General features: G+C 33.3%; 2 protein-coding genes and 1 pseudogene across 2 annotated transcripts; 2 read left to right on the top strand and 1 right to left on the bottom strand.

The window, feature by feature from the left end:
- Positions 1–30,322: 30,322 nt before the first annotated feature.
- Positions 30,323–42,868, bottom strand: LOC107851041 (annotated as a pseudogene).
- On the top strand, positions 33,138–34,498 carry LOC124889644. Its single transcript, XM_047401617.1, has 4 exons — positions 33,138–33,425; positions 33,527–33,547; positions 33,633–33,715; positions 33,853–34,498. Exons 1-4 carry the CDS (start codon positions 33,138–33,140, stop codon positions 34,496–34,498), a joined length of 1,038 nt encoding a protein of 345 aa, XP_047257573.1.
- Positions 39,716–41,087, top strand: LOC124889643. The gene is made up of 3 exons (XM_047401616.1): positions 39,716–39,851; positions 39,957–40,293; positions 41,039–41,087. The coding sequence occupies exons 1-3, from the start codon at positions 39,716–39,718 to the stop codon at positions 41,085–41,087; spliced, it is 522 nt and encodes a 173-aa protein (XP_047257572.1).
- Positions 42,869–72,089: the final 29,221 nt, after the last annotated feature.

Here is a 72,089-nt window from a genome sequence, read left to right as displayed (position 1 = left end):
TGGTGGAGTGGGATGAAGAAAGATGTTGCAGAGTTTCTGGCTAAGTGCTCTACATGTCAGCAGGTTAAGATAGAGCATCAGAAATCTAGTGGTTCTATGTAGAAGTTCACCATTCCTACTTAGAAATAGGAAGAAGTGAATATGGACTTTGTGACGGGTTTGCCTAGAACTCATCATTAGCATGATTCAGTTTGGGTCATTGTAGACAGAATGACCAAGTTAGCTCACTTCCTTCCAGTTCGTACCTCTTATTATGCCAAACTCTATATTAAGGAGTTGGTCATATTACATAGTGTTCCATTATCTATCATCTCAGACAGAGGTACACAGTTTACCTCTCACTTTTGGAAAGCATTCCAAAAGGGTCTTGGTACCCAAGTTCATATCAGTAATGCTTTTCATCCTCAGACGGATGGTCAAGTAGAGAGGACCATTTAGACTCTTGAAGATATGCTAAGGGCGTGTGTAGTTGATTTCAAGGGAAGTTGGGATGACCACTTGTCTCTGATTGAGTTTGCATACAATAATAGCTTTCATTCCAGTATTCAGATAGCTCCATTCGAAGCTCTTTATGGTAGGAGGTGTAGATCTCCAGTTGGTTGGTTCAAAGTTAGTAAGGCCTCAATCATCGATCTTGACTTGGTATTCGACACCTTAGAGAAAGTTCAGTTGATCAGAGAGAGACTTTGGGCTGCTCAGGGCCGGTAGAAGTCTTTTGCAGATGTTCATAGAAAGGATCTCAAGTTTTAGGTCAATCACTATGTCTATCTCAAGATCTCTCCCATGAAGGTAGTGAAGAGGTTCGGCAAGAAAGGAAAACTCAGTCCCCTCTATATCGGTCCCTTCAGGATTCTCAGTCACTTCGACAAGGTAGCTTATGAGGTCGAATTGCCTTCAGATCTAGACTCAGTTCATCTGGTCTTCCATGTCTCCTTGCTCAAGAAGTACATAGGTGACCCCACAGTTGTAGTCCTTATTCAGAGCATTGATGTTCAGGACAACCTCTCTTATGAAGAGATTCCAGTCAAAATTTTAGACTATCATATTCGTCAGCTGAGGAATAAAGAAGTCCCTCAAGTCAAAGTTCTTTGGCAAAATCAGTCCATTGAGGGAGATACTTGGGAAGCAGAAGCAGACATACGTACTAAGTACCCTCACCTTTTCTCCGCCAACCCAGATCAAGCTTAAGGTAACAATCCTCCTTAAGCTTATTCAGTTTTACGTTTAGCATTCAATACAACTAGATATTTCATTCCGTGTTCATGTTCCATCAGAAATTTGGTATCAATTACCATTGTATATTCTGTCATGCACACATGTATCAATCTAGTAAATAATTATGCATCAGATATGCATTACCATTGTGAGAACCTCAGTCATGCATTCATGAATCAGTTACACGTGCATCAGATATGTATGTTTAGTATAACACATTCAGTTTGTCAGTCATAAGATCATGTTCCTGCTACTCATGTTCAGATTATTATTTCCCCTCTTAGTCAGTTCCATTCAAGGATGAATGTTCTCAAGGGGAAGATATTGTAATACCCGTTCCTTTTTCCTAGCTAGAAATTATCTCAAGGATGCTAGGACTTACTTTGAAATGTAAATCTATCTTTTTACACATGGTACTTTTGAGATTTTCACTTTATATCATGTGGGAAATTGAGTTAGCTTTCCAATGGTACCAATTTTGTCCAAATCCAACATCAGACAAGAAAGATATGGATGTTTTACTTGGAACTGTCAAAAATGCCAAGGTATGTGACCAAGTTGACAGACCACCACATAAGTGACGAACGACCACTTTGACTGTCACAACCAAGGAAGTTGAGCCACATACTGGATAAGGACTGACGGATGAGTTGATAGATCGTCAAAGTTATGACAGACCATCATCCAGTCCGTCAACTCTTATCCAGTGAACCCCATTGCTGGTCCATGTCTGATGAGCTAAGTGACGGATCATCAAGTGTCTGATGGACCTTTAGTCAGAACGTCACACGCCACGTTTAGTTTATTTCTAGGTCATTTTAACAGGGGTATTTTGGTCACTTACCACTCACTTATATACCCAGATGAGTCCAAATTCATCCATTTTGCTCATATTTATTCTACAAACAAAAACTAGGGTTTCTCTCTAAATTTAATCCCCAAGAAAAATACCCAATCCTCTTCAAGAATCAAAGGATTTCAAACCCTTCAAGTTCAAAAATGTCAAGAACCTTGAGTCAAGTATGCGTAGTGTTCATCTATGGATCCAATCCGTTCATATAGCTCAAGAACTATGTTTTAAATACTATTTTGTGAACTTGTTGTGGTGATATGAGCATGTACATGTTGATGGTGGCTGTTTAAGTTTCAAGATGATATCTAGAGGCATTTTCATGGAATTTATAAGTTTTTTAGTTGAAAACTATGAACTTTAGGTGGTGCAAAATGGTGCAAGTTATGAAACACACCTATGCCTTAAATAATGCATGCAAGGTGTTCGATAAAATGCTTAGAATGCTATAAATTCATGTTTATATGGTTCCATGATGTCTAAATGACAAGTCCATGTTAGCTATATACTTTAATATGAATTCCATGCTTGTTATGTGTTGCTATTATTGTGGTATGAAGCATGTGTGATAATGGAGTTATACAATATGCACATGAAATATAACTATGCACTCCCTAGAAAGCTTAATATGTTGAGGAACTACATGATGTATAATATCCCCTATTTATGATAATGTGAATTGTGGAATCCAATCTTATGATCAAGTCAGTCATGTTGTGTCAGTTTTCTTCCATCGAGTCCTGGGGGTATTTGTACCCAAAAACTATAGCTGTGTGCCTAGAGCTATGTCATGTTTCATGATATACAAAATCAACCCATGATTCAGTAGAATTCAGTTAGTCAAGTGACTCAGGAAACCTCATGGTCTCAGTCGTTATCAAATATCAGTAGTATTTCATCAGTCAATGGAATTCAGTAAGTTCCACTCACGTACAGTCAATTAAATAACGTTCAATCTCTTTATATGGCAATAGGAGTTAGCACTGAGTGAACCCAAGGATGGGAACTCACCTGTAAATGAGGGTGTGATTCTTAGCAGTCATCCTTGCATTCCACAACTATATAGCCAACATAGGTTAAGACACCGCAGCTTGTTATATGAGGGTAGATAAAGTGGCTTAACTTGTTATATGAGGGTTCCCACCATTCTCACTAGAGTTACCTGTTATATGAGGGTTTCTCACATGTTGTCCTTATCAGTGGCGCGGTATGTACACCCTTCCAATCAGGGTAGAGATTCGACCCCAGCTTAGCCATAATGGCACATATGGGGCATGTCAATTAAACAACTACCTCCCACAATTTCAGACTCAGTCTCAGTAAAAGAACTCAAATAGTTCTCTAGATATCAGTATACCAGGTCTGTCAGATACAGTCAAATTCAGTTATAGTGCGGAACTCAGATAGTTCGATCAGATTTAAGACTGTCAGATATAGTATCCCATGTTATCAGAACTATAGTTTCAGCCATGTTAGCTATCAGTAAACCATGTATTAGCGTACAGATCTAGCTATCACTTACTCACGATCTCAGTTATTATGTATGTATGTTTACACTCTCACGTTTATATCAGTCAGTCAGTTAGTGTTGTTCGTGCATATAAACCCTTTTACATTAGCCTACCTCACTCGTATACTCAGTACTCTAGTTGTACTGACGCATTTGAGCTATGGTGTTTTTTTTATGTTACACCATAGGTTCAGAAACACGAGCTCCAGATCAGCAGTAGCATCCAGCTGCAGAGTTGCAGTGAGTGCTCATCCATTCGAGGATGATATTACTTTATTTCATTTATTATTTCAGCTCAGTTTTGTTAGACGAAGTTAGTTGGAGATACGTTTCTTCAACTCCTTATTCAGAAAGTACTTAGAGGCTTTCAGATTCAGTATTCATATTTAGTTCAAGTTTGATTCTGTTTTCAGTTGTTTTGGGTATCTTTCACCCATATGGATATTATGTTTTGAAAGATTTTTATTCAGTTGAAACTTATGGCCTACATGTTCATGTTTTCTGTTCTATTATGTTGTATATTGCAGTATACAAGGACAGATATCAGTCAAGGGTTAGCTTGTAGTCCCTCGGGGTCATAAGCACTGTATAGAATTCTGATTCAGATAATTGGGTCATTACAACAAGTGAGGTAGGAAAAATGCATGGGGTTCATATGCATGAACAATAATAACCGTTTGACTAACATGAATGTGAGAATACATAAATGGCTACGTAACTATAATTGAGATCATGATAGGACTGAATACTGAGTTCTAACTACTGAGTATACTGATAACATAGATTTACTAATATCTGAGTCACTGATAAGTGAGAAAATAATACTGGAATACTAAATAACTAAGATTGTTGATATTTATATCTGGGTCACTAATAGGTGAGGAACTGATATTATATTATTGAATATTGAGGGACTAATGCTATATTATTGATACATGAATAACTATGTCTGAAAGTTCTGATTATGAAGAACTGGTCTGGTTGACTGTATCTGACAGTCCTGAAGCTGAAGAATGATTACATGAGTTCTGATAATTGATATATCTGATAACATGAGTTCTGAGAACTAATATAATCGATAACATGAGTGACTGTATCTGACAATCCTGGATCTAATAGAACTAGCTGAGTTTCGTACTGTATCTGAGTTGAGTATATCTGACAGTCTTAAAATCTGAAGATCTATCTGAGTTCTTTTACTGAGATTGAGACTGAAACAAAGACTGTGGAAAGTATTTATCTAAATGACATACCCCATATATGCTATTATAGCTGAGTTGTGATCCAAACTCTGCCCTGACTAGAAGAGTGTCAATACTGCACCACTTGTAAAGATAAGCTGTGAGTACCCTAATCTGGCAGGTACTCTAATGAGAATGGTGGGAACCTAATCTGACAGGTTAGGCCACCTCATCTACCCTCAACTGACAGGTGTTAATGTCTCAACCTACGCTGGCTACGTAGTTTTGGAATGCGAGGATTGCTCCTAAAATCACACCCTAATCTGACAGGTGAGTTCCCATCCTTGGGTTCACTCGGTAATGAATCCTACATCCATATGAATAGACATTGAACATGACTTAACTGAACGAAACATGGACTAAGTTTACTAAATTTCATTGACTGATGAAATACTTTTGAATCTGTTAACGAACTGAGTTCATGAGATTTTTAAGAGTACTGAATTACTGAGATTACTGAAGTTACTGAGTACTGAGTAGGACTGAGCTGATACTGAATTTACATAAGTTTTCTTGAGTCATTAAACTGACTGAAGTCTACCGAACATGGCTTGACTGAGAGTATCTTTACATCTATATTTTTTGGGTACAAGTACCCCCCAGGACTCGATGGAAGGAAACTGACAAACAAGACTTTCTTGAATACATGATCAACATCAACAATCCATAATATAATAACTTGGGGGGATTTCATGGAGTACATGGTTATCATACATCTTGTACATAAGTAGGATTTGCAAGTAAGCATAGCATAATCTAATAAGACTAGTTCATTATCAATCCAACAATATTTACAAGACATATTACCAACATGGAAGTTATTGGAACATAGGGGCATATCATGAATTCTTAACTTAGTCTCAATTTAGCTATATTGCATGATTTCTAGTTTCTTAGGCATTTTAACAAATACCTTACATGCACCATTTTGGGCATATGTATAATCATCAATTCAACACTCTTAAACCACCAAATTTATGGATTTCAACTTATATGCTAAGATGTCCTCATAAAATCACATAAAGATTCCAACTTGGGGATCATACAACAACAACCACATGGTTACAATTAACCCACAAAAAAATATTCACAATATATGATTTAAAACTTGATTCTTGAGATTCATGGATAAAAGAAATCCATGGATGAACACTATGCATACCTTAGATGGAAGATTCTTGAAGATTAATGGTGGAACATTCTTGAAATTGAATCCCCAATCAACTAGTTTTCTTCGAGCTTCAGATAAATCATGGAGTAATAAAACCCAAATCTTGGAGCTTGACCTTGAAAGTGATATAACTTTTTTCTTGATTTCTTGACTAAGGTTCTTGTCCCTTTAAGAGAAAATAAGTTTTTCTTGAGTTTGAAGAACTTGAATATCTTAGATTCTTGAAGAAGGGTTTGAATCTTGTTCTTGGGTTTTGATCTTAAAATAAACCCTAATTTTGATGTTATGGATGAATAAGGAGTTATGTGCTTTGATTTGATGTGATTGGGTGTTAAATAGGGTGGAAAAAGACACAAAAATCTCTTTAAAACGATGTTTCAGCGCTGTTTTCGGCAAAACTGACGGTCTGAGTGATGGACCATCAATCTGGTCACAAACCATCACTCCAACCGTCATTTTTGGGCCATAAAATGGCCTCACTAGTTCAGTTGCGATGGCCAAAGTGACGGCCCATCGCAGACTTGACGGTCCATCATTTTGCCCGTCGCTCTTGGATAGCTCGGGCAGCTCTCAGTAAAATGGTCATAACTTTTTACTCTGATGATGGATTTTAGAAAAATTAATATCATTGGAAATATAATTCAATTATCTATCTATTAATGTTTCATGAGCTCAAATTTTCTTTGTAGAATGGGAGATATACTTGTTTGAAGTTGACTATGGTAATGCCCTTCTCAAGAATTCAATCGGTAAGGAATGTTTTGATTCATCCAATAGCTAGGACGTATTTGAGGTATTAATATACATCAAAATTGATCATAAAAATACCAAATCACTATAATTTATTTCTTAGGATCTTGAAGAATGGTTCTACCATCGGTTGGGATTCTCAGGGTATTATAATATCTCCCTCTTGTGAACATTCATCCTCGAATAAGACTGGTAGAGAAAGGAAAAGAACATAAAATGATGTACATACTAAACATATCATACTGAACATGCATGTCAGATACATGACTGATAAGCTGAATTCGTGCATATATGATTCAGGGATAATTGACTCATGAATGCATGACTGAATATCCTGATGAACTAATTTCTCACAATCAAAATGCATGTCTGATGCATGATTACATAATTGAGCTGACACATAAATGCATGATTGAATGTGCAATGGCAACTAACACTAAGCTTGTAGTGGGTATCTGATATCAAGTTTGTAATGGTAGTTTGAGCATGGAACTGAGTAAGTTCGAGGAAAACCTATTACTTAACTGAGAATATGGATGAACCCATGATTAGGCTTGGAGTATGCATGAACGGGAATATGAGAACATAATGAGATTGAAACGTGATGCATGAACTGAATTCCGTAAACTTAACTGAGTCTTGAATACATGGTGTATAACTGAGGTTAGATCTTGAGGGTCAACTTATGAGTACTCCTCACTCCAAACTGGATTCATTACAAGAAAAGGAAGTAGGATGTTTAAGTCATGAAAGTTCAGGGGATTATAGCGTATCTCCCCCTTGGGACACTAGGCCCCTCCAGGAATACTAACTTGGCTGAGCTACTGAGGGAGACTGAGGCCATATGTAAGGCACCTAGGAATTTATTCGTGACTGATTATCTATGATCTGAAACTAAGGCATGATACATGAACTGAGCTGAGCTTACATCTATCTAATTGGTTCATCTAAGGATGATTATATTCTTTTGTGAGATTTTGGCTAGCACAAATAGATGAGAACATTAGAAACCAAACTTTATGAACTTGTCTGTATAAGATAGCTGGGTAAGAAGATTATAACCTGATTGAGATTCGGGAAGATAAGTTGAGGCATATAACATCATCTAAGCTGAAGTAACTAAGCCTTATGCACAACAAATGAGACTATTGAAAGATTCACATGGTGCTGAGCACAAATGTATAAATATACTAACTTATCTGATTAACTGAATAACTGATAGCTGAATACTGGGTATGTAAGATTGGTCTGTACTTAGTTTGAATAACTGGACTGAGGCTGTAGAATATTATGCATAGGAGAAAGGGACTGACTGAGTAACATGAGGTAACTGAGCATGAATTTGTAAAGACTGTATTACCTGAGAATGCAAGACCATGCATATAAAATGATTTGGAAACATTCCATAGACTGAGGTGCTGAAATAATGATAGTTAGATAACTGATAACTGTATGCTATGGTCAAGCAAGTCTGAAATAGAACTGAGTTTTCTGATCTAATTACTGGACTGCATCTGACACCATACTACGACTATAATTGGGACTCATACTGGAGATAGATGCTAGATTCGGATAACTAAATACTGATAACTGCGGTTAGAATGATACCGAAGTAGTTAATGTTGAAACTAAACACTGATTTCTGAGTACTGAATACTGAAACTGTAACTTAGATGGTAATTGAATATGGATAGATTCATGACGAGGACTGATATAGATCAAGGATCTAAACGTATACTCACACTCAATACTTTCCCCAACTTCTAAATACAACCTCTTGCTAGACATTTACTTGCACACTAATATTACATTCAAGCCTATCTTAATCACTACACCATCGCGTAATATAAGTATGCAACAATCTTTTCATAATATGTAATATTTACTCATTCTCATATAAGCAACTTCTCACCACTACACTATTTCAATAAAAAGAGCTTACTGAAAGATTAAATCAGGAGGACCTGAAACATGAATGGATATTGACTAAACTTGACACTTGAACTGAAGCCTGAGGAATAGAATATCAATAACATGAATTTACCAAAAAGGTTTGAACTAAGGATATGCATGACATAGTCTGAATTTAACTAATCAATAGGAGCGTTGTCTGAGTCATGAAAGTGGAGTACACTGTAAAGTGTGACATGTGTACATGAGTCATGCTGCATGAATTGAGTTTGGAGTTTTTCAATTCGTGGGAAATAATTCATAATACTGAGGGAGTTGATACTCCTTATAATAGAAATTGGAATCGCACATGATTCTATGGGAAGTGTGCGAATATAAGCCGTGTTCATGGAACTGAGATGTGAAGCATGCATAGGTATCAGGCTAACTGAAGTACAAAACCTTGCACTGAGATAAGTATGAGTCAGGAATTGTCTTTCCTTACTATTTTTCTATACATATTAGCACTACTACTGGAATCTGAGAGCCTGACTTGGTTGCTTGATCTATAATCTCACCCTTAGCTTTAAGCCATCATCTTAAATCTGTGAGCACTTACTAAACTCTGAACTGAACTATAATCTTAATCACATACTTACACTCTATCAAATGCATGATTTCCTTACTAAGCCCATTAGCTACTTTTGTTGCTTCATATACTACTAATATTACATCCACACCATTATACTTAATTCAAATTAATAAACTTAAATTCTAGCTTACATTGTTCAAGCCTACTGATTTACTCTGGTACAACTATCCCCATGAATACATAATCTGATCAAACTAGATAATATTATCCCAACTCTACCACTGTTAACTCCTGAGTTCATTCTTAAAAAAAATTCTAGGTCTATGTTGTCATAGAATTCTGAGAAGGGATCTGAGGGCATATTTTGAGTTTGAGACAAATCCCATAACTGACTGCAGGGACTATCTGAGAAATCCCTATGTCTAGGACTTGAGCTTCACTATTTTTCTTACATTGAAAGTAAGGTGGAGTTAACATGCGTGGAGTATGATGAGAATCTATATGAGTTTTCTTAGAAAACTTTTCTATAGAATGATCTGAGACATGAAAGAAGGGAAACTATTTCTAAAATATCTCATAGCCTCATATATATAAGTGTGGTATACAACACACGCATGTACAAGATTGTACTAGATACGGATTTTCAGACTTCCTAGGACACTGTTGAACCTTAGGCTCTGATACAAAGTTTGTAACACCTCGATTTTTCTAAACCAGAATGTTACACGGTGGTCATGACCTCGAAGGACCACATGCTAATCCATAACAAATATCTCTACCTGTATACTGTATAAAAGACTGAAAAATATGGAAACATGAACTGAAAGGCCATAAAGTTCAATACTAATACATAACTGAAAATATGGTATAACAATACCAAAATAAATCTGAAATAATTGTCTGAACATACTATAGTCTGAAAGTCTCTAAAAATAATAGTCGATGGGAAACGTCCCCAACTAACTCCATCTACTGAAATAAATCAAAAACTGAAATAATAATGAAATCATCATACCCTCGAAAGATGAGGACTTACTTCTAACTTTGACTGCAGAGACTGGAATCTACTACTGATGCTCTGGAGCTCGTGCTTCTAAACCAATGGTATAAGACACCATAGCATGAATGTGTCAGTACTTTAAATGTACTGGTATGCACGTAAGGTAGGCAAAATGCATGGGGTTCATATGCATGAACAATAATAACTGTCTGACTAACATGAACATAAGAATACATACATGGCTACGTAACTATAACTGAGATTGTGATAGGACTGAATACTGATTTCTAACTACTGAGTATACTGATAACATGGATTTACTGATATCTGAGTCACTGATAAGTGAGAAAATAATACTGGGATACTATATAACTGAGACCGCTGATATTTATATCTGGGTCACTAATAAGTGAGGAACTAGTACTGTATTACTGACCATTGAGGGACTAATGCTATATTACTGATACATGAATAACTGTGTTTAAAAGTTCTGATTATGAAAAACTGGTCTGGTCGACTGTCTCTGACAGTCCTGAAGCTGAAGATTGATTACATGAGTTCTGATAACTGATATATCTGATAAAATAAGTTTTGAGAACTAATATAACTGATAACATGAGTGATTGTATCTGACAGTCCTGGATCTGATGGAACTAGCTGAGTTCCGTACTATATCTGAGTTGAGTATAGCTGACAGTCCTGAAATTTGAAGAACTATTTGAGTTCTTTTACTAAGATTAAGACTGAAACTGAGACTGTGAGAAGTAGTTATCTAATTGACATGCCCCATATGTGCTATTATAACTGAGCTGGGGTCCAATCTCTTCCCTAACTTGAAGGTTATCAATACCGCGCCCACTAGTAAGGACAAACTGTGAGTACCCTAATCTGGGAGGTACTCTAATAAGAACGTTAGGACTCTAATCTGACAGGTTAAGCCACCTCATTTACCCTTAACTGAAAGGTACTGATGTCTCAACCTACGCTGGCTACGTAGTTCGAGAACACAAGGATTTCTCCTAAGAATCACACCCTAATCTGATGGGTGATTTCCCATCCTTGAGTTTACTCGGTGCTGAATCCTAATCCCATCTGAATAGACATTAAACATGACTTAACTGAACTGAACATGGATTGAGTTTACTAAATTTTATTGACTGAAGGAATACTGTTGAATCTGTTAATGGATTGAGTTTATGAGATTCTTGAGAGTACTGAATTACTGAGATTACTGAAGGTACTGAGTACTGAGTAGGACTGAGCTGATACTGAATTTACATAAGTTTTCCTGAGTTATGAGATTGACTGAAGTCTACTGAACATAGCTTGACTGAGAGTATCGTGAAAACATGACATGGCTCTACGCACACAGTTATATTTTTTGGGTACAAGTACCCCCAGGACTCGATAGAAGGAAACTAACAAACATGACTTTCTTGAATACATGATCAATATCAATAATCCATAATATCATAACTTGGGAGATTTCATGGAGTACATGGTTATCATACATCTCGCACATAAGTAGGATTTGTAAGTAATCATAGCATAATCTCATAAGATTAGTTCATGAGAAATCCAACAATATTTACAAGACACATTACCAACATGGAAGTCATTGGAACATAGGGGCATATCATGAATCCTTAACTTAGTCACAATTTAGCTATATTGCATGATTTCTAGTTTCTTAGGCATTTTATCAAATACCTTACATGCACCATTTTGGGCATAGGTATAATCATCAATTCAACACTCTTAAACCATCAAATTTATGGATTTCAACTTATATGCTAATATGTCCTTATAAAATCATAAAAAGAATCCAACTTGGGAATCATACAATAACAACTACATGGTTACAATTAACCCACAACAAGATATTCACAATATATGATTTAAAAATTAATTCTTGAGCTCCATGGATGAAAGAAATCCATGGATGAACACTATGCATACCTTATATGAAAGATTCTTGAAGATTAATGGTGGAACTTTCTTGAAATTGAATCCCCAATCAACTAGTTTTCTTGGAGCTTCAGATAAATCATGGAGTAATAAAACCCAAATCTTGGAGCTTGATCTTGAAAAAAACCCTAATTTTGATGTTATGGATGAATGAGGAGTTATGTTCTTTGATTTGATGTGATTGAGTGTTAAATAGGGTGGGAAAAGACCAAAAAATCTCTTTAAAATGATGTTTCAGCGCTGTTTTGGGCAAAACTGGCGGTCTGAGTGATAGACCGCCAATCTGGTGACAAACCATCACTCCAACCATCATTTTTGGGTCAGAAAACAGCCTCACATGTTTAGTTGCAACGGCCAAAGTGACGGTCCATCGCTGACTTGACGGTCCGTCATTTTGCCCGTCGCTCCTGGACAGCTCGGGCAGCTCTTAGTAAAACGACTATAAATTTTTACTCCGATGCTGGATTTTGGAAAAATTGGTATCATCGGAAAGATAATTCAATTATATATCTATTTATAGGTTATGAGCTCAAACATTCTCTGTAGAATGGGATATATACTCATTTGAAGTTGACTATGGCAATGCCCTTCTCTAGAATTCAATCGGTAAGGAATGTTTTGATTTGTCCAATATCTAGGAAATATTTGAGGTATTAATATACATCAAAATTGATCATAAAAATACCAAATAACTATAATTTATTTATCATGATCTTGAAGCATGGTTCTACCATCGGTTGGAATTCTCAAGGTATTACATCTACTCCATGAATAAGAAGCCACGCAATAGATGTGTCATTTATCGCAGCAGATGTGTATTTTGGTGCAACTTGCAATGGTTTTATTGCAACATATTACCCATATCTTGTATAAGTTACATTAGATGGGTAATTTGTGAACAGATTTAGAGAACCTTCTGTAACAGATGGACCATTTGTTGCATCTTTCCACTATGTTTTACTTCTTTACAATTAATAACCTATTTAAAAATTGACTTCTTATATCACAGTATGTTGAAGAAATTCCTTGCCTTATGAGGGGCAGGCAATTAGCGTACCCAGAATCTTATGATGCTGCCAATAGGATAATGGACCTCGACTTCTACAAGAATTTCAATTATAGGCATGATGATCTTAGTAAGCTAGCATCAACTCCCCGTGAAGCAGGATTTGATTTTTTAATTTGTAGGTTCTAATGGGATGAAGAAATGGTAAAATATATTAGAGGGGAGAAGCCAAATCCACATGTCAAGAGTTGGACTGAGGCAAAGAGGATTCTTGAAGTCATGAACGTGGACGACATACATTATTGGGTTGTTGAGATACTACTCGAGGAGGCAAAGATCAAGGGGTATGACTACAACTTACCTGCCTTGGATGAGGCCAAGTTTTTTACCCACATGCAGCCATTATTGGAGTTGTTCCCCATCCTTTTGAGGAAGAGTAAACTGATGGATCAATTTCCAACAAAAGTGTTGATGAAGCAACCATAGGATTTTAAAGGTCAAAACAAGGAGATGGACCTTCCAAAAAATAATACTATTGCCGTGTCCGAGTCATACATTCTTGCACACATCGAATATTTGCTGACCGATACAAAAATGGCCGAGCTAACGACCTTTCTGTATGACAACACTGTGGCAAACATGCAAGAGGTCTGGGCTTATGGGGTACTAACTGGACGCTTGGAGCCTGTGTGTAAAAAAAATCTTGTGAAATAATAATTTTTTTTATTTCAATCCACTTCACTTTACATACTTTACATTCACGTAGCGCCAATTTTTTTATCTGATGAAAGTTGAATTTTTTATAATGCAACAAATTGTCCATCTGTTGTAAAATATATTCTATCTATTCTGACAGATAGTTTATCTGTTGTAATAGGTTGGTCATCTATTGTATTATGCAGATGTTTCTATCTAAGTCTTATCTGTTGCAACAGTGGGAAGACCTGTTTGATAATTTCCAATAGATGACCTACATGTTACAACAGATGTCTAAATCTGTTTGATATTTTCCAACAATTACGCTTGAATATCCATGTGCTCAACAACACCAAACCAGTAGCAAATGCAAATACATAACCACAAAAATTTTAGCAATTAGGCTTGAATATATAAGTGCCTAACAACACCAAACCAGTAGCAATAACGAAATAATGTAGTATCTTCTTGCTCGATTTTGTTTCTCTTCAAAAGTCTTGACTTTCTTGAACAAACCCCAGATTACACGATTTTCTTGTGAAGGGTGTCATTCTTCATACCAATCAAAGTAATCAAATCCACCCAACTTCTATAAAAGCAAGACCACAGTTACAAAATAATTACAAGTCAATAATTAATCAACTAATTAAATAAAAATATATTACCTTTGAAATTTTACAAGTAAAAAACCTACGACCTGAATTTTGTTGAGTCCAAGAAATCTTCAATAGAGATTAATGACCACACATACAATATCAAAAATCTTATCATAAAAATAGTGGAAGATAAGCTCCACATTGTCAAGCTCAGTCGGAAAAAAATGAAAAAAATATGCAGAAAAACCACCAAATACAAATAATTTAAAGAATTTGGATAGAGAAAAAAAGATGATGAAGAAGAAGATTTGGAAATTTAGGATTAAATTTTAGGAAGAAGATGAATATATAATACAATGGGGAAAAATAATTGTTGGGGGCCAAATCAGACGCCAAGTCAGCAAAAATGGGGGTTCAACAAGCCTTGGCTGCATGAATTACACGCAAGCTGCCAACGGGGCAAAAAGTGTCAAACTGACACATTTGATGCCTATTTTATTTTAGGTGTTTAAAATGAACACTATCTAATTGAGGTGCCAAAGTGAAAGATCACTGCAACTTTAGGTACCTGTCAATGGGTTCTGACTTTTTTATTTCATGTGACTTCACTTTACATGTAGTGGCAATTTTTTATGTCTAATGAAAGTTGAATTTTTTATAATGCAATAAATTGTCCATTTATTGTAACAGATATTCTACCTGTTCTGACAGATAGTTTATCTATTGCAATAGGTTGGTCATTTATTGAATTATGTCGATGTTTCTATCTAAGTCTATCTGTTGCAATAGTGGGAAGACCTATTTGATAATTTCCAACAGATTACCTACATGTTGCAACATATGCCTAAATCTATTTGATATTTTCTAACAGATATGACGTCTGTTGTAACATATACCTTATCTGTTGCAATATTTGAATCTAGTATTATATTTCAGTTAATAAGTTCAAATCTAAGGATAATATAAAATTCATAGACAAAATAAAATAAATTAAAGCCTTCAGAAATTACATGAAATAAATCAAGAAATAAATAAAATGTAAAAAAATTATTATGGGTACAGATCTCAGCAAATACATCAATAATTTAAGTTTTGATACCAAGAATTCCTAAGGAGGTGATACAAGATCTAACCTAGAACTTGAACAAAAATGTGAAAACACACTAAGAAACCAAAAATCAGCAACTAAAGAAGAGAAGATGAAGAAGAGAAACACGAATTCAAATAAAATAAAAGGAAAAATTGCATTAAGTAAAGGATAGATAGTGAGACATACACCTACACCAATGAATATCACCAAGGTGTGTATCAAAAACCAAGACACACAATACAATTGGAGGATAACACCACACTCTTAGGTGGACACAAAGGGATCAACTCCTCAAGCACCCACCTTTCTTGCCAAAAGGTCAACAACAGTGATTTCACACTATACTAACCCTAGTTTCAATGTCTTTTCCAAGATCTACACTACAATAGATTTTCCAAGCCCTACACTAAGGAAAGAAAATACAATTTGAGTATCACTCAATCAATTCATCAAAACTAATAAAAAATAGAAGACTAATTGTCTATTTATACTTATTATAAACAAAGACTAAAATACCCTTAATGAAGAGTGATCCTTTAGAGTGTCAAAGAGAGCAATCAAAAGATAATATTGCCCGTAATGAGTCCAAGTGTAGGCGGCCTTGGAGTGTAAGGACCCTCTCTCCCCTCTTCAACTTGAACAAGGCTATGAAATGGTTCCAAGAGGTCTTCAACCGCCTTGCACATCCAAGCTTTGTCTTTTGAGAAGGCCTTGTATTCCGTGTGCTCTTCATGATTGTATCATCCTTTCTATCTTGAAAGGAATTTTCCCTCAAATTCACACTTTGCAAAACCAAAAAGAGAAAAAACAAGCACATAATCCTCATGGTATGAGGGTTAGCATTAGTATCACAAATTATATAATCACGCCAAGGGGGTACACTTTTGGAATACAACCAATAATCCTTTGTTATGATCATGAAAAACTTACCACAAGCAACACAAAGGACATGTCTAAGGTAAACATCAAGGAGGGATAAATACAATTCGAGACAACCATATAAAGCACTTGTTTTTAAGGGAAGACAAACATCCAAAAATGGAGACCTACAGCCTAGAAGGTTTCCCTCAACAACACACATTCCATCATTCACAAGATTTCCATAAACATGATGACTATGAACACTAATAGTAGTACAAATTTCATCACATAAATTCAAAGAAACACTCCAAGGGGTACACATTTGAAATATAACCAGCAATCCTTTATTTTGACCATGAAAAACTTAGTATAAATATTAAAAAGGATAGGGATAAGGCACATATTAAGGAAAAATAATCACAAGCCGAGACACTCCCTTCCCCACCCCACTAGTGCACCGGGATCAAATAGATGAAGTATCCAAGGGCATAAGTCGAGGCTACTCATTCCTTTTACTAGAGGATCACACTTACAATCATCCAAGACATTGGTCTTTAAGGGAAGGAAAATATTCAAGACTAAAGGAGTGTGGTCTAGAAATCCTCTCCTAAGAATAAGCATGCCATTATCCGCAACTTTCCCAAATACATGATCACTATGACCGAAACTAATAGCAAGGTTTTTATCATCTAAGATCAAAGGGTCATGTCCATTATCATGATCAACATTATAAGCATCAACACTAGCTTGAAATTTTTTGGTCACACCATTCACATTATCAAGTAGTGAACTATATTTAAGAGTAAATTGATCATCACTCACAACACTAGTACTACCAAGGAATGATGTATGTGCTTCTACACTAAACAAACCCAAAACTATATTACATTGGCTACTACTAGCCACATCACCACATTTTAAGCTTAAAGAAGTGTAAGGTGTAGCATTATTACTTCGGTTTGTACCATGGCAGTCCATATGCTTCTTTGGGAAGCTCTCATTATAAGGGAATATGTCAAGAATCCCCTTTTGGATCATTGCTTCTCCACCCTTCCCAAAGTTGGAATTTTCGGCTAAGGGTTCCATTAACTCATCAACCATGTGTGTGTGTGGAACTCTTTTTGGATTCTTATTTAAGAATGTATGATCTTGAACCTGCACATAAGAAGAATCAATGCTAGGAAAAATGCTATCACTTGGGTTAGTGAGTAGCAAGGTTTCTTAATGGACAAGATCCACAATCAAGTATTTCTTTCCCTTTCCAACTTCACTACCCACGACTTCCATTTTCCTTTCTCTCTTTTCTTCACATTTTTTTCGTACCTCACCATCAAATTTCTCTCCATCTTGAGGCTTGGTTATATTTTCTTCAGATTGTAACTTATAGAGAGGAGACATTGGATTTTGTGGAGTGTAGGTTTTTTGGACTTGAGGTGTTTGGACTTATGAAGGGTAAGGCCTTTGGTCAAGTGGGTTTGGAACTTGGTATTTTGGATTTTGAGGTAGTATTTGAGTACCAAGTCCTTCTTGTTGGACTTGGTTCAATTGAAGAGGTAAAGGTCTATATGGCTCACAGTTTAGTGGACTTTAGGCTTGATAGTTTGGATTTTGTGGAGGATTTGGTGGACATAGTCTATCAACACCCGCTTTCATTCTAATCATTCCACCCTTGAGTGAAGCCATATCCTCCTTCACTTTCCCCACAATCGAGTTCAACTTAGTCATGTCATGAGACAAGACTCCACTAATATCATTTCCCAAGGTTTGGGATGTAGTACCCTAGGATTCCATGTCAAGTACCTAAAAATAGCAAAGAACAACCTACAAAATGAGAAAACAAGTTAGTTCAAAAGCCTCACCAACTCTCTATCACTCTTCGGATTCTTACCTCACACTTGGTTACACAAGTGTTGAAACTTTGGCTCATACTTAGTGAGTGATTGAGGGATGAATCAACTTTAGCCCGAAAAAGATTTTCATTTGATATGACTCAAAAAAAATTGCTTACGGACTTGAACCAACAAAATACAACTAATTACAAATGAGAAAAGCACAAAAAGAAATGTTGACAAGAAACAAAGGACTTTAAACTAATTATCAACCTAGTAGGTAGTTACTAGTTTGCTAATTAGTGATAGAATCAACACAAAAGAATCTAGAAAAAAAATAGAAAATAGGAAATCTAATTTTAGAGCTCAATTCGGTTGTTAAAAAAAGTGATGATGTGGCAGCTTGTGATTAGATGTCACTTTTCAAAATTTTTAGTTTCTTAATCTTCTTGTCTCAGCAACACTTGAATTAAGAAGGTGTATGAAAAAAATTAGGGGGGAAATGGAGGATTTGGATCCCTTTTTCAAGTTCAAATTGATTTGAAAACAATTGGTCCCCCCCTGTACTTTTAATTGTACTTTAATATTCCTTTTGTCCCCTTTTCTTTTAGGAGATTGTGAATATGCTAGGGAATATTCTTAGTACAAACAACTTTCACCTTCTCTTTCTTTGTTTTTGTGGATCAAACTAGTACTTTGAATAGTCTTCTTCAACAAGATATGAAGATTAAGAAGAACAACTTGAGTATTCAAGAGTTGACCAAGGTTTGACCACAAGGCAAATGAACCCCAACTTCAAATTTTCTTTTAGATATAGGTTCCTTTGCCAATCCAAGCACAACCAACAACAAATCAACAATAAAAATGTCCCAAACACTGAATCCACACGAGATCCCACCTTCAAAATCTTCAAACACGTTTTCAACAATGGTGGAATGCACAAACACAACCGGATCTTGCTCCGAACATATATCTAGACTATTGTAGTTCTAGTGAGAAAGGATCTAGCACTAGAAACTTTAAAAACAAAGTAAAACTTAGCATATCTAGCCTTTAAAATTTGGATCTACCACTAACAACACAAGATACAACTTTTTTTGTGATTTTTCTTGACTCTAGACTCTTTTTTTATGGAGATTTTCCTATGATAACAATAAACCAAGACTTAGAGTTATAGGAACAATCCTAAAATGTGGTTCTTGATACCAAATGATACAAGATCTAACCTAGAACTTGAACAAAAATGTGAAAACATACTAAGAAACCAAAATCAGCAACTAAAGAAGAGAAGATGAAGAAGAGAAACACGGATTCAAATAAAACAAAAGGGAAAATTGCATTAAGTAAAGAATAGTTAGTGAGACATACACCTACACCAATGAATAGCACCAAGGTGTGTATCAAATACTAAGACATAGAACACCATTGGAGGATAACACCACACTCTTAGGTGGACACAAAGGGATCAACTCCTCAAGCACCCACCTTTCTTGCCAAAATGTCAACAAAAGTGATTCCACACTCTATGCTAACCCTAGTTTCAATGTCTTTTCTAAATCTACACTACAATAGATTTTCCAAGACCTACACTAAGGAAAGAAAATACAATTTGAGTATCACTCAATCAATTCATCAAAACTAATGAAAAATAGAAGCCTAATTGTCTATTTATACTTATTACAAACAAAGACTAAAATATCCTTAATGAAGGGTGCTCCTTTGGAGTGTAAAAGAGAGTCATCAAAAGATAATATTACCCTTAATGAATCCAAGTATAGGTGGCCTTAGAGTGTACAGACCCCATTTTTCCTCTCTTTAACTTGAACAAGCTATGAAATAGTTCCAAGAGGTTTTCAACTGCCTTGCATATCCAAGCTTGGTCTTTTGAGAAGGCCTTGTAATCTATGTTCTCTCCATGCTTGTATTAGGAGGGGTGAGGCTATTACTTTGATAGACTCAAGCTATAAAGATATACTCAATATGGACAAGTTATTCTTTATCCGATACTATGAAATTTGACTTTAGTCATCGTGGATCTTTAATGTCGCTTGCGTACGGTTTCTGTGCTTTCTGTTCTCCATATTTTCATAAAAAGAGTAGCATATTATCAATGTTGTTCAGCAGTAGCTTCTATAATGGCATCTACCTGGAAATCTAAAATTATTCAATGTTAATCACAGAGATACAAAAAAATAAAAAAGGATAACTCATGTATTTTAACAAATCAAATAGGTCTTCCTCTTCTTTTAAATTATCCCAAATAGATTATATTTCGGTTACAATAGATGGATCAACTTTTGGGACAAATTATAACATGAGAAAGACCTGAATAATAATTTCCAATGGATGAACCATTTGTTGCAATGTATGACCCATATGTTTTGAAAAACTAAAATGGTAGAAAGTCTTGACTAAAACGGACACTCGTGCGATGAGTTACGACTATTCCAATCAAACTACGACCATTCTGATCGACCTGTGAAGAGTAAGATATGCAGGAAAAAAATACAACAGCCAGGCAATTTTTTGGTCAAATTTAAACGATCATAACTCCTTGTACATAATGAACTGTGTGAGCTGCTATATATCAACAGAAATCCCTGAGAGTCTTCTTTCCAATAAAATTGGTTTTATCCAATTTGGAAATCGAAGTAAAAAGTTGTGGCCAATTTACTTTAGCCTATTGGATAGATCACTGAAGGATAGATTCAGGTTTTATTTGTTTCTTAGGGGTATTTTGGTCTTTCACCTCTCTTTTAAACCTCTATAAATACCCCATTTAGCTGAGAACTTGTATTATTTTCCTCTCATTTCTCTTATATGTATATATATATATACACATATATATATATCAAGTTAGGGTTAGGGTTTTGAATTGGGGGAAATTAATTGGAGGCTTTGATTAAAGAATTCCTTCCGTCAATCTTTTTCGGCCACGAAATCTAAGGTATGCAAGTGTTTATCTATGGACTCCTTTCGTCCATAGAGTCCACGAATTCCTTTTTGAAAGTTCAAGTTATGTGTGTGTGTGTGTATATATATATATTCTAGACTTTGATGATGTATATATATATATATATATATATATGTTGATTGATATTTGATGGTTGAGATATATATGAGGATTATGTATGTTACTTGATATATATATATGATGATTATGCATGTTGGTTGATATATATATATATGTGTGTGTGTGGTGATGGTGTATGTTGGGTTGATACATGCATGTGATTATTATGTGTGTTGGATGAGATATATGGGGTGGCGAAAAACATGAGAATTTGATGAATTCACCAATGCCTAAAAGTGCATGTAAGGTGATTGTGGAATTGTCTAAGAGGCTATAAATTTACGTTCTTAGTACATAATAAGTTCTAAATGACTAGACTACTTTCAATGTATATATTCAACATGAACTCCATGTTATTATCTAAAATTGGGGATGTTGTGTGGACGGCTTATGATATGGTTGCAAGTACGAACGAGGGATTTAGTTGGTGGAATTAAGATGAATGATGGTGTTGTAGCACATGTAATTGTTCATACTGACCTATGCCTAAATGGTGCATGCAAGGTAATTATAGAAATGCATAGTTGAAGAAGAGTGGATCGTATGACCCATTGTGATCGAAGTGATGAGTTCATACCATACTTGCGTGCTACGTGTTTACTATGATGCTTGAGGGAAATAGAAAGGCCATTAGGCCACGCTAAGTGTGAAATATCTAATTATGGGTCAAATTGCATATATTAAGATCTTAAGGGAAAGAACCTTGAGAAGTGAACCATGATGTGATGAATGTATGTTATTTGTGTGTATCCCGATTGGATGAACTATATTATATTGTATTCTTTCTTAACAATATGCATCCTTGTTGAATGATCTATGATGTAATGGGATGAGATCCTAATACTTACATATGAATATGATCTTCAAATGATTGGTGTGAGGTATTAATAAATGCATGGTGCATGATGGCCTGTGGGAATGCGAGTATGCGTTGTTGTATACTACGTATTACTTATGTTATTGATTGATGAGGGTACGTATGCCCGAAATAGTCTGCTGGTCTAGAGCTGAGTCAGTTCCGTGATAATCTTAGTCGTGCTATGATCGATGAATTTCCGATGATTTGAGAACTTAACATGAATTTTGTGAGAACTTAGTATGTGGGGTTTTGAACGAGAATATCTTTTCATTCTTGTGCCCAAAGAATTGATTTTTATCATTGGAATTTCATGATTTTGTAAAGTGGGTAAATACCCAAGATGTTTTAATGACGAATTATGAGGTTATGAAAAATATAAATTGTTTAAGCTTTGATATACATGATTACTTTATTATTCCCAAGTTATGATTTGATATGGTGAATTTCATATTTCTACCACGAGTTGATATTTCAAGTGTTTTCAAGATATGATTTATGAAACTTTGAATCGTCCAATATTGGTATACATAATAACCTTATTATCTTGTTTTCTTAAATTGAGATTTTATGCCATAAATTACATACCACTACAATGAAATTATTTTTTTTGAGGATTCTTGGTATAAGAGCCATGATTTGAGTTACATTACTACATACAAAATCTTACTATGATTTGAAGATCTTAAATACTTTTCAAAAGCTATTGTCATGATTTGAATATTGGAATGAAAGAATGATCATTTAAGAATATTGATTTGCATCCGCAGAGTCGGGATAATTTATATTGATTTTAAGCTCGTAGAGACGAAATGCTTTCTTATTGATACCATGTTAATGTTGAGGAAAATTAAAATGTTTTGAGCTAAAATGTGTTGAGTTTGGAATCCACAAATTGATATGATTTGATAAATGAGAAAGAGATTTGATTTGGTCTTTATGATAGACCCTTGTGATGTTGTGGTGGATTTCTAAAAAGATTTGATTTGGTCTTTATGATAGACCTTTGTGCCAAATCTATGTGCCAAATTTGGTATTTCCCCAAATCTATGTGCCACCGTAGGGTTGTTGATGATGACATTATTGGCCAGAGAGTCGAATTGTGATTATGAAATCTTTAAGGTTATACTCCCTGGCAAGAGTACAACACTCCCGCCAATGGGAGTGCTCTCCCTAGGAGAGCAAACTTTGGTATTCCACGTGGCTCACGTGGGGTTGTCGGTTATAGGAAACTCCCCTGTCCATAAGAGTATGTTTCTTGAATTATCGAGTCGCTTCGAGTCTTGAGTTGATGAGTTTGGTTGTCTATGATGAGTCATTAGAATTTATGATGAATATTGATGGTTTTATGATGATTTATGGGATTTCACTTATGTTTTCCTCTCTATAATATTATGAGAAGTATGGATAATGAAATTCAAGCCATGTGAGTCTTTATTTTCCGTACGTATGTTTTACGAAATCAAAGTTATTATTCAAATTATTGCGTGCACCCCCACATATTCAGTTGCTTATTAGGAGTCATGGTGAGTTATGTAACTACTTCCCATGGTTTCTGTGTAAGTACAAATCTTCAGGAGTTAGGGGTGTGAGTGTATTCGATTGATCAGTGTTGGTATCCTGTGATTCAGTAATGCAGTACCCCAGAACAGTAGTGAGTTCCGAGGACAGTAAAGTGGTATTCGAGCTGTGGTATCTGGAGTCGTTATAATTGTTATAGTGGTTGTGAACTGTGCATTCATATATGTGTACTCGTTCATTATTCTCATGATTATTCTGTTGATTAATTGTTCATGCATAAGCCCTTGTATTTAGCCTTCCCTGCTTGCATACTCAGTACATCTTAGTACTGACGCATTCGCGCTATGGTGTTCTTTTATTTTGGAGCACCATAGGTTCAGAGGAGTGAAACTTGGAGCATCTTAGTAGTCACGTGTATAGCAGCAGTGGGTGCAGCAGTGAGTCCTCATCATCCGAGGATGTTGTTATTACAGTATTTGATTTTAGTAGACGAAGTTAGTTGGGAGAATGGTCCCTTCAACTCCACAGTTCAGGCAGTGTAGAGGTTTTTTAGACAGATGTATTAGTGTGTGGTTTAAGGTATTGTATATTTCTAGATGTTTGAACCTTATGGCAAGTACTAGCCAGTTTTCGCATGTATTTTATTATATTATGCAGTGAACAGGTACAGATATCAAAAAAAGGGTTAGCTTTTGGTCCTTCGGGATCATAAGCACCGTGTGGCGTTCTGGTTCTCGGGAATCGGGACGTTACAGTTATATACTAATTTATAAAACATATAAGCATGTATACATTAAATATACACATCTATAGAAGATATATACACAAATATATGCACCATTCAATAAATATGTACTACTTTAAGTAAAAAATAAACTACAATATATGTATATACTACAATATATATATAGTTATATACTAATTTATAAAACATATACACATGTATACATTAAATATACATGTCCATAGAAGATATATACACAAATATACGCACCATTCAATATATATGTACTACTTTAAGTAAAATATATACTACGATATATATATATATATGTATATATATATATGTACTACAATATATATATATAGTTATATACTAATTTATAAAACATATACCCATGTATATGTTAAATATATACGTCTATAGAAGATATATACACACACATATATATGCACCATTCAATATATATGTATGACTTTAAATAAAATATACTACAGTATATATATACTACAATATATATATATATATATAGTTATATACTAATTTATAAAATATATACACATGTATACGTTAAATATATACGTCTATAGATGATATATACACATATATACATACCATTCAATATATATGTACTACATTAAATAAAATATACTACAATATATTTACACTACAATATACACACACACTAATATATAGTTATATACTAATTTATAAAATATATACACACATATACGTTAAATGTATACTACTTTAGAAGATATATACACACATATACTACCATTCAATATATGTACTACTTTAAATAAAATATACTACAATATATATATACACTACAATATATACACACACTACATATATAGTTATATACTAATTTATAAAACATATACACATGTATACATTAAATATATACGTCTATAGAATATTTATATACACATATATACGTACCATTCATTATATATGTACTACTTTAAATAAAATATACTATAATATATATATATATATATATATACTACAATATATACTTATATATATAGTTATATATTAATTTATAAAACATATACAAATGTATACGTTAAATATATACGTCTATAGAAGATATATATACACATATAAAAATTAATAATACTTGATAGTAAATTAATAATATATTAAAACTAAGTTATAATTAAATCTATTTTTTAAAAAAAAATTAATCGGGTCGGTTTGGGCCGATTAACCGGCGGGCCTTAACCTGGCTTGGTCCGAGTCGGGTTAACCGGGCCCAAATCAATAAAAAACCCAGCCTGGTACCCAGTACCCTAAATCCCTAGGGCTTACCGGGCCGGGTCAAACCGGACCAATTTTGTAAGTCGGCGGGTTGGGTCAGCCCGGCCCGTTTGACAGGCTTAACCAATACTAAAAGAGAAGTTGGCTCAAGTTTCTCATTTTCTACAAAACTAAAAATGCCATATTTTTTTACCGGTGAAAGAAGAAAAGGAACGATGAAGAATTCGAAGTTGTTATAGCCGGAGAGTAAGGATGTCACGTCGATTGACGGTTGAAAGTCAAAAAGGAACTCGAAGCCCAACTATTTATCGTCGGAGGTTGAAGTCGTCGGGGATTGAAATAAAAAATTTGCAGAACTGTTGGTTGGGAGAAACTGTCGAGAGAGAGGAAGAGAAGAGACGGTTGATTTGGATAGGAGAGGGGTGTGAGTTGACTTGTATTTTTAAAAAGATTAGAAAGTTGTGAAAATATTAATCAAGTCCAAAATTAACTTAATTAAGTTTCCTAATTATGTTTGACCCTTTAAGTTGGTCGATATCACCAATCCTTCATTCAAAACTTAAATAACACATTTCCTTCAGTTTTCTCAAGTAACATTCATATCATTCGCAGATTTAGGAATTAGGCATTCTAAATTCTAAAATATACAACTCTATTCGCAGAGGCAGAGCTAGCCTATTAAAGGGGGTTCGGACGAACCCCCTTCGACGAAAAATTATATTATTAATACATGGTTAAAATGATTTTTATTTATATATTCTAGATGTTGAACCCCCTTCAATGAGTTTTTCTTCAGATTTTGAACCCCCTAAGCAAAAAACATGACTCTGCCTCTGTCTATTTGTATATATTTTTTGCACGTATACACCCACACACACATACTCACACATAGCATTTACTTCAAAGTCTTGGGTTATAATGAACTCGTGAGCCCATTATTGAATATTTCACCATTGATTTATAAAATGGTGTTAAGGGACATTGTTCTATCTTGTTTGGATACCATGCTTTCTTTTATCTATAATCTATCTTTATTTATAATCTATAATCTCTATTATATTAAAAGTGTGAAGGCCCTTATAATTGGCGTTTGCCATTTTTACCCTTCACTAAATGTCTCCCCTTTAAACAAAATTATCTTTTTACAAAGTCCTATATTAATTTTTATATTTATTTGCAAAGTCGTATATTAATTATTTTTTTTAAATAACGTCCACTTTTTTGTTTTCAAAAGTCCTATATATGGCAAAATCATGCCAAAATCCTTCTCTAATTAAATTAGGACAATCTGACCCAAAAATAGCAAATTCACGTACTTTTTTTTTTCAAAATTCCTATACGTGGAAAAATCATGCCAAAATCCTTCTGTAATCAAATTAGGACAATCATTAAAATAACATCCCATGTTGGACCCAAAAATAGCAAATTCACATACTTTTTTTTATACAATCCAGATTGAATTAGGACAAGCCCTTCTATAAATACAATTATAGTTTGCTATTTTCTTCGTCGTCTCCTTTCTCGCTCCTGGTCTTGTGTTGTTTTCTTCAGCATGATCAAACAGTTTCCTGCATCACCATCAATATCTTCACCATCAATTTTTTTTCAGGTTTTTTTTTGCTATAATTTCTTTCAACAATTCACCTTTTCACTTACCTTAAACAAAATATTAATTGCTATGCCAGCTTAAAAGTTATTTTGTTTCATTTGTTTGTTTGAGGTTTATTGTTCCCTTGCCATTGCTTACATTCTTAGTTCATCTACTTTTTCTGTTCCTGTTTGAGTCTATTTAATAACTCTTATTTCTTACTACTATTCTACTAATCTACCAACAAGATTCATATATTCAGGTAAAATTATCTCATCTCATATAATACATTTAATTATATAATCATTTGTCATTGTTATCATAACTTTGATTTTTAAGGGTATTAGTGCAATGGACTCAAATATCGAATCAGCGGACTCAATGACTATCATTATCGAATTAACTGATTCAATTATCGAAGTGGTGCCTCTTAACACTATGAAGCTCAATGATCGCACCTCCATAATAAAGATTTTGGTTATAGGATGCCAAGCAACAAAATAATTTACTCTATCAACAAGTGGTACTCGAAAAACTTTAACATTCGTCGATGAAAAGGTACTTAATTCATCAACCACTACACTTATTTATGGTTATGTTCTTCTACTGTTCTACTTATCAAGTTAATTTTCTATTTGTAAGTCATATTACTGATTCATCTTATTTTTTATTTCTTTTCAGGGAACCAAAGTTAATGCCACCCTTTTCAATGGACATATTAAAACATGGAAAAAGCTTTTACATCAAGGCAATTTTTGCTACATTATGAACAGCCGCATTTGTCTTCCCAATCCTAATTTTCTTTCGGTCAATAAGGACATTGAGGTTGGATTCCTTGATGCCACTATAGTTCAAGAATGCAAAAGTCCATTCTCTATATTATGTTTTTCGAACAATTTTGTTTTGTTCGAAGATGAAAAGCTTCATACCGCAGGAACAATTTTGGGTAATTTTTTTTATTTTGTTATCTAATCTACTATTTAACATAAGTTCAATATTTATTCCCATTTATCGAATAAATCATACTTAATATTTTTTAGATATTGTTGAAATCTTTGTGTCTTCTAAGCTTTTCACAAAAGGCAAAAAGCATAGAGAGCTGGTACTTATGAATGAGAAGTACGTTTGCATTCTTTTAAAAAATATTTTTTCTTTTTATTGTTCGCTTACTTCTGTACAAATTTCAAAATTTAACATTATTTTAATTCATCAAAAATTCAGGCATGATCGAAAAACTCTAACATTGTGGGGGAAATTCTCAGAAATAGATGATGAAATCCTGAAAAATTTTGATGAAGAAAAATCTGTTATCGCATTCTGTGATGTTAAGACTAATCTATTCCTAGGTACTATCTTACAATTTGTGTTTATGTCAAACTTTTTTATCTTTTTTAAAGTTTTAATTAAAATAAATCTTTGCAGGTAATTTTGAAATAGGTACTACATCTATCAGTAGTATGTGGATAAATCCAACTTTTGAAAAAACAAACTCTCTGCAAAACTGGTACTATACATGCTCATATTCAAAATAATGAATAGTACAATATAGTTATTTTACTTCACTGACTAAATAACATGCAGGGCTTCTTTGAAGAAGAAGAAACACGCAGCTATTACTATGTTGCCTTCTTTACAAATTAAATTAGCTCAAGAACTAAAAATTGGAGCTATAGCACGCAGTTCATTCGATTATAATGAGGTACTATTTTTCACCTATCTAATGAAATTTCATACGTGCTCCAAAAGTCTTAATCCTTGCCTTTTTTATTTTTTATATGTAGGTTAATTATTGTAAATTTACTGCAAAGATCGCAAGCTTCTTAAATGCGAATGAACCATACTATGCATCTTGCAACAATTGCTACAAAAAAGTAAACTTTATTGGTACTATTCCAACATGTTCTGGTTGTCATGGGGGAAAATACTTTATGAGGACAGATAATACGCATGCAAGGTTTCATATTACTTCTTTTAGAATTAATAAATAAGTTAATTGTTTACTTTTTGTTTATTCTGTAGGTTTCGCCTAATACTTGACGTGCTTGCTTATAATGAGCATTGTACTGTTACATTCTTTGAAGCCACAAAATACTTGACTGGTTGCAATATTACAACGTATAAACAATCAATATCAGAAAAGGTCATATTATACTCTCTTTTTACATTAATGATATATTTTATTAAAGTGCCTTCCCTCCGATAACTTATCTTTTTTTTTTTAATTAATACATTATTTTCTTTGATACAGAAAGTAGAATCCTCCTTTTATTGTAACTTGATCCTAAGTATTAACAAGGAATACACATTTCTCATCACATCAAAATTGAAGCAAGAGACGAAGGAGATCGAATAGGAAGACGCTTTATTGCAGATAAAGTACAACCAGTTGAAAAGTCTATTCCAATTGACATAGTAGATGAAGAAATCACCTCGGAGACAAGGACAGAAAATGATGTTGGTGACACAACACCACAGAAAAAATCAAGCTTGATAAGGATTAGTGATGCTATTTTCTCAAATATTTTGAGCGTAGATAGTCATTAATTAGTTATGTTAACATCAAATAGATTTAGAATCTAGATAATTATTGGTTAGTTAAGGTTTTATTTTTAAACAATAAATAACTTTTGCTGGCATATCAAATAATATTGGTCGTTTACTTCTAATTTGATCTACTCATACAATATTTGCTTTTGTTTATTTATAATACATTATTAATTACTTATTATTCTATGTCGCAGCATATATATTCATTAAACACATGGCACGAGGTACCTATAAAATTAATTTAAAATATTATATTTTAACTTTTTTTTGTGTGCACCACTTTAATCACAAAAAATTTTATTTTATCTTATATAGATCAAGACAAAGTTGCTTAAGCAATTCAAAAGGTTAACACTTATATTGCTTCAACTAGAACAAACTTAAATGTTGAAATCGACCATACTCATGAACTAGGAACTTCAGGTACTTGCTTACTATTGAAATCTATTTTTTCACCTTAATATTTAAAAACAATCACCACACTATTTTCCAAAATAACTTATTCATTTATTTATATCTATTGTTAGTTTATAGCAGATCGTAGCTTTCAAGAAAAACTACAAAGTATAAGAACATAATTGAATCAGAATAACTAACCTTTAAATCTGTATAAAATCTAAAAGACAATATATGCAGCATATTAGTTTATAGCAGCTACTCTTTATGTTTTCAGCCCAATTAGCAAAACAGCTTCTAGCATTGGTTCATGATCGTCTTTAATCATATGAATCCCAAATATCTAGATAAATGAGACACATTATTCATTGTTAGTTTATTGCATGAAAAAGAATATAGTGGTAGATAGCTAAGTAACAACAATATAAATATTGCTCAAACTAGAATTATATCAATAGGAACATCACAATCGATCGATGTTAGAGGATCCATCCTGAAGATAGAAAATCACACAGTATTCATCATTAGAATTTCATTAATGAATTAACTCTGAAACCATAATGACAAATGTCAAATTTACTTTCCATTCTATCTTCATGAACTTGCCTGCACATGTGTCTCACCAGCAAGTCCTATGAGTTTGGCCAGATCTGCGTGGAAAGACGTATCCATGTATAAATATATCAACATATGAATAAATGAAAAAACAAAGCAAGGTAGAATAAACGTTTAGTACACAAAAATGACTATTTAATCTCTTTGAAGAGACAACTTCTCATAACCTTTAGACTAGCCCCAAGATAGATAGCAATCAAGCCTTCCAAAATAAAACTCCAAGAGTAATTTTTCCAGACATGTTCAAATAAGACTTATCTCCAATGTACCATTCATAGCAAGTGGGATAAGGCATTCAATGTATAGCCATTTTTTACGGAGTGATAGTGGAAGTCCTCACATGACCAGTTTATTGCTTAAGAAAAGATAAACTAATAATTAGCTGTCTAGCATAGTATTCCACGTCAAATAAAGAATACAAAGTAACACCCATAGGTTCTGAATAATTAATACATGACATATTTCACGAGCCAGAAACCAATTGATTTGACTCAGCACTCTCTCAATACATGATGCCTTTCACAGGCCATACCAAGAAATATACCAGTAAAGGTACAAAAGCAAACCTGGAAACAAGCATAAGCCATTTCTGTTGCACGACCATCTTTGTCGTCCATTTAGTCCTGTTCATTTAGAAAGATACTTACATATTCAGTCATATTCTTCATTGGACCTTTTCTATTACTAAGTTGTACGTATTATATGGTTTCAGATAAAAAAATCAACCTTAAATTGTATGACATAATATTTAAGTTATTTTAGCTAATAGCCCAGGTCCGTTGTTGCTGTAACATTCCAGTTTCAAGAGTTCTAAATGGGAGAAGTTTATAGACTGATCACTTCTGGTGATGATAAAGAATTCCTTTGACATGCAGTTAGCTATCTTTTATTGGATTTTGTTAGTTCTAAGAAAACACATAATACCATGTAGGTTGTAGCATTGAATATGAAAAACATAGCAAATTATAACTTTTGCAACCACTTTTTGTGTGCATTTAGGTGCATGTTTTTCTCAGGCACTCTACTTATGTTTCATAGACTACAGAGATTGTGTACTAAAAGCAATTTGCAAACTGTATTTTTGCAAGCTACAAAGTTCTTTCCTCCTTTGTTCCATACATTGAGGGAGAACCAAAGGGTAATGCTCAAAAGGAGTAACTTCATCCCTTTAAAAAGTCCCATTAGATATAGTAAATCGACAAGATCCTCTTTTAGAGATTCCTTAGATTAGAAACTTCTAAAAACATCAGTTAATCGGCTTATTTGCTTCTAGACTTTTTTCAATAAAAACCCTCCTAAGCTCGGTTTCAATCTCCGAGTTTGCAGCCTGTGCTGCTTCAACTCCTCAGTGACAGAAGTTACCTTTCTGCTACTTTTATCGGCTTTCTCGTTCAAATTTCCCAAATTTATCAGGTTTTCTCAAATAAATTGAGAATTGAAACTAATTGCCAAATTATTTCAAAAACGTTATTGAGTAAATTATAACGCTTACTAAATTAATAAGTATTCAAATTCTAATTATCAAACTTAAGTATATCTTGATCTTTTCACATTTTTATGTGTAAAAACTGAAACAAGTATTGTTTATTTTTATTTGCAGCTGGAAAAAGGATTCAATCCATAGAAGATGTTGATGTCGAAAAAAGAAGACCAATCAAAAAAAAGAGAATAACCTGGTTCCTGAAAGCTCTATCCAAAAAGTGTGATATTGAAGGTAATGCAATATCAATTTATTTATTATAGTTACTTCTACTCTATTTGTTCAATATTTATCATTTATTAAGTTTTATAACATATAACTACATAAATTTAGGTCAAGTTGATTACATACCATCAATATCGCCTCTTCATGGGTTGGAAAAGGTTCCCAAATGCATACATTGTCATGCTATGAGATTTGAACATGAAACTCCAACATTTTGTTGTGATGGTGGATCAATCAAATTTGCAACTACTAATGTTCCAGCTCAACTGCATACGTTATTTCTCTCAGATTCTGAAGTAGCAAAAGAATTTTGCAAACACATTAGAGGATGTAACAGCATATTTGGATTTACATCTTTTGGTGTAAAACTCGACAATGAACTAGCATCTTCAAGATAAGAAATTTATACCTTTAAAGCACAGGGTCAAATATATCATGATCTACCCTCATTAATTCCAGATAAGGATAATCCATGTTATTTTCAAATGTAGTTTTTTGACACAGAAAATGAGGTGTGCAATAGGATTTCAAAACTGAAAAAAGCCAATTTATCTGAAGAAGTAGTGGCAATAATTAAACAGATAATGAATGTCAATCCTTTTGCGCAATTCTTTCGCCAGCTAAAAGATTATTCAAGTTTTCAGAATTTAGAAATTTGGATTGCTTCCAATGCTAAACTAGATCAACGTGTCTACAACAAACTATCCGTAGATCAAATTGTTGGTATTTGGATAGATAGAAACAACCCCAATGTGCCATTTGATCGAGAGATTATTGTTCATGAGCATTCAGGCAATATGCATAGAGTTAAACATTATTATGGTTGTTATGACCCACTTCAATGTCCTTTACTTTTTCCAAATGGTGAACCAGTATGGCACAAAGGAATACAAAAACAACATAAAATAAAAAAAGGTTCACAAAGAACCGAAGTTAATAGCGTCAACCCCAACATTTGCGTCTGCTAATGAAGTGTTTGACAATGAGCAACAAGGTATGATTTTTAAATAAAATTACACAAACCCTTATATTTGGTTATTTAAAATTTTCATATCAATGTGTTTTAAATTTTTTTGTAGGTGTACGACAAGGAGGTAAACATTGTGTCTCTTGTAGAGAATACTATTGCTATAAACTACAAATATGCAAACAAGACAGCACAGTAATTTTATTATGCGGAAGATTATTTCAACAATTTGTAGTTGACATGTACATCAAGTTGGAAACAACACAACTTGAATATTTTAGGTTAGAGCAATCAAATCTTAGAAGGGAAATAGTGTAGGGTATATTTGACAGTATCCTAGCTGGAGAAATCAGAGGAGCTAAAGTTGGTCAAAGAGTAGTACTTCCTACATCATTCATCAGAGGTCCTAGGGACATATGTCGCAGATATATAGATGCAATGGCTTTGGTTCAACATTTTGGAAAACCAAATCTATTTATCACAATGACATATAATCTCAATTGGGTGGACATCAAAGAAAATTTAATTAAAGGACAACTTCCTCAAGACAGACCTGATTTAGTGACTAGAGTCTTTAGAGCAAAGTTACAGGATTTAAAAGATCAAATCTTTAAGAAAAAGATATTTGGTTCCGTTGCAGCAAATGTTTTTGTGGTTGAATTTCAGAAAAGAGGACTACCACACATACACCTTCTGTTAATACTTGAACAAGGATACAAGATAACATCACTAGATGATTATGACAAGTTTATTTCTACTGAACTTCCTGACAAAGAAAAATTTCCAATCTTACATGGTTTGGTTGTCAAGCATATGATGCATGGTCCGTGCAAAAAAAATCATCCAGGAAATTCATGCATGAAGGATGGACAATGCAAGAGTCATTATCCTCGGTCATTTAATAATAAATCAAAACAAGGAAAAGATGGATATCCTATTTATAAGAGACGAAATGATGGAAAGAAGGAAAAAGTATGAGGCATGACAATGAACAATCAGTGGGTCGTTCCATATAATCCTTATTTACTAACTAGATATAACTGTCACATCAATGTTGAGTCTTGTGAAAGGACAAAACCAATAGAGTGTCTCTACAAATACATACATAAAGGACATGATAGATGCATTGTTTATATCGAATCAGATGATGGAGAAAAAGTCATTGATGAAATTTAAAGCTTTCAAGATGCACGTTGGGTGACTGCACCAGAAGCACTATGGAAACTTTAGGAATTCAATCTCAATGAAATGTATCCTCCGATCATTAGCCTTCAGCTGCATCTCCCAAATAGACAATCAGGTAAACTACTTATATCCATCATTTAGCTAATTTAAGTTTATAATGAAACAACATAAAATATATATTCATATCATCGATGGATCATTTCTAACATGCAACAGTTACAAATTTGTTACATATTTATAAATAGCAAAGAATTTTGTGCAAAGACGTATACTGAAATATGTAATAGTATTTTCAACAAGCAAATGTGCTAAATCTATTACTCTTAAAGTGACGATAAGCTTCTGCTTCATATCAAGAGTAGTGACAATGAAAGTACAGCAGGCATACCTGGCATAGTTTATCTGCTAAAAACATTAGCAATGTATAATTTTACTCTTCTATAGCCAAGATGAAGTCCTCTGCTACCTATGTCACAGTTGAAAAAAATAAGATTATCCTAACAATATATTTATATGGAGAGAGAGAAGAAAGAAAAAGATGTAATGTAGATAGAGATTAAATATAAGTCGTGCTTATACTGACTGAATGATATCCTCTTTTTTCTACCATATATACAAAATTTTGATACCAGGAGAATGTTCATATTTTATTCCAACTTTTGGATAATCTGGTAAAAAGGAATAAGAGATGTTTTGTAAATCAGAAAAGTAACGTCTTCTGTAAAAAATAGATGTGGTAGACAATATTTCTCAATACTTGGAGTTCATGAAGTCTCAGAGAATATAGCAATTATTGTTATATTACTAACCACTAAACATGTCGTACGTTATTGTACAACATTAGAGTATATGAAATCAATCTTAAACATATGACAAACCTTGCATGGTTTCAGAAGGATCTTTTGTATGTCCACCAATTGAAATGAGCTTATTTCCTTGCCAAGGTATCTATAAAACACAAAGAGAAAACCCAAATAAAAAGGGAAAATTAGAAAGAGAGATATGAGTGCAACTTGATTAGGTAAGACTCTAAGAGACATTTCAAACTTAAATGAGCTGAATGCACTAATAATAAATGGGTGTGACTAATAGTCTATTAAACCAATATCTGAACTAACCACGGAGTGACCAGCGAAGGGATCTACTGTCACATGAGAAGCCTCACCAGATGTTTTAACCTATACTTTCAACCATGACCAACTTCTCAAGTCCAAACTGTAATGACCCTCAAACATTATTAGAGAATTTGAGTACACAGAAACCAAAGAAGAAAAGCTAATCACGAAAGAACAAATTATAGAATAGAATGAGATATAAAAATGCAAACATCTACAGTTTTAAAACTTAACAACAAGCTTACTATCACAACCACCAAAAGATATAGCCAAAGTGTAAAAAATACGCTCATTCATGATAAAAACTTGAAAACTGATAATCAAGGTATCATTGATGATCTCCAGAGATACCAAAGACCACCTTATGCAGACAGCTTACCCACCTGATCATTCACCACAGATAGAATTGATGTAGAACACTAGCTTTACATTTCACAATCACTAATCTGATTTCACAAGAACCAAATAACTTTTATTTATTATTTTGATATATTGCAACTCATCACTGGTACTGTGATATTACGACTGATGGAGCAATATAGGTTTAGTTTACGATCATCAAACACAACTCAAAGAGAGGGAATATCTTCTATTTCATAGTACACTTGATCAGTAGTGAAGACTGGAGTGTTGTAACTCAGTATGACCAAACACAAGGTAATGTGCAGTACTGACATGACAAAATAAACCATGGGAAAATAGAAAGATGGAGCATATGCTGATTACAAAAGAACAATATAAGTAATTAAAAATCTTTGCACCAGACAAATGGTTGCACCGGCAGAGAATCTGATTCTAACATATCAGAAGCAGTTGGAAAATTTCAAGAAAGGCAAACTGCACATTGGAAAAGAATGAGATTGCAATCGCAACTCCAACGCCAACTAAAACTCAAGCAATTGGTATAAAGTGCTCGAATAAAATCATTACATATGAGTAAACGAAAACAAGTCACGATTACTTTATTAGGAAAATGCACTTATATTTCAGGAGTTGATTTAGAAAGTCTTCTTTTTTCCTCTTGGTGACTCGAATCCACGACCTTAATTCTAGCTCGACAAAAGGGGATGCTAGGGTAGTAAATGGAAACACATAAAAGTAAAACCAAGATCACTAAAGAAAATATTTTCTTTGGCAAATAAATTTTTTAGTGGAAATTTCTGCTCAGCTAAACATAAATCACATGAAAATCTACTTATTAATCTAAGCTCACAATCTTTTACAGAAATCCCAATTCAATAGTTAAAGATAACTTTTATCAGTTACAATAATTCCTATACCAATTATTTGCATATTTATTGATATGGACTTTACCTGCTTTTCACTAACGATCCACTAGCATTAGTTTTACATTGTTTACTTAACAGTCATCAAATTAACACAATTTGTTAATATAACTATTTATATGTACTGCAATAAGGTAGAGATTAACTTGTGTAGGTAGATTTTTCATCTAACACCTTTCCGGCTTTCATATCAAGGGTAGTGACAGTAAAACATGTATGGAAAAAGTGTGTGGCAGGTGATCAGTGAAATCTTAAGTTATACTCCCTCGGCTTCAATTTATGTCGTACTTTTTCTTTAGTCTATTTCATAAAAAATGTCACTATCTACACATATACTAACTCTATAATTCCCACATCCCACATGGTGTGACTAATAATTTCATATATCATAACTGCCACCAATTAAATTGAAAAAATATGGAACATACTTAGAAGAAATGAACATGTAATCACATAGTAAAGTTGTGAACTTAAGCTTATTTAATGACGTGATGACTTCTCTTGAACCAGAGAAAGAAAAAGATAAAACTTGCAGAGGTCCTAATGAAACGCTATAGTTAAAGATAACTTTTGTCAGTTACAATAATTCCTATACCAGTCATTTGCATATTTCCTGATATGGACTTTACCTGCTTTCCATTAACGACCCACTAACATTAGTTTTACATTGTTTTCTTAACAGTCATCAAATTAATCCAATCCCTTAATACAATTATTTTATGTACTGCAATAAGGTAGAGATTAACTTGCGTAGGTAGATTTTTCATCTAACACCTTTCCGGCTTCACATTAGACATTAGACTTTCAACAAGAAAATGTGGTAAATCTACTACTCTTAAAGTAACGATAAGCTTCGATTTCATATCAAGAGAAGTAGTAACAGCAAAAGTGTAGCAAACATATCTGGCATAGTTTATCAATTAAAAACGTTAGCAATAAATAACTTTACTCTTCTATAGCTGAGATGAAGTTCTCTGCTACCTATTTCACAGTGGAAAAGATAAGATTATCCTAATAAATTTATATGGAGAGATAGAAGAAAGGAAAAGCAATACAAATAGATAGAGAGTATAGAGAAATCGTGTTTGTATAGAGCATTTGACATAAAACTGGAAATGCATAGAAAATATCAAACCAAATTTGGTTACCAGTTGGAAGCCTACAACCACCCACATATTGTCAACCAGACTCTCCTCTATACATCCAGCTTCTTCTGATCTTCTCCCTACAATAAGAAATCCAACCAAGAATTGATAACTCAACTAACATTACAGATAGTTTGAACAAAAATCCAGTCAGATGTGGACCTGCAGGTTCATAGGTTCAAATTAACAGTAAAATTTTTGAAACTACCACTAACTAAATAATTCTATAATATCTCCTTATCCATATAATTAAGTATATTTCTTCATCATTATTACTCTTCCTAATGTTGTTGTTAACATTTTAGTGTGCTATTGGAAAAATCAAATTTGAGAAATGTTGTTACATGAGAATACGCCTCACATACCATGCTCACCGAATTTTTTTGAAATGTTCGACGGACAGTGAAGCACAAAAATACCTATATAAGGAATTTTTAGAGTATTATGTGTGGAACCCTCAAGGTAAGATTTGGACCTCAAGAAAAACAAGAGCAGTTATTGGTCGAATTGTTGTTGGTAAGACATTCACTACAACCACTTTTACTATTTGCATATATTTAATTTGATTTATGTTAACTTTTATTTTGTCACAGCTAATCTAGCAGAAGGTGAGAGATATTATTTGCGATTATTATTGAATCATGTACGAGGACCAACTTCATTTGAATCCTTATTGTCTATTAATGGAAGGCCGTGTCAAACATTCAAAGAAGCTGCAAAAGAAAGAGGTTTACCGGAATCAGATAATAGCATTTTTGAATGCCTACGAGAAGCAGTCATCTTCAAAATGCCACCAGCTTTGAGAAATTTATTTGCAACAATTCTGGTTCATTGTAATCCTACGGATGTTAGAAAGCTCTGGGATACATGTTATGATGACATGTCAGAAGATTTTAAAAGAATACATGATAATTCTCCTACTGCTCAACTTCAATGCACGCTGAAAAGCATAAATCATTTCTTACAAAGCATGGGGAAAAAATTGTAAATTATGACATACCTGAACTTGAACAGAGATTGGATGATGGAATTTTATCAAAATGCAGAGAAATAAGGGAAGAGGAATCTATAATAGTGCCTTCAGAAGATTTGGATGCACAAACAAAACTAAATCCTGAACAAGAGGAAGCATTTAAGATTATATTGGAAAGGGTGGATTCTGAAAAATCAGGATTATTCTTTATAGATGGACCTGTCGGGACTGGGAAAACATTCCTATATCGCTCAATACTTACAAATACCAAATCGAGAGGCATGATAGCTTTAGCAACAGCAACAAGTGGTGTAGCTGAAGCTCTTTTACCAGGAGGTCGTACAACACATTCTAGATTTGAGATATCGCTTCAGACAACTGATACGACAATTACACGTATATCAAAGCAAAGTGGTGTAGCTAAATTTATTTAAAAAGCTAAGCTCATTATTTGGGACGAAGCGCCTATTGGAAGCCATCAGACAATTGAAATGGTTGATAGGAGCTTCAGGGATATACTAGACATTGCTGAACCCTTTGGTGGAAAAGTAATTGTTTTTGGAGGTGATTTTCTCCAGGTACTGCCAGTAATTCCAAAATTAACAAGGGTTAAAACAGTAAATGCAAGTTTGGTCAAATCGCACTTGTGGCATCGCATGGAAAGGATTAAATTAGCAAGAAATATGAGGGCATGAACAGATCCATTGTTTAGTGAATTTTTATTGCGTATAGGTAATGGGGAAGATCCTACAACAAGAGATGATTTGGTACTTCTTCCAAAACAACTGGTTATTGAAAATAAGAGCAGTAGTACTGCTGAAGATGCCTTAGTAGACCAAATATTCCCATCCCTTGATAAAAATACAAGTTGTGTGAAATACATGAAAGAACGGGCTATTCTAGCTAGCAGAAATGAGTACGTTGATCAGCTAAATAAAATGTTAATTTCCAGATTTCCTGGTGAAAGTAGAACATTTCTTAGTTTTGACTCTGCAGAGGATGACACCAACAATTACTATCAAGAAGAGTACTTAAATACACTAACACCAAGTGGTCTACCTCCACGAAGGTATGCTCTTGACTATTAAGTAATATAGAAATTGTATTTTAGGATCAAATTTCTTATTTCATATGACCATAAAAGTATGTATGGTTACTGTAAACATATATTTGTAGCTCTATTACTTACATAATTTTTATTTTAGAATATTTGCTTAGAAACTTATTATTCAAATTCTTTACAGTATGATTCTAACAACATTTTATGGATTTGTAGATTGGTATTAAAAAAATGCACCAATCATGCTACTAAGAAATTTGGATGCTTCAAATGGTCTATGTAATGGCACAAGAATGATATGTAGAGGTTTTTATAAGAACGTCATACATGCAGAAATAATGATCGGGAAAAATGCTTTTAAGCATGTGTTTATCCCATGAATCTAGCTATTACCTCCCGAAAATGAAGGTTACCTATTCAAATTTATTAGAAAATAATTTCCAGTGCGACTATGCTTTTCAATGACAATAAATAAAGCACAAGGACAGACAATACCAACAGTTGGATTATACTTGCCACAATACATTTTTTCACATAGATAGTTATACGTTGCATTGTCAAGAGGAATATCAATGTCAACGACAAAGGTTTTAGTCACGACGGAGCAACCAAAGTGAAAAAAAGGAACATACACCAAAAACATTGTCTATAAAGAGATATTGGATAAGACACAACACATCAAATTACCTAATACAAATATTTTTTTACAGATAATATATTATTACTGACTCACCTCAAATATTTATGTTTGCAGGCTCAGAAGATACACAGCTACATTAGATTCAGCTATTTTGACAAAGTAGTGACATTTATTCTTTTTTTAAACCAACATTAGTATGGCGAGACTCATAAAGAGATATTTAGTTGCATCATTCAACAATTATGTTTTTTTTCTATTATGTTCTTAAGTTTTACAAATTAAGCACAATTCTTATAAAACAATCAACACCAGAGCACTTTACGAAAATGGAGAACACAGACAACCATAAACTTGGTAGTTAAGCAAAAATACGAAAAGCAATTGACCTTGAGACACAAACTTGACCTGGAATATACTTATCATACTTTCAGCCTTTAAAGAAAAGCAGATTACATCTCACTGGTTGCTGGGTTCTGCTTTAGATAGTTAATATACTAGCAAGTGCAAGTCCCTGAGCCCAGTCCCTCTTGATTGGGGTACCTATAACACTGCATATTTTGTAGATCTCATCTGTTTCACTGCACCCAGAAAAATAAAAGCATACAGCCAACTGTCCTCAGCAAATATAGGGGTTACAAATGACACTCCACAATCCAGCAACCCTCCCTTCTCTTCTAGATAAATTTCTATGCATGTTTTAAAGAAATACATATTATAACTGCATATGTATACCTTGTTTGCTTTAGTCTATGATCAACCCATCAATCAATGTCGAAATCATGCAAAGCAGCTGCAAGCGTACCAAAACATCTCAGCAGTATTTTCTTAGTATCAATATATTCATTTTGATCCATTAGGGCTTTGAGATAAATTCCTTTACATAGAAAGAATAAGAAATCAAGAAAACATACCCAAGAAACCAGGTTTTGCTCAGCGGCATATTTTGTATAGTCAATCGCTCTCCTACCAGTGATTATCTCCAGAAGAACGACCCCAAAGCTATAAATATCTGACTTGAATGTTAGTTGGCCAGTCATAGCATAATCTGGTGCACAGCATCCATATGTTCCCATCACTCTGGTGGAAACATGAGTCTTGTCCCCACTAGGACCAACTTTAGCCAAACCAAAATTAGATAATTTCGGGTAGTACTCCTCACCAACCAAAATATTGGAGCATTTTAGATCTCGATAAATTATAGAAGGTGTCATCTTGTCATGTAAATATTCCAGGCCTCTTTCAGCACCTGCAGCTATCTTCATTCTAATGTTCCAATCAAGAGGTTTCTGACTTGGCCAGGCGTCTGCACACGTTGAAAGAAGCAAAGCAAATGGACCCATTACAAACTCAAAAGAGATAGGCATGTTTATCAGATGGATGACGATTAAGACTAGAAGAACATAACATAAAGTAAATAATTATAACATACCAAATAGATGATCTTCCAGTGAACCAACAGCCATGTACTCATACACCAATAGCCTCTAATCTCCCTCGGCACAACAGCCAATTAGTTTAACAAGATTACGATGGTCAGCCTTACTTAGTATCTGTACTTCAACAACAAGTTCCCTAACTCCTTGACATCCATTTATATCGAGTTGTTTGATGGCTATAATCTGCATTAGAAAACGAAAATAGACTCAGGCCACCAATTATTCCTGATGTTAAACCACTCACTGTAAATGACCCCGCAAAGATTGGAGGGCGTATAAATTCGTAAAAGAAGGATAGTATTCAAATATAAATACAAATTTTACAAGTCTATCTACTCCACTAGACCAACAGCAAACATTCTTTATGGGTTCCCAACTTATAACTCCTATATAATTAGATTTCTCTATATAAATATTAGTTCCGTACAAAAGTTACTCGATTCCCGAAACCCCCAGCCGGCACTCTAAATCCGTCTCTGGTGCTGACCACACAATTACTGAGGAACATCATAACAAACTCTTGACTGATCTAATGATTTTGTACCCTTTGAAATTTTTTTCAAAATCTACAAAATTAAACTTTTTTCTTTCTTTCTCCTCTTTGTTTAATTTTTTCTTGATTTAAAGTTCAAAATTAAGCTCCTCATTATAGAAGTTGAACAAAGAGATGGACTGATCATGGCATTGAACAATAATGGATTCAAATTATTTTCCTCCACTGTATCAACTATTCCCCTGTCTGGTTACTCCCTTTCTTACTATCACTCTTTTACTAAAGTTTTATCATTTTCTATTATTTACTTAATTCCAATAAAGACAATAATTGGAAATTAGGAGGAGAGTGTAGGAGTAAGGATAAAGTTGTCTCTGTGTGCTATAGGTTAAGGGTTCAAAGTCGTGCACTCAATCACTAATGCTTACATTAGGATAGACTGTCTACATCACACCTACAGGGATGCGGCTCTTCTCGAAACTCTATGTAAATGTGAGATGCTTTTTGTACCGGTCTAACCTTTATTATAGAAGGACATTAGCCATACCTATTGGATACTCATGCAACTTTAACCCCTGAGTCTAAAGTATTATGCATGGACTTATAAAATGTATTTTTACAAACAGGTTAGTTATAATAATTATATCCAATAATTATTTTCTTCAGGATAATCGCATGATCAGTCAATATATTACTTCCCACACTGAAAAGAAACTGATTAATTCTCTTCAACATGACAAAAATAGATGATCAGTCAGGAATAACACTTTGAGGACAGAAAAAGAAATTAATTAGTACTCCCAGTGTCTTAATTTTAGTGTCTTAGTTTGATTGGCAAGTAGCTTATGAAATAAAGAGACTTCTAAAGCTGTGGTCTTAAATTAAAATATTATGTTTAGTACATTAAATTTTGTAGTTTTAATCTTTTCATAGAGGGTGTTGGAATTGAAAAACTAACTAGATACAAAAGAAGAAAATGTAAAAAAATTAAATCGGGATAGAGGGAGAAATACTATTTTGCAACATGATTGCCGAACTAAGCTTCTTGACATAAAGTATCCTTTTGCTCAAATAAACCAATAAATGTTGTCTGCATTTGCTTCCAATTACTTAAAAGCTAATTAGTTTCATTTGAAATGTACGTATACAATAAAAGTCCAAAAAAACAAGAAACGATGTTCTCAAATTGCAGCTAAACCACCACACTAGACAACAGCTTAATCAGATTATTAAAAAAATTCCTTTTTACCCCTCCCTAACTCCTCCGTTTTATGCTCTCTTGGTGACTCGAACTCACAACATAAGAGGTGAAGGCAAAGGGTGCTTACCACCTGAGAAACCCCTCTTATCAAATTTGAACATTCAACCTTCTTATCAGGACAAAAAATTAAAACTTTTGATTCCTTCCATAAACATCTCCAAAACATCAATCATTTCTTAAGAATTCGCCCTTTCAGTAGGGACACGGCCAGTTAAAGAAATAAAGGACATGAATCGGATCTCAATTCATGGTTCTTATCCAATAAAAACACTTTCTCCCTTCTTTATACAAAAAAAAAAAAAAAAAATTCTCTCATTCCCTCCGATAAACACACCGTTAAGACATTCAAGGGTCGTTTGGTGCAATTTTGAATCTGAGTTGACATGCAATCATCATGACATTAACAACTGATAAGATTACGCATACCTGACACGTATTTATGTAAAAATCAAGAAAATCACACATGAAACAAGAAATTAAAGCAAAATGAGTTTTCAAAAATTAAATTTTCAAATATGCAAAGCAAAAGGGGTAACAAAAAATCAAAATTTAGGACATATAAAGCAAAAGTGGTTTTAAGAAAATCAAAACATAAGAAATCTAAAACAAAAAGGGTTTAAAAATCAACTCTTCAAACGTCTTAAAGCATGGAAAACGAAGCAAAAAGGGAAAGAAAAATTACAGGTGAAACTTGATGATCATCTCCCAGGACGTTTCTTCTTGGTGCTCCAAGCACCCATCTTCACTTCTCCGTCGTCGAGGTTCATCTTCCAAAAAGAAACAAAAAAAATGAGAGTGTGAGAAGAAAACAAGCTTCTCGAGTTTACTTGACTTTCCCAATTCCTTTTTTTCTTTCTTTTTTAATTGTTGGCCTTTTGCTGGTTTGGGAGTTACTTTATCATTTCTTTTTTTTTTTTGGTTAAAACTTTATCATTTCATTCTTAAATATGTATTTTTAAAATTTTATACTAAAAGTATTTTAAATGTATATAAAATTTTCAAATTAAATATATATGGAAAGTGAAGTTCTGAATATATATATATATATATATAATAGTATAGATATGTAAATTGTTTCAAATATAATTATATTTTACATAAAGTATAAATATATAGAATTTCTACAAATAAAAATAACTTTTCACAAAAATAACTTTTTTAAAAAAATGAAAAATAAGTATAATGATTAAATTCTCCTTTAATCAACTACACTTTTTATATTAAAATTTTACATTATTTTATTATTTTTTTCCACTTATTAAAATAACATAGTACAACTAACATATTTTTTATTACATTCATTCTTAAAAAAAATGGATACACGTGCAACACATGTTAATTAAACTAGTATATTAAAAATGTGAAGGACCTTAGAAATATCGTCTGAACTTTTTATGTCTCATTAAAAGTCTTTGCTTTAAACAAAATTATCTTTTCACTATTTTTTCCTAATGTTAAAAAGTTAAAAATTAATTAAATATATTTATGGTAAAACATTTCCTTCTAGCTTACTAGAAGTCATCAGAATCAATGATAACTAATACTTTTTCCATAAATTTGATTTTTAAGAAGATTTAATATTGTCTTTTCTATATTCCTCAAATAAAATTCTAATTATACATAAACACTAATATATATTACAAAACTAATAATCATCATATCATATCATACTATATTAAAAGTACGAAATGCCTTAAAAATATCGTTTAAACTTTTTGCCCTTCATTAAAAGTCTCAATAGACAATATCGCCTTTTCACTTTTTCACTCAATTTATTATTTAATTATTTTTATAATATTGAATTCTAAAATATATAGGATACATAGTAGGATCTTTTTATTGAATTAAGACTTCTGGAAAAAATTTCAAACTAAATAAGCTACCAGTCATATCGTGACTAATTTTCCATTGCAAAATCTGCCAGTAGGTACAAAGATATAGGATAGATAGTAAGATTTTTTTATTGAATTAGGACTTCTGATAAAAATTTCAAACTAAATAAGCTACCAGTCATATCGTGACTAATTTTCCATTGCAAAATGTGCCAGTAGGGTAAAAAATAGAAAATACAGTCACAAATATTATGAAATCTTGAACATTATTCACATGCATGGCAAAGCTCATCAATAACGCCACCAGCAACAATGCCACCTAATTATTTGTGTCTTTTTGAGGTTCCATGTAGGGGGAGGGAGGAGGGGAGAAGGAGGTTTATGGCTCACCAGTTAAGGAGTTTTTTGGGTTTTTAATTCTTTGTATTATGGTTTTCGATAATGGTGATTAATGTCAGAGTTTTGAATTGGGTTGACTTTGTTTTATTATGCAGCATAATTTTTTTTTTTTAATGATAGTATTGTTTAGAAAATTTTATGCTATTCGAAGTAGGATCAAGAGAAGATAAAGTGTAGACAGATCTTACCTCTAACTGACGAGACAAAAGAGGTTATTAAAAATATTTTGTATTATCAGTCTATACAACTTTAATCTTTGAAATTCCTTCACATTTTGAAGCTTCGTTCCGAAAAATTTGAGGAGTTTTTCGGGAAGCATGAACGAACAAATGACAATGCCTTAACCAACTCTGAATTAGATGAACTGCTCAAGGCAAACAAGCAACCCAAGGACTTTCCTGGACAATAATATTCACTCTTCTCTTTTTCCTTTTTAATCTCAAGAATTATGAGGTTTAATTGTTAAATTATGGGCTTAATTTTATAAATGATCTTTCAATTTTTTACTTTATTTTATTAAAACACTAAATTGTTTGTTATTAAAGTATAGCGTAATTCACTAGACTGACTTTTGTAATCTTAAGTATTACAGAAAGCTATAAGGAGGAAAGTATAGGTAAAGTTGAATGGCTTATTTTTGTTGAAAGTGTTCAACGATTTTTCGTGTGCTTAGCTAAAGTGATAAGATTTTGTTATGAAAAATTAATTTAGCGATATCATTTCGTGGTACTTGGGTAAAGTCGGGTGATTTTTTTGTTATCATGTTTGGTTCTAATTATTTTTGTTATAATATTTAGTTCAGATTTAACTATTTTGGTGCAGTAAAAACAAATATTGAGTGATCAATAGAAAAATAATTCTTTTTTCCTTTATTTTTGTCTTAAAAAAAGTAGTAGAAATAATTGGATGTATTATGCAGTATTGCTGCTAAATCAAATTAGGGGAAGATACTTGAGAAAATTGAAGGAAAGGTGTCTTTTAAGTCTTGAATGAATGATTGGTGACATTGACCAACAGATAGGCTCAAACATCATTAGGAAACTTGATTAAGTTAATTGTGGATTTGATTAATATTTTCAAAACTTTCTAATCTTTTCAAAAATACAAATCAACCCAACTCACACCCCTCTTCAATCCTAATCAACCACTCTCTCTCTCCAGCTTCTCCCAACCAACAGTTCTGCAAAATTTCTCCCTTCAACCTCCGGCGACAAATAGTCGGGCGAGTTCCTTTTCGACTTTCAACCGTCAATCGACGTGAATACTTCTCTGGCAACAACAACTTTGAGTTCTTCATCCTCCCATTTCCTTTTTCACAGGTAAAAAATTATGAAGAAACAGAGGAACTTGAGCCAACTACTCTTCTGGTATTGAAATGTGGACTGAATAAAATCCTAATTTATGGTATTTCTGCATTTCTTCTTCTCGTTCTCGTACTGTTGATTTGAATTTATTGGTGATTTTTTGTTACAGTTGATGTTCTTAGTGTGTGTGTGTATGATATATTGGTGTTGCTGGGTTGATTTGTTGTTTGTCTTGGTAGAAATAGTATTGCAATAGTTAAAATATCTGATGTAATAGATGAAACATATGATGCAACAGATGAAAATCTGATGCAACAGATTAAAAATCTGATGCAACTATGAAAATCTGATGCAACAGGTGAACAATCTAACAGATCATTCATCTGTTTGGACAGACGACTCTTCTGTTTGAAAGAAATCTAAACAATATTAATCCAACAGATAACTGATTAGTGATCTGTTTTTATTCTTTCCAACGGTTTACTCTTCATTTTACAACAGATTAGGATTGTTTTTATTCTTTTCAATGATTTACTCATACAGGTCGGTTATCTGTTGCAACAGATAAAATACTTGGTGCAACAGATTAGTGATCTATTTTTATTCTTTTCAACGGTTTACTCATCCGTTGCAATAAGTTGGTTATATGTTGCAACAGATAATGCACCTGGTGCAACAGATTAGTAATCTATTTTTATTGTTTCAAATGGATTACTCATCCATTAAAACGGGTCAATTATGTGTTGCATCAGATAAAATACCAGGTGCAACATATAGTATTGTTTTATGATTCTCACGTATTACTCATCCATTACAACAGGTCAGTTATATGTTGCAATAGATAACATACCTGGTGCAACAGATTAGTTGTCTGTTGGAACTGTTATATTACTGTTATGCATTAATCAATTATAATCTATGTTATGTTCCTGTTAATTTAAGATAACATAGCTCTCAAAATAAAAGAAATCGAATTAAGTTCAACTAAAGGAACAAGTGCAGCAACTCAGCTATATCCACTACTCTATGAGCTTGCTTTACAAGCGTTATCTCAATCAGGAGCAGAAGATAATGAACAAGGAAAATAGGAATCTTTCAAAAGAGATGATCCAAATGCTAATAGCCCTTCCGTCGAAGAGTTGGTCAAAACCTTCAGCATTGATCGTTATCCTGTGAGAATGCAGTGCGATGGTGCCACAGATTTAACGGGTGATCTCATGGTTAAGTCAATCATGGAAAAATCTTTCGACACCTTCAGAAAAATACTTTGAGAACAAAAATTGAATTCTTATTTCAGGGAAAGCTGCTTTGAGAAATATCTTGATTTGTCGGAGGACAAGAATGCTCGTTTCCAGATGAAAATGGTATATGATCTTCTCAAGCATAAGTTTATGTATGAAAATAAAGATAAGATGGATGAGGTGTGGATAAATTACTGTGGCATGCCTGTTTGTTTTGGTTGGAAAGAGTTTGCCATAGTTACCGGACTAAAATGTTATCCTCCTTCTCCTTCTCAAGTTATACCTACTCTGACCCAAGAAAAAGTACCCCGCACACTCAAAAAAGGAAAAGAAAAGTCGAGTGATCGTGATGACCTAGTGTCCATAGTTAGTCCAAGCTTCAAAAACAAAAAATCTGATTGAAGCGTTGAAAGGTAAAGGACTTTCAAAGACAAGCAATCATTGTGTTTGATTTGGTTTGTACATAATATTCTTTGGGCAAGAGACGTTAACAACAACATAAGCCTCAGTTTAATAAATCTCTCCGAGGATCTTGAGGCAGTTAATAGCTATCCTTGGGGTTATGAAAGCTTCAAAATAACTGTCGAATATTTGTTGACTCCGTTAACACCAAAAATAGTCAACTTATATGGTTTTTCATGGACCTTCATGGTAAATATTTCTTTTATCATGATATGATTCATCATTTTCTTATTAATAATGCTTTTGATTTATTGGCGTTATGTTATAGGCTTGGGCATTTGAAGTCATTCCTTATTTGAGACAACAAGTGAACTACCAGAAAGAAGTTTTCTGTCCAAGAATTCTGAGATAGTTGTCGGCTAAAACCGATAGAAACATAAAATTTCTTGAATTTTTCAATCCCCCCAAGGGAGCAGTAAGTCCAATTCAAATCAAGTTTTTGTTTTAATTAATGATAAAATAATTTCATCATCATTCTTAATATATGTACCGATTTATTTTAGATTGTCCATCCGTGGCTTGTTCCGACCAACCGAGAGTTGAAGATGCCATTTTTTCTTACTTTACGGTCTGTGCAAACTTTATCGGACCCTAAGGTCATTGATGGAATAAAAATAGAATTGTTTGGAGAAACAGCCATCACAAGAAAAATAATTTTGGAGGGTAGGGCTAATGATGCTCCTCTTACAGTTTTTGAAACAACAAGCCATTATGATTATGATCATAATGGTTGTACAGATTTTTCTTCAGATTTTGCCGCATCTAGCGAATGTTCTTCATGAAAATATCAAGACTGCAAGAGAAACATGATGGAGTGATTAATGCTTGCTATTAATGCACAACTGCTTTTGTAAAGAAAATGATATCTAAGAGGGGTATCATTCCATCAAAGAGGATTTCATATCTAGACACTCCACTATAGATCAAGGCGGCTAAGAGGAGAAGGAAAGACACTTCTAAGGCATCATCAATCATAAAAAAAATAAGATTGCAACGCGTCTATCTTTGTCTTGCACCTATGTTCAGTGTGCAAGAGCCACAGAAGAGCAGCATGAGCTGAAGAAGGTGAATGTACATTATCTGTTCCAAAAATCAAACAAACATATTTCTGTTTTAACAGATGATACATCTGCTGAAAATTATCAAATAGATATATACATCTGTTGCAACTGTTGTCTAACTGTTACATCAGATTCGTTATCTGTTTCAACAGATGAGTCTTATGTTGTAACAGATGGGTCATCTATTCAAAATTATCATACTGCTCTGATTTACCTGTTCAAATTTATCCCAATAGATAATCCATTTGATGCAACATAAGAATCACCTATTTCAACAGATAAAAAATCTGTTGCATATCTCTACTTAGCATTGATAATTCTGGCTTTCTAGGTGGATGTCACAGTTACTGCCAAAGAACATAATATGACAGTTGATAATCCATCAACTGCTTCCAAAGATGAAGAAAAAGTAGAGCCTATCAGATTGGAAGAACGGAAGAATTACCCGTTTGAAGGGTTCAACATCTCGGACGAGGCTCCAAAAAAACTAATACAGTTGATCAACGACTATTCAGAATAAATTGTCGATAGGCTGTTAAAGCATCATGCCGGCAGGTACATAAATCAATTTTATGGATATTGGTTTATACAATTTTTGTTGTAAGAACCTGACATTAACACATATAAATCATTATGTAGAAAATAAAATAACGAGCGCTACAAAGTGTACAAATCAAGTCTTGGTTTTGATATGTTCGACTCTGTTGTTGCACATCCTTGAATGAAGAATTGATTCTATTTGATGTCACAACCCCAAACTTGCTAGAATAATGAGGTTTAAAGGCCATACATATTACTATTAATTAATATTTTATTTAATTGCATCTGCGTATTGATTTTTTCGTCACATAATTCAAAATATTTGATAATATGTGCAGCATGCCGATGTCATTTTTTACTACCTCCAAAAGAAGGCCAAGTTTCAAATACAAGAACAATACAGATACATAACAGGCAATTGTTTGTACAAAGTTTACATCAATAATATCTATGATAGGTATTGTCCACAGCAGCCGAAAGTTTCCTGAAATAAGGAATACTTAATCAACATCATCAAAGATTTTAGCATTCCGGGTGGCTTACCTTGACATTTGGCCGACGAAGTGTACATCCCAATCAATTGTGGTGATGAATTCTATTGGATGTTGGTTGTCGTCGTTCTAAAAAAAAGGCGCATCCGAGTTTATGACTCGATGTTGTGAAGGAGACATTTCGAACCGTCGTCTGAGATACAAAAGCTGGCCAAAATATTGCCTACTTACCTTAATATGAGTGGATTTTTGGATCAAAAGGTTCATACTAATTGGTCGATGATTGAAGCATACCGGGATAAAATGGCTAATCTATTTGATGTACAATATGTTGACGGAATTGCTCAACAAACCATTGGTAGCCTGTAAGTTTAAGTATCATGATTTAGTTTTATTTCACAAATTTCACAACGCTTGCATGAACTGCAAGATATGGATTATCTATTTTTTTATAACGCAGGGATTGCGGTTCTTTTATTGCCACCTATGTCGAGTATTTGAGCGATGGATTACAAGTACCAAATGATGAACTTGATGCCGGATTACTCCGCATAAGATATGCTGCTCTTTTATGGAAATATGGAGAAGCGAAAGCTCAAAAGCCATACGCAACCGACGTTAAAGATCCACGACGACCAAAGTCGAATTCCATAGCACTGGATGAAGAACAACTTGTCCATATTGATTAGATCTTTATAGCTCGAGTCCGTTAATGTAATAACCTATCCTCCTTGGTTTAACTTGTTGATTTATTTTTAGAGTAGATCATTTGTACTTGTAATGATTTTTTTTACATTTCATTTATTTGTTGAGTTATTTTCTTTCATTTAATTTCTGAAGGCTTCGATTTATTTTATTCTGTCTATGAATATAATTAATTCTGAGTTTTGAACATGTTAATTGAAAAGGAGTACTAGATTCAAATATCGCAACAGATAATATATCTACTACAACAGACGACATATCTTATCAGACAGATTTAGACATATGTTGCAACATGAGATGCAACACGTAGGTCATCTGCTAGAAATTATATAATAGGTCATCCTACTTTTTTATTTGCTCCAACAGATTACCGATCAGGTGCAACAAATAAGTTATATGTTGCAACAGATCGTAAATCTATTACGACAGACAAAGAGGGAACATCTGCATAACGTAACAGATGACCAACCTATTCTAACAGATAATCAATCTGTAACAACAGGTACTATATATGTTACGACAGATATAAAATCTATTGCATTATAAAAATTCAACTTTGCCAGACATAAAAGTTATTACCCCTATATGTATAGTGAATTGGTTTGAAATGAAAATTTGTTATCGTGTTCGTCCTGTCTTTGTACATGTTCTTTTTTATACACGGGCTCCAACCATTTAGTTAGTACCCCATATGCCCAGACCCATTGTATCTTTCCCAAAATGGTGTCGTACACATCGGTCATTTGTGTGCCGGTTAGCAAACACTTCATGTATGCAAGCGAGTACGGCCCGTATGCTGCACCGGTTGTATTTTTTGGGAGCTAGATGTTCTTATTTCGACCTTTAAAAACCCATGATTTCTTTGCCAAGACTTCAGCCGGTAAATGATCCATCAGCTTACTATGCATCAAAAACTTGGGAAACAACTTCAAGAGTGGCTGCATGTGGGTTAAAAACGTCTTCTCACTGAACACAGATAAGTTGCAGTCATAAACCATAATCTTTTCCTCATATAGTAGTATCTCAATAGTGATAAAATGGGTGACATCCACGTTCATGACTGTAAGGATTTTCTTTGCTTTGGTCCAGCTCTTGCCGTGTGGATATGGCCTCTTTCCTCTAACATATTTAATTGCTTCTTCATCCTATTGGAATGTAGAAACTAACTGATCAAATCCCAGGCCACCAAAATCAGCTAGATTACGAAGATCAGCGTACCTATCTTTGAAATTATTGTAGAAGTTGAGGTCCATTATACTATCAGCAGCATCATAAACATCTGGGTACGCTAATTTCGTACCCCTCATGAGGCAGGGAATTTCATCAACATACTGTGGTATAAGAAGATAATTTTTAAATAGGTTAGTAATTGTAAAGAATAAAAACATAGTGGAAAGAATCCGATGCAGGGGGTTCTCTGAATCAGTTCACAGATTACCCAGTCAACGCAACTTATGCAACAGATGTGTATTATGTTGCAACAGAATACCAAGCTGTTGCAACAGATTACACATCTGCTGCATAGATTCTTCTTCATGGAGTATATTGGAAGGGCAGGTTATCAAAAGTAAACTTACCTTGTCCTCATACCACACACACGTATTTGTTATATTTGAGAAGTCTTTGGCGGCAAATGAATGCATAGTGTATCTTAACCTTCATCTTGATGAATTATTCCAGTTCCTTCTTCTTCTCCTTGCCAAGCACTGCAAATATGTCCACCTTCTTCGGCGACCCTGAACTTCAACAACTATTGGAGTGGGGGGAGTTGCATTTTTTGCTGATTTCAGAACAGAGAGAATTTGTCTAATTTTTATTCTCTTCCTTCTAACCTCCACTATAGGAGTGCATGGCTCCCTCACCTCGTTAGATGGTATGGCACTCTTCCTAGATTTTAACTCCTCGGCAGCTTCAGCAATAGCCTCTAGATTGTCGAGGAGTTTATCCTCTCTGTTCTTGCACACTTTGAATTTGCAATGAGAACATGAGGGTGAGAAGTGGTGAGAGAGACCACTGTAAGGGTGGGAGGGACCGGTGTGAGGGTAAGAAGGAGGACTTGTGAAAGGGGTGTTTTCAAATATATTTATTTTTTGCTGAGCACTAACATACTCATAATCACGACTGGCAGCAGAAGCAGAAGCAGGATGGCTGCCACTATCACAAACAACTCTACCAACAACACCACTGCAAGAAGCATCCGGATCTGTTTCAATTTGAGTTAGGTCGTGAAGAGTTTCAACATTAGACTGACCTTACCTAACTGCTCTTCTTATGGATATTGCTCCATCCAATTCCTTCTTTATTAACTCCACCGTTGGGTCTTCTTTTGTATCAACAAGACCCAAAGTAAGAAAAGAAGTTATCCCCAGCTCATCAATGGTAGGCACGATCCAAGGATGCACAACATATAAAAAAACGACAGGAGGAATTTAAATTATATAATAATAATTTGCAGTCAGTTGGGTTACATGGGGCTCAGGTTATGTTAACACAACCAACTTATGCAACAGATGATCTAGCTACCGCAACAGCTGATCTGTATATTAAAACAGATTGATAATATGTTGCATCAGAATACCCATTTATTGCATAATTTATAGTAGATGGGTAATCTGTTGAGTAGGGTTCAGAGAATAGAGCAACATATGGTTAATCTGTTGTAAAATATGGATCGTCTGTTGCAACAGATTACCCATTGCACCAATTATAGTTGATAAGTAATCTCTTGCAACAGATGGAACATCTGTTTCAATAGCTTTCTTTAAGGCAAATTATTTTAGTTGAAAGAAGACTATTGCATCATCCGGAGGGTTAAAGAGATTAGCTCGCTAATATTTTTTTGGCTGCTCTCTACTGCAGCCAACCACCTAAGGATCCTTGGATGAGAAACCTTATCCGGGTAATTCGTGAAATGCTTTCGGAGGGGAGGAATGGCTTCACATGCCCAAGCCTAAAATTGTAAACAGGAAGCAAGCAAAAAAAAGTCACAAGTATATTCAATATAAATTAATGAATAAGTAAAACTAGTGATCAATTTTACCTTGAAAGCCCAAGGAAAGCCATATAATGTGGTCGTCTTTGGCTTTAGCTCTTTCAGTAAATATTTGACAGTCAAGTAGTAGCTGTCGTAGCCCGAGGGATAATTGTTGAATCTCCCAAAACCATCAAAAAGCGCCAACAAATCATGTTCTATGACTTTCTTGACGTCTCTTGACAATAAAACGGAATGGACAAACCAAACTAAGCACAATTTCTCCCTGTAGTGCTTTGGTATGTCTTTATTCTTGAGATCCGCTATCGAATCCTTCACTTTGTAGCTAGGTCCAATAATGCCCAACAACCTATATTTTTTTACCTTGCATTTGTTGGACCCTTTGTGGGGTGTTTTCTTGATGGCAGGTTCTTCTAGACGATCGCATCTCAAGCCTGTCACAATGGTAAACTCTTTCAATCCAAAACAAATCGGCATGCCACAGTAGTTGATCCAGACTTTATCCATATTATTTTTGCCCTCCTTCAGACCTTCATCATCCCCCGCATACATGATCCTGCGCCTCAGAAGGCTATATACCATGATCATTGGAAAACAGAGAGGGCGGGGCCCAAATAGCTCAAGAAAGTATGCAAAGCAGTTTTTCTTAAAAAGCCATCTATGTTTTCCTTCTTCATAATACTCCTAAGTTCGTTAAAAGGTTTCCCCAACTGACATTTAAGTACAAGATCACCAAATACTGCATTAGGGTTATTCATCGGCATCGCAACTCGAACCTTGTCAATATTAATGGTTTTGACAGAATAATGCTGAAATTTTGATAATATTTCACACCCCATTGGTGAGGAGGAGTTATCACTTTCCTCGGCTTCATTTTGCTATGACTGAGATTGTGCTAGAATTTTCTCCGAATTTATCTGTACTCTAGCCTTTTTTGTTTGGTAATCGGAAGTTGATCCACTTTGTCCACTTTCTATTTCTTTTCTTTTGGGAGACATCTTTTAACTACAAACAAAAGAAAAATAAAAAATACATTGCATTTGATGTCTACATAATTTTTTTTAAAAAGGTGAGAAAAATTTCAATAAATTATTCTTACCACATAACCAAAAAAAAATACTCCAACGAACAACCCATCAGTTGGAACAGATGGGGAACCTGAATCTGTTTGAAGACCTATTTAATATCTCCCCATAGATATTCCACCTATTACAACAGGTGGAGTAATTTCAATAAATTATTCTCTGCTACATTACAAGAAAATACTCCAACGGATAACCCATCAGTTGGAACAGATGGGGAATCTGTTTGAAGACCTATTTAATATCTCCCAACAGATCTTCCACCCGTTACAACAGATGGACCACTACCACCACAACCAATTCCACGACTAATGCCACCAAGACCACCACCAATGCCACCAATACCAACACCAAGACCACCGACACCATCGTCAAAAAACATAAATACCAACACCACCAACAATACCACAAACACCATCTAACAATACCACGACAGTCAACAAAACACTGAGATAAAACTAGGGTTTTCTCGGGTGCTTCCTACTTTTTTAGCATCAAAATTCAAAATTGTTAACCTATTCTCAAAGATCATACAACTAAAAGTCTTTTTTTTATCATTAACTAAAAATCCCTATTTTTTTAGAATAAAGAACAAATGTAGAACTCTTCTCGAACTCTGTTACATGCAAAGATAGAGAAAACAATGGATGCAAGCGGAAATGAAGTCGAAAAAAACAACAATTTATAGTCGTAAATGGGAAGAAAATTGACCTATTTTCAAGGGTTGAGCAATATGTTGAGTAGTTAGTATTTGTATTATTTGTATTGTTGAGAGGGAGAGGACACCCCGAAAGAGAGAGAGAGAGAGAAGAGCGAGAACTTAAGATTTGAAATAAAAAGTTTTTCGCGCAAATGGATGATTTGTATGGGTTGATTTGTAATTTTGGAAAAGAATGACAAGTTTTGAAATTGCTAATTTGGTCTGAATTGATCTTAATTAATTTTAAAATTTTTAAAAGATATAGTTTTTAAAACATTGAGTTGATGAGAACTCATTTCTACTCACAGTAATCGATCGATGACTCGGGTTGGGATGAACGCAATACCAGCGCCATGCAATTGCAAAAAGTTGATTGGATTTGTAGTTGACCCTGCAAGCTCATTCATTCATTCCTAGTTCCACCTAAATCAACTTAGGTACTATCACTATCCTAACATTGCGTTAATGAGAAGTCATTTCAACTTAGAGTGATCGATCGATGACTCGGGTTGGGATGAACACAATACCAATACCATGCGATTGCAAAGACTCGATTGGATTTGAAGTTGACCCTGCGAGCTCATTCATTCATCCCTAGTTCCAGCTAAATCAACTTAGGTACTATCACTATCCTAACATTGAGTTGATGAGAAATTATTTCAACTCAGAGTGATCGATCGACGACTCGGGTCGGGATAAACGCAATACCAATGCCATGCAATTGTAAAGACTCGATTGGATTTGTAGTTGACCCTGCGAGCTCATTCATTCATCCCTAGTTCTACCTAAATCAACTTAGGTACTATCACTATCCTAACATTGAGTTGATGAGAAATCATTTCAACTCAAAGTGATCGATCGATGACTCAGGTCGGGATGAATGCAATACCAACACCATGCAATTGCAAAGACTCAATTGGATTTGTAATTGACCTTGTGAGCTCACTCATTCATCCCTAGTTCCACCTAAATCAACTTAGGTACTATTACTATCCTAACATCTAGCTGATGAGAACTCATTTTAACTCAGAGTGATCGATCGATGACTCAGGTCGGGATGAACATAATACTAATGCCATATAATTGCAAAGACTTGATTGGATTTGTAGTTGGCCCTGCGAGCTCACTCATTCATCCCTAGTTACATCTAAATCAATTGCTATGAAATCTGTTGCAACAAACGACTAAGCTTTTGAAAATTTTCAAACAAATATATATATGTTGCAACAGATGACATATCTGATTTAATTATCAAATAGATATTTGCATCTGTTGTGACAGATGACGAAGCTGTTGGAAATTTTCAAAAAAATATTTATATCTATTGTAACAGATGACATATCTGATTTTATTAATTATCAAATGAACATTTTCATCTGTTGTCACAGATAACTGAGCTTTTGAGATTTTTAAACAGATATTTATATCTATTGTAACAGATGACTAAGCTGTTCGAATTTCTAAATAGATATTTATATATGTTGCAACAGATAACATATCTGTTTGAAAATCTTTTTATCTCTTTTAATTTTAAATCAAGAAGCTTCTGGTCCGAGTAGATAATATCAAGTAGTAGTACTTACTACTAAAGGCGGTAAAAATGTTTCTTGGATATCTCAAAAGTGAGTTCAATGAGCAGTTTTGTCTTGTCTTTTCAATGTCAGTAGTCTTAGTCCTTCTCGTGCCCCTCAAATTAATAATGAAATTAATGAATATTGAAAATCACCACGTCTACGTACACAATACATGTATAGAAATTATCTAATCTCTTCCTTCAGCTGCAGTTTATTTTATTCAACTCTCATCTTTTTCTCTCTCCTCTTTAGGGTCATAGCCTTTTTTTCTTCCTTTACTCTTCTCTTCTCATAAAGATTTTTTTAGATCTAAACTCATCCATATCTTTCCTCGACTTAAATTTCTATTTTGATCCCCTTTTTGATAATAAGGTATGATTCATTATTGCTCATTCATTCTCATCTTCTTCTTTGCATGTTATTTACATCTATTTTTTTTATTTAATTACTATTTACCCATATCATATTTATTAAAAAATTTTAAGGAACTTGTAAGTGTTGAATAAATAATTCGAGAATTTTTATTACAATATGAAAAAAAAGTCATCTGTTGGGAGAAGTTTAAAAGTCTTGTTGGCAGTATCATTTTTTGTATGTATTTTATTTGTTTCACTATTGTTGATGTAATTATTGATGTTGTTGGTGGGGTTGGCGTTGTTGGAACTTGTGGTATTGTTGATGGTTCTGGCACAAAGGATGTTGCTTCTTTGTTATTGATGATATTATTGGAACAAATATTTTTTTTGCTAATGTTTATATTGTTGTTGATGTTGCAATAGATGGAGAAACTGTTGGAACAAATAAAATCACCAGAAAGGCTGGTTTGATGTATTTCATCAGACTCCACATCTGTTGCAACAGACTCCACATCTGTTGTAACAGACTCCACATTTGTTGCAACTGACTCCACATCTGATGCAACAGATGGACAATGTTCTTTTTGTGACATCAATTTTCTTCCTCTTCTTTGTAGATATAAGGAGCTGATAGTTGATCAACTTTTGATGGAATATCTCAAGAAGAAGCAGTAAAGATGGGATCGGAGAAATAAGCTGCTTGTAGATGGAACCACTTCATATGTGGGAGGTATGTATTACTGATAATGTTATCGTGGAAACACACATAGAGTGCACTAATTTTGTGAATGATGTTTTTACTGATTAGTCATAGATCGTTCAAACAAAATATCTGCAATTTTATAGTTAAGTTTGATAGGTCCGAACTGATAAGGCTGAGGGACCATGAATATTGTTCTGATAGCCTGTTAAGATTTAATGTCGGTTGTTGCTCATGTTTATTTGTCAAGAATTGTGAAGGGATCTAATTTTTGTATCATTGTAAAGAGATTCAATAGCGATTGGACTAACTTTTAGGGTGCATTGGACCCTTAGATGGCCTTCGAAGCTTAGCACTGCATCTAATAAGAACGGAAAACCAATATATTTATTGCCCTGGCCAAAATTTATATGGCTGGGTTGCTCGCTTGGGGTGATGATTTTATGCCAGAATGTGTGGTAAGAGAATACTTTCAAAGAAAAATGGGTGGTTGATAAAAGACTATCATTTGATATCTAATTAAAGAAGAGACATAGGGTAGAAAGTAACTTCTAATAAATCTGGCCGGTGGAATTATCTTAACAGATGCGAGATCTGAATCAAGTGCAAATATAAAAGTGTATCCGGTAATGTAATTTCATCTGTTGTGTCTCTGAAAGAAAAACAATGCAGATGGACACTTTGCTAAGGAGATTCATGGTCAGAATTATCACCTAGATAAAAAAATAAGAGAAGACCAACAAAGAAGCCTCACGGGTATCGAGGGTAGAAATGATGTTCAGCAAGTCTAGAAAACTTACGCCAACAACAACTGCAGTGAAAATAAGGAAACTAAGTGAAGGCAGCAATTTCTAAATTTTAAATTTCATCCTATCTTCTTGTTTGTGTTTCTGGTTAGGTCTACTGTCTTTGACCTAATCGGAACTACAAACGAGATTGAAAGGCAAATAGAGTATCATTGCTTCCTTATCAATATGGTTATAATTGATTGTGTTTTCTTGCCTTGACATGCTTTCAACATTACTTGGAGAAGATCAGATGCTTGCTGTAGTATGTGAATCCCGATAATTTTCAAGCTTGCCTCCAGCTTGTTGATTCTGTATTCAAGCTGGTCGTTTTCCTCTTCGAATTTGGTAAAGAGTTCCTCATCTCTTGTGAGATCGATCAGGAACACTACCTTCAAAGTTGTGATATTCTAGAAGCCCTTCAGAACACTTTTTTTAGAAGCCTTAAAGGATACATGGAGGGTCTCTGTGTTTGTTTTAGGTCAAAATGTGTTGATGTACGTTGAAGATATGGTCCCAAAAGTTGAACAACATACTTTTATCTAGCGTTGCTCCATGCATCTTACTCAACTAATTTGATAAATTAGTAAGCATGGAGTTACGTAGTGTATGATCTAAACCGGCTCTACCAAGCCTGTCAAACGTTACGTAACTCTAAGCTCATTACTTTATAAAAAAAAGATGACCGAGTTAGTGCACAAATCGAATGAGCTCAATCTCTCAGCCTTTCTATTGATTGCTCTTCTCCAATATAGATGACAAGATATCTGCTATGGAAAAGTCTACACTGTCACCAGAAATATTCCCAGGCAATCATGTATGGCGATGGTGTAAACTTTTGTATAGCAGATATCTTGTCATCTATATTGGAGAAGAGTGATCAGCAGAAAGGCTGACAGATTGGGATTTTTTTCTACATGCACTAACTCGGGCATATTGTTTTGATAGGGTAATGAGCTTGGAGTTATTTAACGTTTGATAGGCTTAGTAGAGACGGTTTAAATCACATGCTACGTAAATCTATGCTTACTAATTTATCAAATTAGTTGAGCAAGATGTGTGGAGCAACGCTCGATAAAAGTGTGTTGTTCAACTGTTGGGACGCAATCTTCAACGTGCATCAACACATTTTGACCTAAAACAAACACAACGACCCTCCATGTATCCTTTAAAGCTTCTTAAGAGAAAGTGTTCTAAAGGGCTTCTAGAATTCCACAACTTTGAAGGTAGTATTCCTGATCGAACTCACAAGAGATGAGGAACTCCTTACCAACTTCGAAGACGGTAACGACCAACTTGAATATAGAATCAACAAGCTGGAGGCAAGCTTGAAAATTATCGGGATTCACATACTACAGCAAGCATCTGATCTTCTCCAAGGAATGTTGAAAGCATGTCAAGGCAAGAAAACACAATCAATTATAACCATATTGCTAAGGAAGCAATGATACTCTATTTGCCTTTCAATCTCGTTTGTGGTTTCGATCAGGTCAACGGCAGTGGACCTGATCGAAAACACAAATAAGAAGATAAGATGAAATTTAAAATTTAGAAATTGCCGCCTCTTAGTTTCCTTATTTTCACTGCAGTTGTCGTTAGCGTAAGTTTTCTAGACTTGCTGAACATCATTTCTACCCTCGATGCCCGTGAGTCTGCTTCGTTAGTCTTCTCCTATTTTCTACCTAGGTGATAATCTCAACCATGCAGCTCCCTAGAAAAGTGTCCATCTGCATTATTTTTCTTTCAGAGACACAACAGACGAAATTACATTACCGGATATACTTTCATATTTTCACTTGATTCAGATTTCGCATCTGTTAAGACAATTCCATTGGCCAGATTCGTTAGAAGTTACTTTCTACCCTGTGTCTCTTCTTTAATTAGCTCTCAGATGATATAGTCTTCCATCAACAACCCATTTTCCCTTGAAAGCATTCTCCTACCTCACCTTCTGGCATATAATCATAACCCGAGCGAGCAACCCAACCATATAAATTTTGCTCAGGGCAATAACTATATTGGTTTTCCATTCTTGTTTGATGCAGTGTGAGGCTTCGAAGGCCGTCTAAGGGTCCAATGCACACTTAAAGTTAAGTCCAATTGATATTGGTTCTCTTCAGTGACGACAAATATTGATCCCTTCTCAAAACTTGACACGCATAAATACGAGCACCAACCGTCAGTAATTCGTAACAGGGTATCTGCACCATCTTCATGAGGTCCTCAGCCTTATCAGTTTTGAACTCATCAAACTTAACGGTACAATGCAGGATCTTGTTTGAATGATCAATGCCTAATCGGTTAAAAATTGCATTGACAAAAATATTGTACTTTGTGTGTGTTGTCCCAGTAACCTTATCAGTAATACATACTTAACTCTCACACATATGATAGTGGATCCATCTGCACGCACTTTATTCTTCGTAGCCCATCTATGGCTTAAATTGAATAAACAGATGACTAGCTTGTTACAACAGATGACACATCTATTTATATTGTCAATCAATTGGAGACATCTGTTACGACAGTGATCAACCTGTTGCAGAACTCAAACAGATATATACATTTGTTGCAAAAAGATTGCCAGTATGTTGTAAGTTATCTAACAGAAAGAATATATTTTGTAACAGATTACCCAATTATTAGATTTATTTTAAACCAATTTTCTTTTCTTTCCGAGATTTAATAATTTATAAATAGGTCCCTCCTTACAAAAATGGATGATCCAAATTCGTACAAGAATATTCATATCGAGTCCTTGCGTGAAATTTAAAGGCAGTTTGATTGATGAACTCCAAAGAGATATTTGGCTGACTTCGGAGCAAGGCTGTCGGATGAATGAAAGATGTCTGATTGACAATAATAATAATAGTAGTAATAATAATTAGGTAATGTTTTTTATTTTAGTGATTATTTTCCTCCTTTTGTATATCAAATCTACCCAAGGGATTCAAAAATCTATGAACATTCATTTTATTTTGTTGTCGACTTTAAATTTTTGATTCTTATTTAGTATTTAATAATAATCATTCTATTTATTTCTTGTTCTCAACATGTCGACGGTTGGTGGTAGGGATTGAGCAGCAATTTGTGCCAACAGTTAGAGGTTAATCTGCTATGACAGATCGATCATATGTTGCACCTAGCGGTTATTAATAAAAAAGGGCTATTGTTGTTATTGAGAGAGTGAAAAGAGAAAGACATGACTCGAAATTCCGATTATTCAATATGAAAAATATTTCGTAAATAAATAATAAGTAAATAAATAATAAACACAATTTATAACTACAATTTGAAAAACTGATCATGACTTTTCACCATTTTTGTTTTTGAATTTGTTTTTAAAATTATTTATTATAGAATAAAATGATTATTATTTTATTAAGGAATTTGAAAAGATATTTTTATTTTATTTATAAAATAAAAAAGTAAGCAAATTTGGATTAATGATATGATGATATAGTTATTTTTTTAAAAAAAGTAGATTATATGTTGCAACAATTAAATTATCTGATGCAACAGGTTCACTATGATTGCAACAGATGATATATCTGTTGTCACAGATAATTTATCTGATGCAACCTATATCGAGTCACAACTCAATAAAAGAAGTTCTTGGAAAGAACTAATTAATAATAATAATCTTAAAAGTCATGACTTATCTCAATATTTTTTAATTTAATTAATTCATTACTTTTTACATTAATAAAAATGTAATTAATCAATGAAGGTGAATAGTTAGATTATATGTTGCAACAAATATGTTATCTGATGCAACATATTTTATATTTGTTGCAACTGATAATATATCTGTTGTCACAGATGTGTTATCTTAGACAACAGATATAGAATCTATTGCCACAACTCAATAAAAACGATTCTTCAAAAGACTAATTAATAATAATAATCTGAAAAGTCATGACTTATATCACAATATTTATTTTCTTAATTTAATCAAAAATTTAATTAATGTATGGAGGTGAATAGTCGCGCATTTTTGCCTCTCATTCAAATTCAATCCTCTATAAATAGGTCCGTCCTTACTCAATCGTTCATTCAAAAACACACTCTATTTATTTATTGCATCTTGTCTTTCATATTACACTCTAGAAAATAAGATTATGGTTGACCCAGTATCGGACGTTGCTTTTCTACAAAACGCCGTGAATGAACTTCGAAATCAACTTCATGATCTGCAATGGGAATTGGGAGAATTTAGATCAAGAATGATCCACGAGATACGCAGGCAGAGGAGGGCCTTGCTACTTCCGATTGAAGATTGGCTGGCTGGCAATGATGATGCTGATATAATAATAATTATAATAATTACACTATTATTTTTCTTTTAGTCTATTATATGTATTTTTATTTGTTTAATAAATAAATTATGTTTGATCTTTGACGTTTTAATCCATATTTAATTTTCATTCTGTCTATTATCTTCTCAACAAATATTTCGACAATTCGATGTAAAAAGGAATAATTTAGAATCCAGTAGCAATAGTAAGATTTATCTGTTGGGTTTGTGGCAGGGGTTGATTTGTGTTGTTTCAAATAGATTAATCATTCGTTGTAACAGATAATTAGTCTGGTGCAATAGATAAATATTTTGATGCAACAAATAATTAGTCTAGTGCAATAGATAAACATCCTAATACAACAAATAATACATCTGATGCAACAGATAATACGATGATGCAACAGATAAATAGTCTGATGCAACAAATTACTAATCTGATGCACCAGATGATTGATCTATTTAAATTGTGGGCACTTGTGCTGGATTCATAATCGGGGTTCTATTCATTGTTGAAAAAATAGAAGTGTACCCAGATGACAAATACGAAATCATAATTTTACTTACCAAAGTAACCTATGAAGTAATGCCAAAGTGGAAAGTGATGTAGTAAATAAAATTTGACCTAAGAAATTGGTCAAATCGCAGCAGTAGGGTTGTACCAACAACAACAACAACAATAATAAATGGTCGACAAGAAGAAGATGAAGCAGAAGATGATGAATAAAATAGCAGAAACAGAAACAATTAACAACAAAAATCGCTAAGAAAGAGAAAACAACAATGGATGAGAAGAGAGAGAAAGGCGCCTTTTTTCCCTCTGTTTCCCATTATTTTAGGTATACATTAGGATCAAAGTATAAATTTAAAAACATGTACGTTATTTTAAAACTTTCCCAACTTTCTTAATACATAATAAAGTAATTGTCACCTCCAACTAACAATTAAGACTTGTGTCACCTACACCTCATTTTAAAACTCTTTTGTCACCTGTGGCCCGAACCCTCAAGATACTTTATCTCTGCAGAAATGAACATGGCGTATTGCCCAAAGAGACAATAAGAAGTATTTATGATGGTAGCCTTTCTGAACAAATGGCCCAAGAAAAGCAATCCAACAAACACAGGTCGGTAAATTTGTTAAGGTGGAGAATCTTGGAGTAACGGTATTTGTGCTTTGTTTAATTAAAGAAACACTCAATTTTTTTCTTGGTTATTAAATTTTTCTATAATTTATTTTTTAAAAAAATAATTGTGTCCTACTTGGTTTATTTCACCAAAAAACACTCGATTTTTTTGAGTTTGTTTCACTAAAAAACACCTGATTTTTTTCATTTAAATTTGTGTTTTATTTGGTTTTTTCCAAATTTGTGTCCTACTTGATACATTATTTATTTTTCCAGAAAAATATTATTTCGTCTCCTATTTGATTTGTAGAAGTCCTAAAATATATTTTAAAAATACTTTAATTTCTCTCATCGGCATGCATATATAATTTATTAAGTTGACGAGTTTTTTTCTTGTTGAAGAAGGTAAGGCCACAATGATTTCCTCTCTCAATGATCACCTTGATCAACCAAAATTGATGTCGTAATTGTTCAAAATTTAATCAAGAACAATTTTTTGGGCTTCTTTTAAATTTCAAAATATGAAGTTTTGGAGATGTACTTTCATGTTAATGTTGTGTATGCAATGACTATTGATAGTTATTCAAATATGCATGATATCCACATTGGAATGCGATTAATATTAGGAGGAAGCAATAAATTTAGGAGACAATCAAAGGAGAATGATCGAGAGCGAGCACTTAGAATGTTTTGAAGTGATTTTTATCCGTTCACTATTATCTTAGCATTGTACTAAGGTATGATCTAACCTACATTGTGTACTAAAATTCCAGTGTGAAGTGAATTTTTTATTTTGTATTATGAATTTATATAGATTCGAATTAAGTTTGAATTTTGAATTTGATTGTTTCAAAAGTTTTAAAGCCAATGTTTAAAAATAAAATCATACTTAGGTTAGGTACATTATTCTTTTTTTGGTGGTTTGAACTTTGAAGTTTCTTAGTTGAATTTTTTCAACGTACATTTTCTTTATCCATTAAACAACTTCTCTTGTGTCTAATTTTATATTTTGAAGTACTATAATTTAAATTGAGTAGAATATGTTGATGGCCTCTAATCAAATCATGGATGCTCGTGGTCATGAGGTTTATAAAGTTTGGATATTTATTTTATTTTTTACTCTGCTTTGTTAGTATGATCTTCGAGTTGATTTTTATTTTGTGAGAAACTATTGCATACCTTTTATATAGAATCTTTGTGACTATAATGTATTGATATGTCATCAGACATATTGATTAACGTTGATATCTTTATTGCAATATTTTTTTAAAGCGGAGAAAAGAATAACTTTATTGTTAAAAATTCTCATAAATACTCCATCATGTTGCTGCCTAAATTTTTCAAGTGCAGTAGTTTTTTTAGCCTCATTCACCAGTTGATAACATATGTAAGTACTTTTTAACTTCTAATTCATATCTAATAATGCTATCATGTTCTAGATTATGAATATTTTTTATTTGTTGGCTTCAGTTTAATTAGTTAAGATTTCTAAATAGTCCGATTCAAAATTTTTTTGTGCATTACATTCAATTAAATTTCACGTGCAATGCACGTATACTAAACTAGTTTTAATAAAGTGTATGAAGATATCTTTTTTTTTACTTCGATTTTCTCATCTTGGCACTTATACTTCTTAGTATAAACTCATTAATTGCTCTCAATTATTTCTGTTTAATAAAATAAATCGAGAATATCATCTACACTAGTTAAAACTTTACCTTTTTTTTTTCTTTGGGGAGCAACAGAAAAGTTAAAAATAAGAGAGGAAGACTTAAATGTATATCTAAGTCATGATACTTGAGAATTTAGAGTAAAGAATATGTTGTCATAGTAAGTTGTCACATTAGAACAAAAAATTTAAAATCAAACTGAAAGGAATTTGTGTGTTAAGTGTCTTTCATCTGAAATTTCTACGATGGCAAGACTCGTGCTAGGACTTGAAATTTTTTTAATTATCTTTTTATGAAAATCGTTAAAGGGGATGTAATTTTAAAATAATTGATTTAATTGAATTCAATATTTTTTGGACATGGTTTGTTGATTGATGTCTGAGAAAATTACTATAATAGTACCAACCAATATTTAAAATATTCTGGGATAATTATCTTAGAGACGCGTGAAAGAAGAAAAAAAATCTTTAACATGAGTTTATCTGGCACAATGAATTCATAGTAGTTCTGTAAACGTCAAATATGTTAGATGTGAAAGTTACAGATTGTAAGATTTAAGAGGTTTTTAACCTAATCACTCTTTAAAAAAAATATACAGTTCATGAAATCAGTTGAAGAAACATTGAATGATCCTTTTCTATTAGAGTGAAGAATAAGTTCCTTGACTTAATATTATAACTTTCATTTGAATTTTCGTGAACGAGACCTGTGTATTGACTTGAGAAAGATAAAAAATTGATAAAGTTAAAATTGATTTTCATAAAAAAAAACCACGCTCTGCTTGAGTTTTTCCTTTCATTTTTGAGAGTAAAATTCATGTTTTATTTCAATGCATAAATTTTACAGCTTTTCCTATAAAATGGAGATAATATTTTACCCTATTTATTTTTAAAAAAATTTTCTCACCTCTTTTTTTCTTTGAAATTTTATTTATCATCAAAGAATTTGGTGAAATAGATGTGGTCCCTCCATCCTTAAAAGAGAAAAGAAGTCGAATGATCCTCAGCTTTTAGAGTGAGGAATATATTCGCTTGAATTGAAAAATCAAACTGAAAGAACGTGGTAGAAAAACATAAGATAATTTATTTTCTCAAAATAAATGAACCCCATCATTTGAAATTTTCATGAACGAGACTTGTACATTGACTTGAGAATGATGAAATTTAAGTCCTTTTAATTGGACTATTTCTTTCTTTTGAGAGTAAATTTCATGTTTTATTCCACTGCATAAATAATGTTACATCTTTGTTTCTAAACTAAAAAATGTTATGAAGATCATTTTTTTCTCTAATTCCGCCCCTTTCTTTTATGAAATTGTATTGAAATCTACTTTTTGAATGTTAATAAATGTTAAATACAAATAGATCTGTATAGATTGTTTTTTGTCTTCCTCTATATGTTACAAACATCCTGTAATTCTATAGTGGTATCAGAACCACAACTCTTTGTGTTTAGAATTTATTAGTGAATTTATCTTATGTATTATATTTGAAGAGTTCAATTCTGATAATTTCATATTGATATATTTTTATCATGACAACAACAACAAACTCAGTGTATCCCTACAAAGAGGGGGTCTAAATATTTTTTTTAGGGCAAAATTCAGATATAGCATACTTAAGAGCCTAATTATTAGTTTTATAGCAACAGTTTGATAATTACATTTTATAGCAACTTATATTTTGTATTTTTAAAAAATATTGTTGGAAAAATACATGTACAAAAAAATTACTGCACTTAAGTAACTGAAATTAGTTGAGCTATATATGGTATAATTACCAATCAAGTAATTATGTAGATTTCTTTTCCATTTAAAACTCTTAAAAAGTGTGACTTCCGTTATAACTTGAGAATTCAAATTTCAGTTTTTCCCCATTAACAGTTGCATCGTTTCTTAGCAATTTGTTCGAAACTTATCCTGTTTTACTGAATCAAAATAGACTGATTCTTCTTCGAAATCAACAACAATTGTAAAATGATGCAGTAATTTGATTGAATCAAATTCAATTATTGGTTCATCTGTTCCATTTGTTTGAATTCAACTGTCAGTTGAAAATACAACCATTACTATTATTTAAGGTATATAATCATTTTTGTTATTCAGTTCATTTTTGTTCCATTACTGATGTGCCTATCAAGTTTTGATTGTCGAACATAATTTGTATGTGAAAAAATTAAAAAACAAGTTCGAGTTAGATTCAAGGCGGTAGTAAAATTAAAATTCAAGTATCTGTTGCAAATTTCATCTTTAAAGTTGTTTTAATAGGAAAAAATCAGTATTCGAATATTGTCTTGAGGATCGTTTGTTGCTATTTTGATTGTTTTAACAGTAGAACAAATCGTAAACAACTTTCGAATTGAAGTTGATTCAATTCTTTTCTGAAATACTATATAAATGAATGATTGAATGTATCTGTTGATTTTGATGATATTCTATGAACTAATACAAAAGTATAAAATATCTGCTGCATATGTATTTTTTATTTACTTAATGTTAACACTGCATATGTATTTTTGCTCTGTTGTCGAAATTCTATAGATAAATGTATATTTGAAAAGATATTTTACTTTAAGAAAATGTAGTGTAAATGTATTTTTTAAATTCAGTTGCTGGCTGTGTAACTTTGTTTGCACTTAAATCTAAAAAGTGCATGTTATAACAAGTGACATTTGACAAATATGTATAAAACATATCAAATTACAAATTATGTATGTTCCACATGTATTTTTTTGACATGCTCAATGTTAACACTGCATATGTATTTTTGATATGATTTATGTTAACATTGCATATGTATTTTTGTTTTGCTTTTTTGGAATTTTAGAATATAAGTGTATATGTGAAAATATATTTCGTACCTTTTTTACTTCCGTTTGATGCAGTATTTTCTGTATTTGATTGAAAACGTTTGCTTTGTTTGTATGTAACTTTAAACAAATATTGTATAAATGTATTTTATAAATTGAGATGTTGGGTGGGTAACTTTGTCTGCACTTAAAGCTGTAAATAGTGTGTTAAAATAAGTGATATCTGATAAATATGTATATTTATTTATTGATTGATTAAATCAAGTAGAAATGGGAAGTATACCAGTCTTTGTGAAGCACTCTGGCCGATGGACGTACGAAAAGAACTTTGAAGAATATGTCACTGATGCTATACTGTTGAGCACATCAGCAACATTCGTTGACCTACATGATTTTTTGGCATCTCACTTAAGTGTGGATTTAACTAGAAAACGTATTTTAGTGGAATATCAAATCACTGCTAATACAGGGCAGATAGAAATACATAACGATATGAGTTTAAAGGTGTTTATATTGTAGAAAAAGCTGATACAAGACATGAATTGTCTTCCTTTATATGTAAGCATTTTGGATAAAGTTGTAGGGAACAACTTGGCAAGTTCATCTATATGTGTTGCTGAAAGAGATATCATTTGTCACAACTTCCAAACAGTGATAAATACAACAAATGAAGAAGCTTTGGTGGTTTGTGAAGATACACAAGCATTAGATTTTTTTAGATGGATACTGTTGAGGTTATTATCTCAAACCCGCATCACAAGCATGTTGAGGACAATCAGGTTTACTTGACAAAAAAAATTTTAAAGTCAGTCATGAAGGACTATGCAATTAGGAAAAAATTTCAAATGCGCAGTAAAAGGTCTAGTAAGAAAATGTACGTACATTCTATATCACTATCTAATATTTAACAAAGAGGTCATACTATTCTGATTTGTTTAAACCAAAAACTATTTTGAAGACATATGATATTTCAATCTACCCGTTGCCACACAACGATGATTGGATAATTCCAGAGAACATGCATGATGAAATAGTACTGCCTCCAAAATTCAAAAGACCTCCAGGAAGAACTGCAAACAAAGATCGTGGCAAATCAGGTCGGGATATATTTGAAAAGAAGAATATCAACTCATGTGGTGGTTGTGGGGCTAAGGGTCATAATAGGCATTCTTGTAGAAAATATCGCAAATAATACATTTCTTGTTCTGTATTATTTCTTGAAATATTTTTTTTATTTCTTATAATGATGAACTAATTCAGTTTAGTTAATGCATTTATGAATCATTTGACAATTAAAGACAGTAATATTTGAATAATTGAGCTATATATATTTCAAAAGTTGTACATTACACATGTATTTTCTAGCAGTAGTTCATATGTATTTTTGACATAGTAAATATAATTTAGGTTAAAGGTGTTGACTTTGATTAACCAAACAAGTATATGATTTCTAATTGTTCATGTATTTAAATATATGTGACATATTCTACAAATATATGTTTGAATTGCATAATGTAATTACTGCATATGTATTTAAATTGTAAAAATACATTTGATGTATAATTCATATGTATTTTTAATAAAAAATATCATCAGTGCATATGAATTCTGTAACTAAAATCAAATCTATAACTGCATATGTATTTTCTTGAAAAATATTTTTAATGTATAATCCATATGTATTTTGTAGCTAAATATCAACATTGTATATTTATTTTGTAAATAACTGCAATAATTTTTCAAATTTCACTTTAATTTAAATCCTAATTTATAATTATAGTTAAGGAATACATCCTCAAAATGCATATGAGGTATGTTGCAGTTGTATTTTTGTAATTTTTTATTCTAAC

Source organism: Capsicum annuum, chromosome 12, assembly GCF_002878395.1.
Source record: "Capsicum annuum cultivar UCD-10X-F1 chromosome 12, UCD10Xv1.1, whole genome shotgun sequence".
Classification (NCBI taxonomy): domain Eukaryota; kingdom Viridiplantae; phylum Streptophyta; class Magnoliopsida; order Solanales; family Solanaceae; genus Capsicum; species Capsicum annuum.
The sequence above is the reverse complement of the archived record's forward strand: the minus strand, read 5'-3'. Positions and strand labels throughout refer to the sequence as shown.

Bases quoted from the DNA above. Each gene is read 5' to 3' on its own strand.
- LOC124889644 (XM_047401617.1), top strand. From the start codon at position 33,138: ATGAATGTCAATCCTTTTGCGCAATTCTTTCGCCAGCTAAAAGATTAT. The intron at 33,426-33,526 runs GTATGGCACAAA...CTGCTAATGAAG, and splicing joins TTTTTCCAAATGGTGAACCA to TGTTTGACAATGAGCAACAA. The intron at 33,716-33,852 runs GTAATTTTATTA...TATATTTGACAG, and splicing joins TATGCAAACAAGACAGCACA to TATCCTAGCTGGAGAAATCA.
- LOC124889643 (XM_047401616.1), top strand. From the start codon at position 39,716: ATGGTTGATAGGAGCTTCAGGGATATACTAGACATTGCTGAACCCTTT. The intron at 39,852-39,956 runs GTTTGGTCAAAT...TATTGCGTATAG, and splicing joins GGTTAAAACAGTAAATGCAA to GTAATGGGGAAGATCCTACA. The intron at 40,294-41,038 runs GTATGCTCTTGA...TTATGTTTGCAG, and splicing joins AGTGGTCTACCTCCACGAAG to GCTCAGAAGATACACAGCTA.